This window comes from Phragmites australis, chromosome 17 (genome assembly GCF_958298935.1).
Source record: "Phragmites australis chromosome 17, lpPhrAust1.1, whole genome shotgun sequence".
In the NCBI taxonomy this organism is placed as follows: domain Eukaryota; kingdom Viridiplantae; phylum Streptophyta; class Magnoliopsida; order Poales; family Poaceae; genus Phragmites; species Phragmites australis.
In genome coordinates this window covers 26005076-26066023 of record NC_084937.1, presented here as the reverse complement: position 1 = coordinate 26066023, position 60948 = coordinate 26005076, and the positions used below count along the sequence as shown (strand labels likewise).

Below are 60948 nucleotides of genomic sequence, written 5' to 3'. Positions count from 1 at the left end.
GGCGGCGTGGAGTACAGAGTACCGGATCTAGATGGACTGATGGAAGACTTGAGGCATGGCCACATGGAACTTGAATGGGTTGTGTCACTCGGCGCTGAGTTGAGGTTGAGGCGTTGATGGGCGATAGCTAATCACTCAAATTTGGGCGGCCCGATGGACACCTACGGGAGAATTCAGTAACTTGAGCCTGACCCACAACCAGTCAGGTACTTGACCCATCAGACCCATAAGTAGGAAATCGTACCCAAACCTGCATCCATCGGGTGTAGAACCCGCGAACACAATTGTCATCCCTAGGCAGAGGCGGAGACATGGGTAGTTGACGAACAGGCGAGAGAAAGAAGAAAAAAGCTCGAGGCTGAGCAGGAGGGGATCAGGTAGGGGCGATGGGGTCATTTCCCGTGTCGCTCCATATCAGCGAGGCCAAGTGGCTCGACAAAGTAGTCAAAATAGCACAGGAGCAAAAATACTTATCTCACCAGTGATAAAAAGTAAAAACAAAAACATTGAAGAGAATGCGAACCCGCCTCTTTTAGAAGCCCAAGGTCAGGCCTGGGCTTTCTTTTCCCCGGACACACTGGACATGAACGGTACGGCGAGCTCAGCCGGGATGCAGACATGCGGCCCGTGAAGGTGTACCCGTCCCTTGACCGGGCCCTACTAGGGATGGTTATAGAGCGATCCATGAATTTATTTTAGTTTTACTTAGTTAATTAACTTCACAATATATGAGATGAAAAAATTGTGAGTTGCCCTACTTCTTGCTCTGCAACGCAGACTTCGTTGCTCCTCGCGCTCAACAGCACACGCGTGCGACCGGACAGCGACGCAGCATTCTCGCTAGCAGGTGCGGCAGCCTGCAGAGGAGACGGGGCCGGCTCGGCTGGACGGCCGGTCTCTTCCCAACGGGTATTCCTTTTTTTTACTAGAAGAAAAAATTATTTATTTGTCATCCTATCTCACATATATATATTCAAAATAACTCGTATATCATCTCACCAGTAATTACTATTTACTTAGAGTGACATCTAATTAATTATCCCTTCACAATTCATCCGAGCGTCGCTGTCGTCAGTCACGCCCAATCGACATGTACGTTCGGCGAGTGGGTTCGGAGAAGACAAGACCGAACGAACATTGCTCACTTTCTTTAGCTGAATCATAGTGGTAAGCAGATATTCGTACTAGTACCACAGAGAGCGAAAGAGAAAGAGGGAATCGATAAAGGCCAGAGGGCGATGGAAACTTCGTGCAAAATATCGAGCATCGTCTAGGAAGGAAGGAAGGAAGGACACCGGAGGCCATGACCCACAGCCTTGTTCTCTCTTCGTTCACCAGAGAGTCCAGGGCAAGACCGCCTGCGTCACGGCAAAACTAGCCGCCAGTAGGTGACCGGAGAATTTGGCCTCTCCCTGCGCAAATTTTAACGAACAAGTTTCTCCCACGGTAGGTCCATCACCTAGTAGTTTGACTTGTTGCTCTGATCAGTACGTACTCAGTCTCGTGCTGGAGACTGCCGTGTTCCCAAGTTGATCTGTCACCCGTCTGAGCTACCAAAACTCTGTAAAATCGTCTTGAAAGATAAAAGATTTGCCCTTTTGCAAAAGTGACGATCTTGGCATACATACAGGTTCCCTAGCAATTTCCCCATTGTTTTTGCAGAACAGAGAACGGAAGTGATCTTTACAGCGGTGATTTTGTGAAGGTAGCAGGTGCACCTAGCGGCTTTTTTATCACAGTGATCACAGTTCCCTAGCTTTTATCCCTTATTGGTGGTTTCGTGCTCCACGTAAGCAAAAAAAATGCTCAAGACACCATTCAAACTCCTAACTTCCTAATACATGGTGGTTTGAAGTGGATCCTAAAAAACCTAAAGACACCATCCAAGCTACAAGCCTCCAATGCAAAGCACCACAGGCTATATATATTTGGTAATATAGGCAGTGGCAGATTCACCAGAAAGAGAAGAAGAGGAAGGTGGAAGAGTAGAAAGAAGAAGAGTGAAAACCTCCTATTTTATGATTTTGGATCTGTCACTGGATATATAAATATAATTATATCGGTGTATTTATTTTCAAAATCACATTTATCTAAACACAAGAGATAGATCACGTATTAAAACAAGAGTTTGGTAGCTGAGCTTGCATTAACAAGTTCAAGCTCATAAACACGAAGTAGCCTAGGGAAATATTCACTTTGGTTGCAAATGTAAGTCGTTTTAGTATTATCAACTATTCTTTAAATATAAATTATTCTTAAACTTCTATGTATTTTTTTTCTCTTTTGTTACCGTCTTACACTTATTTAATAAATACTATCACCCTCACAATTGAATGAGTTATCTTTTTCAATGCAGAATAAATAAAGGGTAATAAGGTCATTTGATCTACTTTTTTTAATCCTTGTGCACAAATTTAAAGCGACCTACATTTGCAATCGGAGGGAGTAGATTTCTTACAGAACCATACAAATTCAAGATCACAAAGTCAAAAGGCAAAATTGCTGAAACATACAATGGTAAATCTAAACAACACCTAATTCTTTGTATTGCGGTCGAATCGTTCCCAAATATGTTCCACCAAATCCCTTTTGAGATGAGTATGCAAGGGTCGATCACGAAATTTCCGCATCTTTTTCAACTACCCAAGAACAATCTCCGGTCGTGTAGCAGTTGGTGATCCAGGAGTATCATTCAAGTCAGGAAAGTCTTCGACCATTTCCTTCTTGTCCTTGGCTACCATGTTGTGTAGTATGGCACATGCTTGCATAATTTTTCCAATATTCGATTGGTCCCACAACCGTGTTGATTCATCCAAGACTTTGAAACGCGCTTTTAGGACTCCAAACGCTAGTTCCACAACCTTCATTGCCCCTTCTTGCGTTTGTGCAAACAATTGATCCTTCTCTAATCGAGGATTAGATATTGTTTTCACAAATACCGTCCATTCTTGGAACGCACATCCTCTACCATTGCTTCTAAAGTTACACAGTAAAATGAGTCTGGATAAACAGTACCCTAACATATTCTAGTGAAGCAGTTTTACTGTAGCTAAATACTGTAGCAATTCTACTGTTTAGAGAGTTACCATAGCAGTTAATCTGGCGCATCCAATCCAAATCTAACAGTTAAAAAAAATCCAATGTTACGGTACTGTTTATCCTCTGACTTTGCAGAGGATACGAGTCCCCATTCTTGATATATCCCATCTGCAACCTCCTTCCAATAGCGATGAGCTTTCTTGAAATTTCCTTTAATAGGATCTGTAAAATGTTTAACCATGCACTCACCTGTATTTGCAAGAAAATAATGTAAAAACGATGAATGCTAGCTATAGCTCGGCAATAGCTGTTTTCCTCGGCTGAATGCACTCAACACCAGTGAACAGAAAGAGAAAAAAGACACTTGCAAAGCCACCTTCACCCAAAGCTCCTCCGTCCCCAAGCAGAGCATCCAATGCACAAGACAAGAGCAGCAAGGGGAGCAATGACACTCACACAACCCAATGCACACTTGCACTGCTGCACCACATCCTTTCTTTGACTGTGATTTTCTCCTTGCCTTTCTACAAAGCATGTTTTCCCCCTAGCTTTACCTGGCAGCTCACCACTAAGGTCATTTCCAATGTATAATGTCTATAGCTATTTCTTAGAGAAAAAAGAATGCAATAAATACATGCTAAAAAACAATCATCCCAATGCATAATGTCTATTACTTGCTTGTATCTAAAGAGCTTGTTTTGACCAATAGGTAAATATAAGAACAGAACACTATCTTTTCCCAATACATATTTGATTGTTTTTGGATTTCGAGTCTAGCTTATTTATTCTATAAGGCCACTCAAAATGCTAGTTTCTTAGACATTAATTAGGTGTCCACATAAGCAAAACGATGATGTGACAATTAATTTTAAAAAAAAGATAGAATGAGCTTGTTTCTTATGAAAGAAATATATTTTTTGAACAATCTTAGATGAATATTAGATAACAAATTGCTTTAAAATACCTCAAGAAACCAGCAACATGTATGCATATATTGAAAGTTTGTTTTTTAATACTAACTTTTTATTCTCTATCCTCTTAGATATTACCTAAAACAAAGTACTAAGAGTGACCTAACACACAAGCATATTCTGTTTCCTTATTTAATTACTTGTCACATTAGTTTTTATCCTACTTAGACATTAATGTCTATAACAAAAGACAAGATTGAGCATTGATGGGGAGTAGGGTAATCATTTGAAATTGCCCACTCAAAAGCGGGGAAATTCAGTTAAAGCCACTCTTAAAGGTGGCAATCCAAACTAGTATACCATTGATAAACGAGACTCTCAACAATATAGCACTCATAACATCTTCTCGCTTCCTAATATGCCACTATCCTTATTATTCTCCTATTTTCTTTTTTTTAGCTGAAATTGATACGTGAAATGTCTGTTTTACTTTGAATATGAATAAAGCAAGTTAGTCATATTTTTCATGGTATATTATGGAGCACTCATCATTTATGAGTGGTACAGTTTGAATTGCCACTTTAGAAGTATCTCCAACTGAATTTTCCCCTCAAAAGCACAAACGTGCAGTGGCCAATGCAACTAGTACTGCTATACCGACTACCGAGTCAAACTATACCGTTGCCAAGCTTAAACCGCTCTTCTACAAGAGGGGCCCATGGCTTGCCATCCCAAGGCGGCAACAGTCACACACGAGCTCCGAGAACACCCAGTCCCAGACTCCAACAGAGCAGAGGAGCCATGGCAGCATCCATGGTCGCCCCGACGCTCTGGGCTCTCCCCTTCCTCCTCCTCTGCGCCGCCTTCTCTTCACGCGGTAAGCGCAAGCCACCACCGCCACGTCGTTTGGCTGGCTGAAGCTATGATGAACCAAGCTGAGCTTGTGAGCTGAAAGACGGTATCTTTCTTGGTTTATCTTGCAGTGGCGCACGGGGTGAGCGGCCACGGCATCGGCGTCAACTACGGCAGGGTGGCCGACGACATCCCGCCGCCGCGGCGCTCGGTTGAGCTGCTCCGCGCGGCGGGGGCCGGGTCGGTCAAGATCTACGACGCCAACCCGGCCGTGCTCCGCACGCTGGCGGGCACGCGCATGCGGGTCTCTATCATGGTGCCCAACGAGATCATCCCGGACCTCGCCGCCTCCGCGGCCGCCGCGGACCGGTGGGTGGCGGAGAACCTGGTCCCCTACCTCCCGGAGACGCGGGTCAAGTTCCTCCTGGTGGGAAACGAGGTGCTCTCCGACCAGTCCATCGCCGGCTCCACCTGGCCGCGCCTGGTCCCGGCGATGGAGAACCTCCACCGGAGCCTCCGCGCGCGGGGCATCAGCAGCGTCAAGATCGGCACCACGCTCGCCATGGACACGCTCGCCGACGGCGCCTTCCCGCGCCCGCCGTCGGCCGCCGCGTTCCGCCCCGACATCGCCGACGCCGTCGTGCGCCCGCTGCTCCACTTCTTGAACGGGACCAACTCCTACTACTTCGTCGACACGTACCCCTACTTCGTCTGGTCGGAAAACAACCTCACCGTCCCGCTCGACTACGCGCTCTTCCAGGGCGGCGCACGCTACGTCGACCCGGGTACCGGTCTGACATACACCAACCTGCTCGACGAAATGCTCGACGCAGTTGTCGTCGCGATGGCGAAGCTCGGGTACGGGCACGTCAAGCTGGCCATCGCGGAGACCGGGTGGCCCAACGGCTGCGACTACGACCAGATTGGCGGCAACGTCCACAACGCAGCCATCTACAACAGGAACCTCGCGATACGGATGGCCAAGAACCCCGGCACGCCGGCACGGCCGGGCGCCAAGATGCCGGTGTTCGTGTTCTCGCTCTACAACGAGAACCTCAAGGGGGGCCCGGGCACCGAGCGGCATTGGGGGCTGTACTATGCCAACGGCACGGCAGTCTACCAGATCGACCTCACCGGACGGCGGCCGCTGTGGTCCTACCTGCCGCTGCCGACGCCGGAGAACAACACGCCGTACAAGAGCCCAATATGGTGCGTGCTGTCGGCCGCCGCCAGCAAGAAGCTGAACGAGACGGCGGTGGGGAGCGCGCTGTCGTACGCGTGCGGGCAGGGGAACGGGACGTGCGACGCCATCCAGCCCGGCGGGAAGTGCTTCCTGCCGAACACGACGGCGGCGCACGCCAGCTACGCGTTTAACTCGTACTGGCAGCAGCTGAGGAAGACCGGAGCTACATGCTACTTCAATAACCTCGCAGAGCAGACCGTTAAAGACCCAAGTAAGTGTATTCACACTGCACACACCATGCTTTCTCTGAAATTACTAGTCGATTTGGTACTATTTTGATTGATTATAGCTCATTCCTATTGCAGTTTGATTATGTGATTTGGTGAACCAGGTCATACTAGAGAGTAAGGGTATCTAAGTTTGTCACGCTAGTTAGTCACGTCATAGATTTTTAAGATAACCGTTTGGTCAATTGTTACAACTATGACAATCTACATTTTGTTAGTCTCGTAGTCTACATATCATACATTTATTTAGCTACATTTTTTGTGATAAGTCACACTTAGTTAACCTTAGTCGTGATAAACTTAGGCGCCAAACAAGTCCTAAAATAGATGGTATATTTTGCCAATGTGCTTAAAAGAGTGATGGCTTTAGCTGGCTATTGGTGAGCTATAGCTGCTTCAAAACTGTTAGCGGAATTCACATGTTTAGCTTAGTGATTGAGTGTCTAAAACACTATAGCCCGTTATTTTAATCCTTGCAACGTGCATAAAAAAGTGATGCTTTAGCTGGCTGAGGTCAAGAAGTACAGGGTCAGGTCAACTCTAGGTGTCTATTTTGATGATTATACATGTTGAAATCATACAGTCTTACGTCTCTTTTGATGATTATACATGTTGAAATCACACAGTCTTATGTCTCTCCGGATTATATTGGATTATTGAAGGGTGCGTTTAGTTGCTCGCATGTTTGAGTCTAGCCCCTTATCTATTAGCCAGGCTCACGCTCACCTCAGCCAGACTAAGTGTATACAATAGCAATTTGTTGGTTGCCTGTATCGGTTCAGTGTGACTAAGAAGAGATAGTGTTTAGTTACCCACACGAAGACAAGTGTTACCATGGTATTTATTTATGTTATTGTACTATTATAGTTCTTAGTTTATCTTATTAAATCTTAATATTCTTTGAAATACATTAATATCACTTAATACGTACTAATCATGCACTAATAACATCATTAGATGGGTACTAAGTTGCATCCAATGAGCCTGGCTCTGCAGAAACGCCCAAATTACACATTGTCAAAATTACACATATCTACAGAGTCAAGCTAAGTGCATACATTTGCACCCCGAGAGCTAGACTCGGGGTGGTATGCAGGCAACCAAACACCTGCTGTCTGCATTTCATGGGCTAGATTGAGCCATATGCAGACAACCAAACACACCCAAAATGACCAAATGTGGAGTTGTTGCCATTTGCCAGCTAGGGGATGAGACCAAATAATAGACAACTGTTAGTCTGTGTGGACTGATCCATTAAGTGAAGTAAACTATTGTGGAGATCTTTGGATGCGCTTACCACTCCCAAGAAGTTAGTAGCGGGGAAAGTTTCAGCTTCATGTTGTTCATTCTGATGATTCTGTTGGTCGTCCTCATACATTTTATGGCATTTTCCATCAGTTGGTCATCAGATTGATCACTAGCATATATTAAGTTAGCGTCCTTACAAGTGCTGCGAAACCACCCATTTTTTGGAAGTGATCCTTCAATTGCTTCAATGTTCTTTTCCTGCCTTTAGAGTTGGGCTGCAGTCGGTGATAGCGCTCGCTTCCTGTGCTTCAGCCCGGCGATTGCGGGAGCGCCCGTTCTCTCTCTTTCCTCTTTTCTCTCCCTGCCACATTGGCTATTAGCCAACTGAGGCGTCCTTATTGAACTTGCTCTAGTTGGCTGCCATTACTCAATAGGACCTGTTGCAGTTATACACTTGATGCCAACAGGTTCTATGGAGTAATGACCACGGTTCACCTAAATTAAAAAAATTCGGACAAAATTTATTTGACAAAATTTGAAATTTGGAAAAAAAAAATCACGATTTTAGCTGAGCGGTTTTATTGAATTTTCCGCATTATCGGTAACCGCTCGATTTTCTCGATTTATCGAGCGGTTTTCTCGATTTTTAGTGAAGTTAAAAAAAAAACTCAAAAATTATCTCAATCTTGTAAAATCAATAACTAATTCATCTGAACTTCAAATCAACTGAAACAAATTTTGTTGGTTTCCTTGTAACATGATCTACATGATAAAAGTATTTATACTCATAAAAAAGTTCAAAATTTTCTGTGAGAAATTGTATTTGTTAAACCAAGTTAAATGCATAGTTTACTCTTTGCTAATCTAAATATCATGAAACTAATTTTGTTAGTCTTCTTACATGATACTATTTCTTTTAAAAATACATGAACTTATGAATTAGTTATTGTAACATGCATGATTGTGTAAATATGTTGCGACTAGATTAATTCATAACTGACCCATCACACCTTAAAAATTAGTGAAACCACTTTTATTAGTTTATTTATACTATGATTTACGTAGGAAAAATAATAGTAGACATAAAAAAGTTAATTACAGTGCTGTTTCTTAACATATTCACTTTATGCTGGTGAACTTTGTAAAAATCATAGAGAAATTAATAAAACTCTAAATAAAGTGAAATCAATTTTAAAGATCCTCTTAAGATACGTTTTACATAAGAAAAATATGTGTTTGCATGTTAAACTTTTCCTTAACATGAGTTAATAACTGATCCGCACGGTTCAATTTTTTTCATTTTTTCAAACTTCATCCCTATAGAATATGATGCAAACAACATTATTTTTGAATTTTTTTTTCATAGAAGGTCTTAGAATTGTGTCTAGTTTTTAAAGATTTTTTTTATTATTTTTTTTAAATTTTTTGAATTCAAATTCGGTTACCGTTCGATTTCTGAAACCGAACCGGACTGAGAAGGTCGGTTATCGCGATTTTTGCTCGGTTATCATCGGTTTTTTAACCCTGGTAATGACAGCCTAGTGCATTGTGATCCGTTTATTGATTGGGCCAGAGCCCAACTGCGATTTCACATAATCTTGGATTGTTGTAGTAAGGTCAGGTGCAAGCCTGCAACCTGCAAGTTCATATATGAGTTGATAGTTCATGTCTGCTGATAAGTTGATACATTTGAACATTTGCTAGTAGGACGAATGCAGAACCGTAATTTCTGCGTAAGTGTTGTGTTGGCTGTTAGCTTCGCGTTGCAGGTTTATTAGACTGATTTTGTTGCTGAAGCTCTTGTTTAGCGCACCATCATTCTCTGCATACATAGTTAAGTGAGACGTCTTTGTAAGGTTTCCTCTCAGAGCTAGACACATCCTTGTACGCTTTGCTTGAGCATCGGCATCTCTTCTTCAATTCTTTAGCTTGTCGCCTAGCTCGACTTGGTAAAAGGTCTTGGTCGATGTTGCTTTGATCTCAGAAGTGAATTCGTTCTGTTGTCGATTCTTGGAGAACTGAGAATCTCCAGCTGCAGATCACATATAGGAGCTATACTGCATGGTTGATAAGATGATGATAGTACCAGAAGCTCACTTCAGTTACATTACATTTCAGCCCTACTTGTTTTCTGTTTCTTATTCTACTTCTGCTGTTGCTAGAAATCAAAATAAACGGTGTTTTAGAAAAGTGGTTTCTGGCGGCTTCTGAGAAAAATAAATTAAAACTGAGAAGCTCGCTGAATGATGTTTTTTTAGAAGCTATGTGTTGAAAAACTAAAAATTTATTGTAAAAGTCAACAGCCTATTTTCAAAAGCAACTTTTCAGACAAACCAAAAACACATTTTTTAAAAAAACTCAAAAGCAGAAGCTTAAATAAATAGTCCCTTCGACTATATTCCTGCTAGCGCAAACAATTGACTATCTTGTGATATTGACATGTAGCTTTCTTTAGCTGTTAACACGCCGTGCTGACTGTGTTTTTCCTTTTTCAGGCCATGGATCCTGCAAGCTCCGCAGCTCATTGGGCTAATAACTGATTGCATGTGATTGTCCATTTCGTCGAGCCTGATTAGACAAGGGAGCTAGGAACGTGCTTGTCACGGTGGGTGTTGTCAAACTTTCGCTGTAACAAAGAAAAACTTGCTCACATCAGAAACAAAAATGAGAGGGGAAAGATTGCTTGCCATGCATGAGCATATTGATCCCGTTACGGTCCGAAACATGTATGTGAAGAGACGAAAAAAAATTAAAATTAGGCAACATATATGAGCGTATTTCTTGAAATAGATAATATATTGTCGTATTTATAATTTTAGCATTCATATTCGGTATATTATTTACCGAAAATGAAATTACGGTACACCGTACACTGAAAAACTATGAACTCGGTCATATTCGGCATACTGTGTGTCGAATATGGGCTATAGTATCAAATGTGCCGAGTATCAACCGTATTCGACACATCATGTATCGAATATTATTTGGCACACAGTGTGCCGAATATGACCTTTGATTGCCGTACAGTCTCTAATTCGGTACACAATTATATTTGGCATACCGTGTATCGAATACGGACTACAATATTATATTCGTTACATGATGTGCCGAATATAAATTTTTCGACATATAGTGTACCGAAAATCTATTTTTAGTAAATAATATATCGAATATAAATATAAAATTTACAAATACAATAATATATTATCTATTTTAATAAATACGTTTATATATGTTATCTAATTTTAGATTTTTCCGTGAAGAGACTGAACATCACTGCGTGTCTCGTTCCAATTCTTGACGCTAATATTGCTTGAGAAGGACAGAAGGTGCCCATGAAGTCGCTCACGAGAAGACACCTCCGCCTGTGTGCAACGGTACAGTCCATCGACTGTTTTCCTTGTCAACACCAAACAGCACCCGTACTCGACAAATCGATGCAGCGAGTGCCCCCATCCGATCTCTGTCCATGCACTGCAGGAAATGCACATTCACTGCCCAAAGAGTTCATTGCCCTGGTTTCAGCTTGTTTTCAGCTCTCGATTGGGTTCTGATGTGAGCAAGTTTCTTTGACTTCATCGCTTGTGTTCTGATGTTCTGCAATGGTTGCGAGAGTTTCCATCGTCTTATACCTCTATATTATATATTAAGAAGACATAAGAATATATATATATAGTCATTTTAATTGACACCTACTACTACTATGAATCTGATGTATATTTAGGCTCTGTTTATTAGAGCTCTCTCATTTAAATTATTATGGTTGAAATTGATTTTATGGTTTTATGGTTGAAATTGATTCTCTAGTTATTCTCTAAAATAAAATATATGGAAAAAGTGATTTTATGCGGAAAGTGAATAAAGAGAAACTACTCTTTTCAGCTTACAGCTTCTAGTCATTTTAGAAAATCACTTCTACAGATTTCACTTACGGAGCTAAAAGCTGTTGTTTGATAAAACCTCTTAATTCTAGTTGAGAAGTTATTTTAAGAGCTCTGCTAAATAGATCCTTCGTAGTAAGAAATCGAGAATGATTGGCAGGGTTGGGTAAAAGGGTTGGCTTTGCTTGGCGTGTGCGCTACGGATTCAAGATTCCTCCGGCCAAGTGCTGGGCATCATGAGCACGACTAACCACCTAGTACCATTACCATAATCAAACGGCTCAGCACAGAGGAGATGAAATCATGGGACGGCGATGGCTGCAGACGAGTGATGCCAGCCCCGTACGTTTTGTTTGTTAACTGCTGGTAAGTGGCCTTGGCGAGCGTCTTGCACAACCACCCCCACTCCAATTGCTTGCTATCTTTAACCACCTCGATGAGAAATCACTTCCAATCCAAGTAAATCGCAGGTCACTAGCAGCTACTGAGATGCCAAAACTGAACTCCGGCTGCGCTTCGATGCAGATGCCATTCCCCGATGTGATCTGATCTGAACGATGATCAGCAAATCATATGGTAATCGATGCTTTTCCATAAAAGAGAACCGTGCAGACAAGGAACCACGAAGCAGCAAATCATATGGTACGCATCATTTTCTTCTGAAAAGACGCAGAGGTGGGGGAAACGATGATGAGAAGCAGATGGCCTTGTCCGTCCGGCAAACTTTTTCCCCCTTCATCGTCAGGCTTTTGGCCATATCCTCTTCTCGCTTCATCTCAATTCTCAAATTGTTTGCTTCATCTTCCTGCTTCGTTTGGAGCCCATGGATTTCATAGGGGAGGTTTGGTTTATAAGGGCTTCTTTGGTTTCCGCGGTAGCTCGCTCTATCAAAGCTTGGGCGGGGACTATTTCATAGTGAACTATTAGGCACGGGATAACGTTAAAAATTTGTTGGGCGGCTTGAGGCTATAACCAAACAGACTTAAGACTATTTTTTTTAAGGTTTATAACATTATATGAACTATCAGTAGAAAGAATGAAATGACAGTGTTCGAAACGGAGAGAAGTTACATTGGCTCCGTTGGGAAACAGGACAAAACATTGTCACGTTCAGGGTTTTAATTTCGTTTTATTTTTTTAATTTCGTTCTATTTTTTTACCGACGAAAAGATCAAAGTTCACAAAAAATTCTTTAAAATTTCGATCATTTTTTATCCTCCGCTATATGAATCTCACGTATCAGTGAAAAGAATTCTAGCATTAAATATTTTATTTTCCTCAAATTTCGACGAAGTTTTAATCATGGTCACATTTACAGTTTCCACTTTCCAGTAGCCCCCCAGACTTGTCAGGAACTTTCTCACGGGCTCGCTTCTTTCTTCCACCTCACCCGCACCCTCTGCCGTCCATCACCCCCAACGGCAGATGTCGCGCCACGCCAGCCGGCCCGGTACGACGCCGCTTCCAGGTGGGCCACCCCTCCCGTACGAACTTTTCCCTCCACCTGTCCACCAGTGCCGTAAAAAACCGAGCGAATATCCTCCCCTCCCCGCCGCGCACATGGCCTGCATTGATGTCGTCCCTCCCTCACCGACGTCCCGGTCCCACACCTCCTCGGACCCACGCGTCATAGATATGCGCACGTACCTAGTTAAAGCCCCCCCCCCCCCCCCCACGCTGCAAACCCCGCCGTTGTCTCGTCTAAAACGGAGTAGCCTTTGCGGTCCCCGACGTCGTCGCCGTCGATTGACACCTCTGCCATGGGGACCGACGAGAAGAGGCGGGGGAAGGAGGCGGCGGCGCTCAGCGGGGGACACCTCTGCCACGTGTGCGGGTACCAGTACCCCAACTCGCACCCCAGCGCCAAGCTCCGCCGCTCCCACCGCAAGCACTGCGGCAAGGTGCCGGCGCCGGCGCCAGCGGTGGTGGAGGAGGAAGCCGTCGTGGGGCTGGGAGTCGGCGGGCGGGAGGAGCGCAATGCGAGTGAGGGGACGCTGCTAGGTACGCGCGGTGGTTTACGGTGCTTCTCGCTTGGTTTTGTTTGGATTTGATTTTTTTTCGTTCGTTGATTCTGATGGACGTGTCTGCGCGTGCGGCTGTACGTGGGGAAGGAGGAGGACAGGGGGAGAGGCGTAGCGCGAGCGAGGCGAACGGAGGCTCTGCGTTGCGCGGATCTGTGAAAGAAGCTCGCGATTCGGTGGAGGACAAGGAGATTGCAGGTACTCGCTGGATTTTCTCTCTACGTCCACAGTTCTATCTTCGTTTCGGGTGCAAATTCAAGTGTTCTCTTTGTGCCTTGCAACCTTGCTGTTATTTCTCTATTTGCTTGCTGCCTTTTGGCTGTAAGAAATCGAAAGAGTTGGATTAAGATGATTTTTTGTAAAGTATTTTGCATAGATTGTGGCATCTTGGGTTTTTTGTTGTTTTGCTCGTACTGTATATTTTTCTAGGAGATTGAAAAGGCAAAAAGTTTGATTGCCTTTTCCCCTGTTCCCCGCTTGAAGAGGAGCTCAAAACTCACATGAGCACAGTGAGATGGTACTCCTGTGGGGCCTGGAATAAAAGTTCGCGTGGTTCTTGGCTCGCATTAAAGCTGAGAGCGTGGGTACTCTCTTGTTTTCCTTGGAGTTGGAGCGATACTTCTGTGATGACGATGTAGAACAGTTGGAGTGGCTTGTATTTGTACGTTTTAAAATAGATGTTTAAAATACGACGTGCAATTAAATTTTAGAAACTTTGACAATTAATATACATAAAACTATTAGAATTTGGTATATAAAAATGATATTGGTGAATTTGTTATAAAAAATATTTTGACATCATCTAATTTTTATCAACTTTTACCCAGATATAATTGTTAAAAGTAATAGTTAAATATGCTTGTTGAAGACCGTGTGTTGATATCCTAAATGACAAGTTAAAGAGAACATAGGTAGCTTCCAAACTGTAGATCTGAAACTTTGCTTAAGTTATTATTACTATGTGACTAGTAAATTCAGGCTCTAGACACTGAGATCCATGTGTGATTCCACGTCTCTTGCCTTAATTAGCTCTCCGCGTCTCGTGGTGAGTTGGTTGCTTCATATTGGTCAGCAGTCAGAATATGTTGTCTTTGTGGACATGTACATACATTGGCTTCTTGGTATACCGACTTTCATCCTAAAAATCCGACATATCCGTTGTTAGTCGCGTAGGTAGGTAGGATTTCTTTGAGCTTGTCGTTTAACACTTGTTTTCTTGGGTCTGCTTGCCCTTCGTGGCCCCCCACCACATGTTGTAAGTCACATGGGCGTCCGATTTATTTGCAAAATAGAAATGGTTATAGTTTCATTATGTGTCTGCATGTCTGATGTTTCATTAGTTTGAATATATCCTTTTATATATACATTGTCCTGTCGTCTAGTTGGCCAGATCCTGTAGTTTGGGCCTTTGGGGCGTTGACATAATGACATGTTTTGCCATAATTTATTACCTAATTGTTGTGACTTAGGCCATGTTGTTCTGTGCATTCTCGGTCAAAGTCGCTGCATTGTTAAGTCTTCTGATTATTGTACTGCTGCTATGGTAAGCATTTGAGCTTCAGGCTATCGTTTATGTTGCTTTTAGGCTTAGTCCTCTATATGATCAATGTCATATCTTTGGCAAGTTTTTTAATTGGCAACTTGAGATTAAAAGTACTTGTATGATATGCAATCTGTTTGTCGGAGGATGAACTCCTCAAGTAGGGATCCGGAGGGACCTCTTTGAGATTCGGCCGGGGATGATTCTGAATCTGTTTTGCGGGTGAAATAAATGGGCGTAAATGCGATGCAGGTGGAATAGAAGGATCGGATGCAGAAAATAGTAAATGCTCAGGAGGTTTTTAGACAGGTTCGAGCCGCACTGAGCGTAACACCCTACTCCTGTGTGTATGCTATAAATGCTCTGAGAATGTCTCTCAGAGGTTCTGTTGGGTTACAAGAATATTTATTTAGCTTAGAGCTTCGGGCTTCTTGTTCTTCGGTGATCTGAGCTTCTGTGCTAGTCGCCGGCTACTGAAGGTTCAATCGGGTCTTCAGCCGTACTTCAACTAACTTGTCTCTGCTACTCTTCACCTATTTTTCCTCTTTTTTCTCCGGGGAGCCCGCCCCGCCTTAAATACCCGCCGGGGCGGTAGCGTGCCCAGAAAGGGAGGGCACGAGTTCCAAGGCACCATAAATGGAAAGCAACCATCATGGGCTGTTGCGCGAGGTGACGGGTAGGGTTGAAAACGCGCCCCCGTTCGGTCTTGTTCGTCATTATGCCGTTCTTCAACGGGCGCCGCCGGGAGGGCCCATCGGGCAGCCACCTAGTAGCCTGGCGTGCCCGTTCGGTCAGAGCGAGTCTGACACAGTAGGGCGGCAGGCGGGGCGTCTTGGGCCTCGCGATGTTATCCTGAGGCGTGCCGGATGTCCCGCGATGGGACCCGTGCATTAAATGTCCCCACGCCTCCCTGCCAGGCTGTGACAGGGACTGACAGTAAGCGTGGAGGAGCAGTTGGAGGTGACAGGCCACGCGCCCTCTTAAATGCAGCATCGGGCCTTTCACTGGTTGACACCTCACCGCTGGACCTATGTGGGGGCCACCGACGAAGGACTTCTGAGGCCGTCGGGGAATCGAGTGCTCGGGGGTCACTGTTCACAGCCTCGAGCACTCTCTCCCGGATATGCCCTTTCTTGGTCCTCGGGGAGCTGAGTGCTCGGGGGCCACTGTTCACGGCTCCGAGCACTCTCTCCCGGAACTGACTGTTCGGGTCCTCGGGGAACCGAGTGCTCGGGGGTCACTGTTCACGGCCCCGAGCACTCTCTTCCGGAATTGACTTCCCTTGGGTCCTCGGGGTACTCGGGTGCTTGAGGGCCACTGTTCGCAGCCCCGAGCACCCCCTTCCCGGTACTTGGCTTTTCTGGTCGTCAGCGGACTTGAGTGCTCGGGGGTCACTATTCACAGCCTCGAGCACTCTCTTCCCGGCACTCGGTCTTCTCGGGTCATCGGGGAACTCAGGTACTTGGAGACTACTATTCATAGCCCCGAGCACCCTCTCCCGGGACTTAGTCTTCTCGTACCTTGCGGAGGTGATCCCGCGGGAGGGCGCCACGTGGCACACTGCTGATCTGGCCTCGGGACTCGGGGACCCTTGGTTCCTGTGTCACCAACACCGTTGTAGGGTATCAGTCCTGATCCTGACCAATTGTCCTTCACTTGTATGATTTGTCGGCCCTCACCTATCTTACCGTATTGTTGAACGATTCTAGTGTCTCTAGTGTTCACAGTGTTGTTATGATTTTTAGGCTGCACTCGTTAATATGATTTCACTCTTATAACCTAGGGTGTGTTTGGTTGGAGGGCAAGGATGGATGTGATATGGCTGTCCCTGTTTTTTGGATTATGTCCATTCAAATTGTTTGTTTGGTTGGATGGATGGAATGTGCCAATTTTCTATTTGGTTGAAGAGATATAGGATGAGAGTAATTAACTAAATTATATATCTTAATTTTAAATAATAATAGTTAACCATACACTAATCAACATGCATTAACACTTATCAATGCTAATCTTATCGTAGTAATTAATAATTAACAACAAAATATGCTAATTATCACTAATCGTACTCTAATCGACACACCAATAGTGCAAGCACACTAACACTTAACAACCAAATCTCATAGTAGGAAATACTAATTAGCAATACAACATGTTAATTATAACTACTTATTTTACTAATGATCATGATTAGCCAAGGTGGATAGTCTCATCCGACCAAAATGAATGGATCACTTCATCCAGCATATTTAAGGAATATTCTCAAAAGTCAGATGGTTCCATCCACCCGTCCTCCAACCAAAAACGCCTAAAAAATGTGGATGATCATCTCCCATTCAACCTCATCCCACCAACCAACCACACCCTTACTCCCTCCCTTTCGCTATATTTGATTGATGCAAAAGAAGCAATAAATCAACCCACGATTAGGTTTATACCCATTGGAACACGTAAATCTACCTTAAGTGCTCTACGCGCATTGGTTCCCCCTCCCCCCTCCAAAAGTCACACTTTGCATTTAAAGTCTCTTGAAAACAAGAGAGCAATCATCATATGGAAAAATATTGTGAAATGAATACTCCCGAGGCCATGGAAAAACTTAATGAAGTGGAGGGAGTAACTATTAGTGAACTGGCAGAATCATGATTATCTCATTTTTTAGAATCTGTCTAGTCTTTTGTACTTGTTCCATGTATTTCTTTAAGTGCCCTAGAATATTCGCTGAAGTTTCTAGTGAATCTCTCTAGTGGTAAATTATTAATTTGTCTGCTTTTCACCTGTTTCTGAATATTCGTATGTGTCAATAGTATTTTTTATACAGAATATTGAATCATTTTGCTGGATTATTCAAATCAGAGAGAGTTTGTGTTGACTTTTTATCTATTGTTTTGGTAGAACATGCTTCTCCTAATAGTGCTGGAGCTGAACACGTCGCCAATGAATTCAGTGAAAATGGCCTGATTAATTGTATCAACAGTGAAAAAGTTTCTCTAGATGATACTGGAGTCCAAGTCATCACCAGTGAATTCAGTGAAAATGGCTTTGTCGATTGCACCAGCAATTCTATTGAAATTGTAAATGAAGGCAATGGAACTGAGTTGCTAGTTGCTTGCACTAATGGAAGTCGAAATAAAGTGGCCAAACATTGCACTGGAATTGCACCAGTTGCTGTTGGTCATCCAGCTGAACACGCAGACGGTGTTGATGAGTACCAGGATGCATCTCCATTTCTTCATCAATCAGATTCTGAAGATGTTGCAGCACCCAATTCTGAATTTTCTTTAGAAATTAAGAATTTGAATACTGTTTCATCAGGAACAAGTGTAGCTGCAAGTGAATTTTCTCTGGAAAAATATGGATCATGGAAAGATCAATTTTCTAGAGAACCCACTATGACCGATTTGGAGAATGGAACTCTTAGATTGGCTGGGCCTGAAGTAAGCCTGAAGCTTGGGGGTCCATATGAATGCTCTGTGAATGTTGACAGCAATTATACACATAAGGTTGACATCAAATCTGATAAAACATCCGGCCATAGTGAGTTGATTGATGATTCAAATGTTTTGTCTCTTCAGGAAACCCATCCGCTTATTTTGGAGACAGAATCCGAGTCTACATGTTCCGGAAAGGTGGAAGGCTTTATTGAAGATTCAACACATGTTTTGAATACCATGTCTGAAGCGTCACCAAAACAAGTAGTGGGATCAGATAATGTTCAGTTAGAAACAATAACTGATCCTAGCACTAACACAGTGCCAAATGGGAATGAATTGAAGGTCATTTACTCTGATCCCAGAGAGCTCCCCACACAGGACTGGACTGTTGCAGATACTCCAGATGTTCAGCTGCCTGTTGAGAGTTCTTGCCAGGAAGGTTCAGTATGTTCTACGGCTGGTTTTCAGAATGATCTTCCTGTTACTAATGTGGATGACATGCTCAACTCCATTGCTGAAGACAGCTGCAGTGAGCTGGATTTCACCTTTGAGGACAGAGCACAGCCACATATTGTTGAGCAAATTGTTAATACAGCAAAAGAAAATCCTTTGGTACAAAACACTCATGGATTCACTAAAGTGGAAGTCTGCAACAAACAGATTGACCCTGAGCTTTCTACAGAAGATCAATTTTCTACGAGTCAGAAGCAAGCCTCTTTACAAATGGATCAAATGTCTTCTGACAAGAATCCATATAATCTAGATGATGCCAGGAATGATGACTTATTTGAACTTCCCACTGGCAGCTGCTATTTGGAGGTACCAAGTGCTGTTGCATCTAGACAGCAAGTTGACTGTAGATCCCTGATAGTGGATCAGCTGACAGTCTCTAACCAAACTAGGATGGCTGAAGCACAACATTGCCGTAGCTCAAGTAAGAATTCCTGAGTTTTTTACTGAACTTGTTTGGTATAAGATAGTGCTCATTAATTCTGTTGTTTGCTCTGGTTTTTTCTACTCTTTGCTGAATTTCAGTGTGTTCAACCTGTATAATTTAGTGAATGCATTTGAAAATATTTTGGCATTGGAAATAGTCTATTATTTTGCATGGTGTGCCAATTTAATTATTTTGTTTTGGAAAGCATCAGGCAATGCTAAGCTGGAGAGGAATGCTTGCTGCCTTTTGAAGTTTAGTTGATTAAGTATTACAGAATTGTAATACGGAGAGAGTTTAACTAATCCCTTTGCCTTGCAAGTTGTTACTGCACCTCAAAAGTTGAATGTACACTGAGCTCTAGATCCTAATCTTGTTCCATAATATTTTCATATGCTAAAATATGTAAAGTCTTGAGGCCCGGCGTGACTGTATGTTTTTTTTCCAAATCAGACTTCAACTTTGAATTATACATGGTTATGTGCTGAAATTTGTTGAACATATCTGCAGATGAATGCATACTATCTGCATCAAGTGCTAGTGAAAATGGTCATGCGGTTGGTCCAGAAAACATTCCTGTCAGCAGTAGTGCTGAACTTATGAAGAATACTTGCTTGACTGATGCACCATTGGACCATGGCCTGCAGGAAGATGAAGCACATACAAGTAGTATCCCTTTTGTTCCATCTCAGGCAGCCCCAATGGAGTTTCGTACAGTATCTACTCAGGATATCAGTGCACTCGGTACAGATGTTGAAGAAAATATGCGGACTGAAGATGCTACTGCAAAGGTGATGACTGCAGTACACAACATAGATGCCATTGAAATGAAACAGGCTGATAACACTACTACAAACATAGATGCCATTGAAATGAAACAGGCTGATAACACTACTACAAAGAATACATATGCAGCTAATGTTGAAGAAAAGAAGCTGGCTGAAGACACTGCTGCAGAGATGAATCAAGTGCAACACAAAGATTATGTTGAACAAAAGAAGCAGGATGGTGGTACAAAGGAGGTGAGTGCAGTTCAGAGCATGGGAAATCTTGAAGAACATAAGCAGACTGAAGTCACAAATGCAAATGAGATGAATGCATGGTTTAAAGCAGACGAGGTTGAAGAAAAAAGGCAGGCTGATGACACCAGTGCAGAGAAGACGAACGCCATAGGACGTGCAGACGGTTTTGAAGAAAAGATGCTTGCTCAAGACACTAGAGCAAAGGAGATGGTTGCAGCACAAGGCACGGGTAATGTTGAAGAGAAGCAGCAGGAAAACGGCACAGTTGGCCAGGAGGGAAACAATCAGGACAAAGAGATTGCTGTCACAGGCGTGAGGTTGAATTCAGGAAGGGTTCATGCCCCTCTGAAGGTCCTCCTTGCCGAGGCAAGTGTGGAGAACAAAGTAAAGAAACCCAGCGCCAAGGAACAAGTGCTGTCATTTCGGCGCCGGGTGTTGAAGGATGATAATTCATGGGCGAAATCAGGGTCGCCCAAATCTGGTTCTGATGACCTCTACTGGAACTCTCCTGCCATGCCTCGCAAGGATATTGTCAAGAGGTCCAAAGGAAGGAAGCAGCCGTGGATACCGTTCATGTGCTGCCACTCCAGACACTGAGGCTGCCTTCTTCAGAGTTCAGTTACACCACGCGCATCTTGAGCTCTATCGATGATACTGTTCGGCAGTGTTTGCGTAAGGACTGGCTATGTTCTTGTATTGCATTGGTCTACAACTCTACGTAAGCCACTGTAACTAACGTTGTCCATCTCTTTGTAGATAGTCCGTGTAATTAAGAAGATGGTTTGGTATATCAGACATTTTGAATCGGTGCAATTTCGATGCATCGCCTACTGACGTAATATGCCCTTAGCCATGCGCTGCACTGGTGATGATCAGATTCAGCGAAGCCTTTCTGTGGAGCTAACTTGCCACTATTCTCCAACCTTATTTAGTTACACGTTCTGCTCGTATTTTCGAACTAAGCAAAGCACCTGAATGGCACAAGGTATGGTTTTTGACGAATTTGCACCGGTTACTTGTGCCACTTTCACCTGAGTTGCACCCCTCACGTTCGTGCTATCTGCAACCTGCAACGGTTGAACGTTTCTCTGTGGGGAGGGGGGGGGGGGGGCAGGTCTGCGCCGGCCGCGTGGTGGAGCTCGGCGTGGAGACGCGGGAGGTGGCTTCTCAGCTCCAGGAGGAGCGGCGGGAGCCGGTGCCGGTGACCAAACTAGAAACTACCCTATCTTCTTTCTTCTCCCCTTTCATACCTCTCTTCTCCATCTCCGGAAAGGAGAGAGAAGGAAAAAGACAGGGCAGCTTGGTTAAAAAATTACATGATGGTTTATCTCAAAGAAAAAACTAATTATAATAACATGGTTTTAATTTTGATATTTGCAATGGTATTTTTCAAAACCGGCAAAATTGCGATGAAGCCCCTGCTCTCCTCTCCTGCCGCTCTACTAAAAACTACTGTATAAGCACACAACCCCTTGGCTCCTCGCGAGATTACCATCAGACTCCCCTGTTCCCGATCAAGAACCGCAGCATCAGCCATGGCGAAGCCACAACTCCTTCTCTGCCTCCTAGTAGCCGCCGCGGCCCTGCTACTCGTCGGTGAGTAGACCCCGCTCCTGCATCGATCTAGGGGGCCGCCCCCGCGCAGCGGTCTCTGATTCGATCTGATCTGGTTTTTCGGGTCTTGCAGCTGCCGCCAAGAAATCTGGCGACGTGACGGAGCTCCAGATCGGCGTCAAGGTATCCGTTCTTGGCCCCCTTGCTAGGAACGTTTTATCATTTCCGCCCGTCTTGTCGGATTGGATCGATTCAACTCTAACTCGAGTGATGGTAGATTAGGTGACGTAAAATTGTGGTTTTGATCGGATTCGCGGTGTAGTTTCCGCGATTATATTGGGTCCCAGTTCCCTAGGATATCGTTCTGGATGGATCGAATTATGAGAAAACGAGTTGTGGTGGGACTCTTATCGTGAGATATGCGAGTCTGCGTGCTGCTTTCTCAATTGGATTCACATTTCAGAAAGGATGCTGTGCAGAGAAATAGAGTCACTTTGGTGGAATTGGCTGGAGCTCTTGGCTTCTAATATCATGGTTTTATTGGTGTAAATATAGTGTTTTTTCTCCCTGATAATGGAGTGTAAATATAGTGTTTTTTCTCGCTGATAATGGATAACATTTTATTGTGTTTCCATCCAGTGCAACAAATTACAGTATTCTGGTACATGTTTGTTGAATGTCATAGTGGAATTTCTAATGCATAGTACTTGCGAAGGCTGTTTGGATCCCGAGTCTTGGAGGAAAAATGAGGGTTGTTATTTGAGATTGGAGCCTAAATAGCTTAGGTTTCCTGTTTGTTTCCTATTTAGTAGGAGTGCATGCAGTGGAAACCAGAAGTTGAGTGCAAAATTTGAAACCTTTCTGGATTTGACAAAAGTCAACATTGAAAATTTCGAAAATCCATTTGATGTTTCCACACAGTTAGAAGATCAAATTTTCATACAACTGATTACCCCAAGCATTTATTGTTGTGAGAAATGACTTCTGCCTTTCTCTCAAAAACAGAATATCCTCGCAGAACAAGCTAAAGTTGATTTGTCTAGTCTTATCAAAGCTGTGTTGTAAGAACTTCCATGGAGCATAGATTATAACTTATGCGACCTTCATTTGCAGCCATTAGTTTCATCAGATCTTTGTATTGATGTTATGCTCTTGTTGCAAAATGCAGCACAAGCCAGAATCCTGCAGCATTCAAGCTCACAAAGGAGACAGGGTTAAAGTTCATTACCGTGTAAGTTTGATATTATGCTTTGTCACCTGTTTGCTGCTGTTGGAATAGATCAATCATGGCAATGGCCCTACATAGCATTAACTTAATGCCTTTCTTTGAGTAAATTGGAACACCTATATTTTTCTCTTCATTCCATTCAGTGCTGATTTGCATGTCTTAACCTTTGTTATCTACCACACACAAAGAAAATTTCTAATTTCAGCTAATGATTCATTATTTTTTGTTTAAGTAGGAAAAATGGGATATATACAAATAGAGACTTTTCATCTGTTGAAAAATGGTGTTGCCATATATTTTAAACTTACACCAGAACTTGATAATTCAACCAGCCCACTTTGCTTAAAGAAGTTCTAACAGTAGACAACACTCATTGCTGACAATATTTTTGTTAGAGTATATTTGGGATATCTCTAGATATGGTAGTTTAGGATTGATTGTAATCTCAGGATACATGCCTTATCTCTAGGAGAGACTTCTTACCCTCCAAGCTTTGTACTCTATATATTCCGCCCTCGAGGCTTAATAAAATACATCGACCACATTAACCAATCCTCATATTCTATCATGGTATCAAGAGTTTAAGTTCTCATCCTATGTCACAAACCCTAGCCGTCATCAACTTCCGCACCGCGCCCCCACGGGGAGATCACTTTCTATGATCTCCGTTGGGGGCAGCGTTGCCCGTACTTAGGGTTCGTGCCACCGATCGTGTTGATCGGCCTCCCAAGAGAGTCTTTTTCCGATCTCTTGATCGGGGTTTTCTCTCTCGCCGGTTGTTAATCAGCGTTTCTCTTTGGTTTTTCTGATCAAAGATCGGTTTGCGTCGCCCGCCGCCGTTTGTTATCCTCGCGCCTCTACTCCGACCTCGGCTTCGACACCGTGCGGCCTGCTCCATCTGCGCGACATGGCTAGGATTGCGACGCCTGTCTCTCTATCTCCAGACCGTCGACCATATCCATCACCACGTTGACATACGCCTGCCTCGTCTCCACGCGTCATGTTGGCTGCCCCTACCTCCACGCGTCCCGCTGATCTGCCGTCTCCACACGCACGGGACGTCTCCACGCCTCCCCAACCCCTGTCCGTCTCTATGCACCACGGGACACATCGACACGCCTCCATTTTCCTAGATCAGGTCTCCGTCACTGTCTCCTGCATTGCCCGCATCCACGTGCATGCACCGACGTCTCTAGACCGCCGCTCGTCCATGCGTCATCGCCATGCTGCATCTCCGTCTCCACGCGTCGTCCGTCAACCACGCCTGCTTGACCTTGACCATGCCGCTCGCCACGCACCTGACCAAACGCTTGGATCGGTGCACGCCTCTTCTCCACATGTTTGGTCGTCGCCCATCGACAAGACTCCATGCGCTGGATTAGATCGGTGCATGCCTCTTCTCCATGCGCTACGTCCCCACTCGTGTGGCACGGTTGGGCGCGTGGCGCCTGGCTGCCCTGTCCGCATGGCGCTCCACGCCGGTTTGTCGTCGTCTCCACCCTGGACCCTCTGCCTCGACCACCTTGCGCGCTCTCGGTCTAATCAGTCAATCGCGTGCGATTCATCCCAGGCGATCGACAACGGCTCCCGTCCTCCTCGTCCACGAGTACGCGCCTCTTCCCGAGCATCGGGGCTGCCGCTGTGTCGCCTTCGGGCCGCAGTGCTGCCGCCCATGGTCGTTCCTCCGCAGTGCCGTCGCACCCTCCCTGGTGCAGGCTAGCCAAACGGAGGATCCCGCCGTCGCCCATCATCACCGTCCCGCGTGCCACGACACTTCGGCCGACTAACGTCGCCTCTGTCGTTGGCGCCCTTGGTCTTCGTCACGATGTTCGGGTGTTCTTCGTCGGCTTCTTCGAGCACCGCCGCCACGCTCTCTCGGACACCGGTGTCGCCGCTCCAGGCCGCTAGTTCCGCCTCCCTCTACCGCCTTCGTCTAGCACAACCTCGTCGCCAACGTCGCAGTCTCCTCCCCGACTACTTCATCTACTCCGGGAACTGCGGGTTGCATCAGCACTCTTCTCCTTGCCGCTCTGCGCACTGCGACCGTCGAGGCCTTCTCTGCTGTTCCCTCAGACATTGGCGCATTGTTGGGTTTCCTACCTTCGCGCGTCCGGTACTGGCAACACCGGTACGTTCTTTCGTCCCCGATGTGTTCCCGGGCCTGGCAAACCCGGTGCACGTCTCGTCCTCGATTGCATCGACTGTGTAGACTTCGGCATCGACCTCTTCTTCGACGATTGCTTCGTCCGCATCACCGTCTTCTTCCCTCTGGGCCTCCCTGCGCCCGTCCCCATAGCGCCTCCTTGCGCCTGTGGCTTCAAGTGTGGCTTCCTCGTTTATGGCAACCCCGACTATGACTACGGCGACCACGGCTATCTCATGCACAGCATCCTCGACCACAGCTACAAGCCTCGCTCTCGGCTACCTCGACATCGGCACAAAGGGCTATTGTCTGCATGAGCAACTCGTTGGTTTCTCCAGTCATATCATCACGTTGTATCGACTACGGGGGATGTCAATCGTCTTCCTCTTCAGTCTCATCGTCTACGACGCTCCCGCTGCGACTGAGGGGGGATGTTAAAGTATATTTGGGATATCTCCAGATATAGTAGTTTAGGATTGATTGTAATCCCAGGTTACCTTTCTTATCTTTAGGAGATGCTTCTTGCCCTCCAAGCTTTGTACTTTATATATTCCGCCCTCGAGGCTCAATACAATACATCGATAATCAATCCTCATACTCTATCAACTTTCTTCTGAATTGTGTTGTTCACTTGTTTCATCTGTCATTTATCTACCAGGGAAAACTTACTGATGGAACGGATTTCGATTCTAGCTATGAAAGGGGTGACCCAATTGAATTTGAACTGGGCACTGGCCAAGTGATCAAAGGTAATTAAATTGGTAACTGGCTATTTTCCATGTACTCTGGTTCTCTGTCTGAATTTCTGCACTATACGCTTTAGGATGGGATCAGGGTCTCCTGGGAATGTGCGTTGGTGAGAAGCGGAAGCTGAAGATACCTTCAAAGCTCGGCTATGGGCCTCAAGGATCGCCACCTACTATTCCTGGTATGTTATATACTCCTTGTCTTTTGGATCCATGTTTGCCTTGAAGACATATTAGGAACTTTTCAAGAGAAAATTATGGACGGTGATTGTACCATTGTTGTGCATGGTAATGGTATGTGGTGGTGTATCTGCATTACACTATCAACACAGCCATCTGAGTGGATAACTTTAATTTTCTCCCTTTATGGTCAGGCCTGGGTTTACTGCAGATCTCTGATCTGAGCGATTTATTTTTCTGCGTGCAGGTGGAGCAACTCTCATATTTGACACCGAACTTGTTGCTGTCAATGGGGAGCCAGCCAGCAATTCAGACGACGACGACGCTGGCAGTGAGTTTTAGACAGCAGGGAGAGTAGGATGGACTTCCAGATCAAACGAAGTTCAGTTTTAAACAAATAGATGAATGCATAAACCATTTTACTCGAGCACGGCAAATGCTATGCGTTCCGGGATCCCGTAGAGAAATGAACATTTGTTCCATGTAACTTCTTTATGCTATTCCATAAGAACCTCTAGACGTTCTGGATCAAGCTTCTGATCTGTTATTCCTTTTTTTATACGGCTGTGTTTGGAGACTTATTCTAAAGATTTACTCGTTTTACAATCACTCGGGCTTAGGTTCCAGGCTTCATTTGGATAGTACGATTCAAATGTGAACTGTTACGCACGGGTCATCACTGCCTGAACGAATTGATATGGAGCTACGTTTTCCACTACTCGAGATCTTGTTTGGAACCATTGCCAAGGTCGAAGCTGAAACTGACCTAATCGAAGTTCTTCAGGCTTGTGTGTACTCCCATACCGGAGACAAGTGAATCATATAATAATCCTAGTATTTTTTCAACGATGATAATAATCCTAGTAATAAGATCAACCTATGTCTTGCATCAGCTCGGAATCTGTTGGTACCAAAGGTTCCGGTAAAATTCTACAAATCAAAGTTCAAAAAATGAACACATCTACTCCCTCCGGTCATAAGTATGTCTTTTTAAACAAGATACGGTCTATAATGTATAGGTTGATCACTATTTCTTATTACAATATATTTAAAAATCTATCAAATTTGTAATACTATGAAAGCATTTTAAGACAAATCTACACATATGATGTAAAGGTTTTTAAATTAAATATTTTAAAAGCTATTGTTAGTCAAAGTTTTAAAATTTTGATTCACTTTTTTCAAAATAATATGTATTTATAACCGGAGTGAGTACTGCTCAATCAAACTAATTCATGTTTTTTTGAGATGCAAACTAATTCGTGTATATTTGCGTGACTAACACTGTTTCCCAAAAGAAATCGTGCCTACAGAAAGCATCTTGGGCTTTGAAGAAACTGGGCCTTCAAGACCGCTAAAGCCCATTAAAGGCCACGCGCCCGTGGACTGCTTTGTCTAGGGTTCGGGAATAAAAGACCCCCGCTTCTCCCATAGCTTCCCCTCACGCCGCCGCCGCCGCAACCGTTTCCGGCGCTCGAAGGTACGGCCGTCTCGTCGCGCACTCTCCACCCCCTCCTCATCTTCCGCTGTTCGATTGGTGTGGTTCTCATCGCGAGCTGATCTCCCCTTTCCCTCCGCCGCGTCTGGGCAGATGGCGGTGCCGCTGTTGACGAGGAAGATCGTGAAGAAGCGGGTCAAGCAGTTCAAGAGGCCCCACACCGACCGCTACAAGTGCCTCAAGGTAAAAAAGAAAGAACTTCTTGCGCGTAGCTCTTGTTCTGCGAGCTCACGAAGCAGTGGCGGCGTTCTTCGATGGTCCAGTAGCGTCACGTTAGCTTGCGTTGGGTTCAGAACACGAATACATCAAGGTCATGTGGCCATCATTGCTTAGAAATGCACACTAGCTTGCATATCTTGCACCAGTTTTGGTTTGGAATATTATAGTTGCAGATCGTTAGCTTGTGTTAGATTTTGAATCTTCCACTTGCAGCCTTCAATGTAAGCTTGATTTTGGAAGCGGTGTAGCTTCAAGGCCTAGCTTGAATGAAGGTTTCCTTGTGTGGGACGCCTCCTATGGTTATGATAATTAAGTATCCAACAATCGTTAGAACTGACCCGAGTCCCTCTGGATTGTTTAGGGAGGTTAATTTACAGTGATGAAATGCTACTGATTCTGGAGGTGAGGATAACTTTATACTGTACTGAGGCAATGTAACAAATGCCCACCAGTTTGGACAATGTTTCCATCTGGGTGAATTCAAATTGTGCAATGCTGTGCCTAAACCAGCCACTGTTTTGTCCCTTTTTCCTGAAAATAGTCTTGTATGAAGTCGTGGATTTGACCTCTTTATGTAGGGCAGGAGTAGAGATCCATGAAGAGAGCTGTGCAGAATTTTCTTAGTCCTTGGGCTGTATATTCACCTCATGTACCATTGCCATTTCAGTTGGTTTAGTTGAAGGTGCTAATTTTCACTGATACTGTTTTGTGTAGCCAAGCTGGCGTAGGCCAAAGGGTATCGACTCCCGCGTCAGGCGGAAGTTCAAGGGATGCACCTTGATGCCCAACATTGGATATGGTTCTGACAAGAAAACCAGGCACTACCTCCCCAACAAGTTCAAGAAGTTTGTTGTCCACAATGTCTCTGAGCTGGAGCTGCTTATGATGCACAACAGGTGACCTTTTACCTCTTGGTAGCTTTCAATGGTGCCACATACTATGATTTTACTCCGCGATGTAGGCTAGAAAGTTAATAGCTTACCTCTGCAGGACAGTATGGCCTCCTAGTAGGATGGGTAGTCTAGCGAAAATGGCTTAGTGCCAGACATCATAGCTATAAGATTGACATTCCCATGAGCTTAAAATCTGTTTCTCTGACACTCTGATTGATGTTTTGTTATTTCTACAATGCTACTTGTGTTTGAGCTTCTGAGTCCCCTCTTTGTTCATATCATATTTTCTGTTAACAGGACATACTGCGCTGAGATTGCTCACAACGTCTCCACCCGCAAGCGCAAGGAGATTGTCGAACGTGCTGCGCAACTCGACATCGTGGTCACTAACAAGCTTGCCAGGATCCGCAGCCAGGAGGACGAGTGAAATGTTAAGTAGCTTTGGTTGCGTTGCTCGTAGGACAGTACCCCTGCTTTTAGATACTTTCCCACCATTTTTATGCTTATGCTAGACTTATTCTATGAACACATTTTGGCCGAGTGATTTGGTGATGGCGAGTATCATCTTGTTTTGACCGGACATCAACACCATGAAGGTGAAACAATGTGGCGATACCTTTCGGTTAAACCTTATGTGTTTTGGCGTCGTGGTTCAGCATTTCTGAGGACAGATTTGTACCTGGAGTGTTTGTGAAGTAGTCTTGCCTTGAGGCAGATCGTTCAGATCGATTTCATGAAATCTTGAGGTATTGAATCGAACTTGCATTTTCGAATGCTGGGGCTGTCCGACGCGGTGCACGTCCTCGTCGACGAACGCGAGCTGAGCAACCCACCGAATAGAGCTGAAGCAGGTACGCTGGGCCTAGGGATTAAAATTTTGGAGAAAAAAAATAAAATGTCTAATTTCGGAATTTTTATTCAGGGATTAAAATTTGTCGACATTTCATAAATTTTGAAGGAAAATAAAATATCTAATTTCAAAATTTTCTTTTATGGACACATGAGAAAAAATGACAAAATTTTAGTAAACTTTCACAAAATTTGGTACTTTTGCTGGAGAAAAAAAGATATATTGAAATCCCATGCAAACAAAACTTTTTCCCAATCTCGCCACTGAAACTAGAGATGCAGTGAGCAAGCATGACTACGTGATTGAGGCAAATTCTATAAGATACCGTTTAGAAAGATTCTTATGAGATTTTATTTATATCATGATTCAATGACTAATGGTCTGTTTGTTTCAGCTGGAGATTCTGAAAAGCAGTTTATAGAAGCTAGATTGTGAAAAACTGGATTGTAAAAAACTGGATTGTGAAAAGTTTTTAGACTGTAGATTGTAAAAAACTTTGATGGACAGTTTAGTAAAATAGACTTTCACAATCTATCAAAAGCTGAGAAAAAACAACTTCTCAGATTCACACAATCTAACCAGCAAATTTTAAAAAACTATAAACAAAAGCTGTCTGTTTGTTTCAGCTTCGGATTGTAAAAGCTGAAAGCCACAATCCAAAACTGAAACAAACAGACCCTAAATTGAAGAGAAGGGAGAATATAAACTAGAAAGATTTCTATAGAATTTATGTCGACGTTAATTTCACATGGATAAGGTGGGCCCGGCTGCTGGCCGGCCTGATCGACCGCTCGGCGTGCCGCAGCCAATCGCTTCCGTTGCAGCCCTTGCCGATGGCGATGCGTGCATGCTACATGCCGGCTAGCCCTGAACGAGTTACGGCCAACCAATCGGGCCAAGTCCGTACTGAATCATTCCATTCGTAATCATTGCTCATGTCCTCTTGCAGGTCTCCTTCTGTCTCTGCATCTTCGTCCTTCTTTTTATAATGGAAAACCAGTTTCCGATCTCTGCCTGCACACAGACTCATTCGTTATTATAATCCGAATGCTCAACTCGAGCATGTTTGAGAAAGCAAATAAGGTCTTGGCACTGGGTGGACACACACATCAGAGTCTTTACTAAATCGTAGAGAAGATGATTTTTCTCTGCCAGGACCAGATGTGGTTTGGAACAACATCTGATCTCCATCACGCGCTCATTCATGACCGAAAGAGATCCCCGATGAGTGATTGGATCGAAACAAGGGCCATTCGTTCTCCAGTCTGTTGATGGACGAGTGATCGGAATTCAGATCCGGTACTGCAATAGTGCCCAGTGACCACTGTCAGTCTGCTACCGATGCATTATGCATGGATCATATGCTATGCTGCTGCCATCCGAATCCAATCAGTGCTCGCTTCCGGTCCAGCTCATCCGCAACCGCATTGAGAGCAATCGGAGATCGACGTCGACGCGCCCAGCAGCCGCACGCGCTGCCCATTCCGCTCCGTGAAATGAGGGGACGCCGCCATCAGTGGCAGGAACAGATGCCATGGGAGAGGAGGAGCGGCAATGGAGCGTAGGAACGCCCATCAGTCCATCACACAGCTGCCAATTTTGTGCCATGACTGAGAGGCCTTGGAGCAACAAGGCGCCAAAGCCCGGAGGATTGTATGCATCATGACAGGATCGACAAATTTGGCGGGTGATGGCGATGCTGTGATCCTTCACCAATTTTAATTTTAAAATTTGACAGTTTTAAAGTTTGCAAACTCTACTACAGCTAGGCAGGTCGAGATCACCAAATAGGGCAGATGCAGCCAGATATTTAGTGGCAAATGGCCTGGCCTAATGTAGTGGTTCTGCTGTATCCAAGCATGGGAAACAGAGATAATGTCAATTAGAGAAACGACAACAACTTCAATATCATCATACATATTGGACTAATTTTGTGAGCTTAGAAAAAGAAAAATGACCGAATAACAGCGAACTTTCAGTGAACTATTGCCTCTGCAAGTATCAGTTCACTTGATTGGCCTAGTACGTGCCACCTTCAAGCATTAAGGTGAGTCATTCTTGCAAGAAAGGGCATCGTTTTTCCAAGTCTTCGAAACACTGTTTGCTAGTACTGCATTTCATGAACTACTCACGTATAGGATCTTCTCATGAGCTGTAAACATTGCAGCCGTCAGTTTTCGACAGCCAATCCACTCCATTCTCTCAGACTCGGAGAGGACAAAACCTGCAATATTTTGTATGATCAAATGGCTATCTCCAGGGAAGAAGAACCGGAGGCCAACCGCGACACGGAAGCTACTTGCAGAAACCAGTGCAGAATACATCGTCTCTTTTAGGATACCTGTAGAAAATTGAGAACAAGAATAGGGAGATAGCACAGCTGAACCTGATGCTGACAGTACAAGACTGAGATCCTTGATCAATTGAGTGCCAAATGGCCTGGCTTAATCTAGTAGGTCTGCTGTATCCAAGCATGGGAAACAGAGATAATATCAATTAGAGAAACGACAACAACTTCAATATCATCATACATATTGGACTAATTTTGTGAGCTTTGAAAAAGAAAAATGACTGAAATAACAGCAAACTTTTGTTGATAAAAATATGAATTTTCCATGTTTTTTTGGACCTTTTCTCAAATGGACCGACTGGCCTATTGGCTTGTGAACTGCTCTGGCACATTGTGGTGAGGGTATTTGAGTTGTACTTGGATCAGCTAGGGTTCACACGTGGAGAAAAGGGAAAAAACAGGGAAGAGAGAAGAGGCGATGGCCGGTGCGGTGGTGGCGGCGTAACCATTTTCCCGATCCCTTAAAAAATTGGGTGGGGCTGGATGGCATCGCGGCATCTATTTACAGGCTTTCTTCCTCTTCCTTGGGTGCGGACTAGAAAATCCTCTCCATCTATTTGTTTCTCACTATTCTTCTTCTTTCGGTTGGGGATCTCCCTGAGTTGGACCTGAGTTGAGCTCGGGATTTGGCTTGGAGAATTAGAGTCGGAAGGGATTGGTTGTGGTGGTGACCTTGTGTTGGTTCCCGTCGGAGCTGTTAGTGCTGAGGTTCGCCCTCACGCACCAACACGGAGTGGTGAGGTCTTGTATCTCTGTCTTCCTCGCTGGTGGTAATGACAGCGAATAGGATTTCTAGGACAACGGCTTTATTATCGTGCCTTGCTTCTATTGTTTTTTTGCTTTCAAAAAAATCTCACTGTGAGTATTTTGTTTCATCTCTTTCTAAATTCTAGACAGTGCAACGTATATAGGGTATTGGCTCGATGATGAATAGAATTACTGAAATTTGGGCATGTTCTTTGAGTAATCTAGCATAGACCTATGAATTTTCTCTAGTTTTGTGATTGCAACTATTAGCACCTGGGAATTGTGTAGTGTGCTTCGGTTCTGTTATGTATATCGAGATACACCTAATGTGTTGTTTATCTAGTATGCTACATGTTGAGTTGTTGCCTGAATCAGTATTGCAATGAGCTCTGAGTATACTTTACATTTTTGGTACGGTATGAATTGCTAGTTCAAATAACCAAGTGGTGGGGTATTTATAGTCTCAAACCAATCAACTAGCCATTTTTCTAACGGCTCAAAAAAGTTATTAACACCAGATGATCCGGTAAGAACAGTAGTACTAACATCGGATCATCCGGTGAGTACAACCTCCGAAACTAGTAGTTGGAACTCCACTCAATACCTTTGTGAACACCAGATACTCCTGTGAGATCTTCAACTCCATCACCGGACCTTCCGGTGGGCTAACTTGAGCCAGATCGCGCTACTTCTTCTCTACAAGAAATGCTCCGGTGCATTGATCTTTAGAGCAATGGACCTTTCGGTGAGTTATTCTTCATTCTTCAATATTTGCAGTCGGCTTTGCAAGAAATGCTCCGGTGCATTGATCTTTAGAGCACTGGACCTTCCGATGGTTGTTCTTCATTTTTCAACACTTGCAGTTGCCTCTGTAAGAAATGCTCTAGTGCTATAATCCAGTGTGCACAAACCAAGCACCGGACAATCTGGTGGATTGATCTTTAGTCTTCTGTACTTGCATTCTTTTCTGCAGAAAATACTCCGGTGTTACCCAGTGCAGATCACCGGACTATCCGGTGAGGTCCTCAACCTTCTCCCACTCTGTCAAAAATACCCTGGTGAGTTTAACATACAGAGCACCGGACCATCCCGTGAGAGCAATTCTCCTGAGGCTTCTCTAATTTAGTCAATATTTGTCCCGACTGTGACGACTTCTTTATGTATTGTATTCATAAGACCTACTAACATATATTTTTGATAAACATGTTAGTCTCAACGACTATATTGTCATTAATCACCAAACACAATCATAGCTTAATAGGGTCATTTTCGCTATACAAAGCCTAAGTACGTGCGACAGTTGTGACAGTCGGTGAGACCGGCAAAAGCGACTCCACTAGTGGGTATGTATCTGAGGCCTTTATGAAAAAATCACTAGTAAGTTGGTGGATTGATACAGGTGCAATAAGACACATTTGTGTTGATCATACATGTTTTACTTCTCTTCAGGGTGCAGACGATGGATCCGTACTAATGGGGAATGGGGTCTTGGTAGTAGTATGTGGAGTTGGACAAGTGAGCCTGAAGCTAACTTTTGGCAAGACTCTTGCCTTTAAGGACGTGCTATTTGTGCCTGCCATGATCCAAAATTTACTTAGTAGATCAATGTTGTGCCGGCAAGAAATAAAGTTAGTCTTCGAGTCAAATAAAGTAGTGATGACTAGGTGTGGGTCATTTGTAGGAAAAGGCTCTGCAAATATTTTCTATTCTTCATATTTCTAATAAGAACATTGATATTTAGCATTCTCGTCTTTATCATGTTAATAATGAAACAATTGTACGCTTGAGGAAGATGGATCTTATTCCTTCATATAATTTGACAACAGTCATAAGTGCAAGGTGTGTGTGCAAGCTAAGCAGCCCCACAAACCATTTCACTCAGTTGAGGGGAGAAGCACCACGCCACTAGAGCTGATCCATTTTGATCTATGTGAGATGAATGAAATATTAACAAATGGTGGCAAAATGTACTTGTTTACTCTTATAGATGATGCTACTAGATTTTGCTATATCTATTTGCTTAGAACAAAAGATGGAGCATTAGAATATTTTAAGATCTATAAGGCCGAGGTGGAAAAGTACCTGGGGAAGGTAATAAAGCGACTGAGGTCTGACAGAGGTGGGGAATATGTTCCAAGGGATGTCTCCGAGTTCTGTGAAGAAAGTGGCATAATCTATGAGTTTACGCTAAAGATGTCCAAATGGGCCATGCAACATGGGTCGGCCCGAGACACAACACTTTTGGCACAGCCCCAGCACGGCCCAGCCCGAGCGTAGATGGGACGGGCCGACACAGCACAAAGCCTCAGACCGTGCCTGAGCCGAACGTGCGGCCCGGCCCGGCCCGGATATTTCGGGCTGGCACGGGCACGGCCCGGCACGGCACAACACGGCTCGGGTACGCGGCGGCCCAGGAGGCACGGCCCGGCCAGCACGCGGGTTAACGGATTAAACGGGCCGTACCAGATATTTTTGAATTTTATAGCCATTTTGTGACCGTTTGAACTCCAAAAAATTCAATTTTTTTTTTTGCAAAAATCACCATTTTTCATCTATAAATAGAGGAGCACCCTGCCCTTCCATTCCACACCAGCAACACCATTCTATCTCTTGTTTCCTCCTCTCATTCTTGTCTCAAAGTTCTTGAGAATTAGCAATAATTTGGCAAAATTAGTTTGAATTGTTGCAAAAAAATCCGAGCAATTCCAAAACCGTCATCCTGCTGACCTGCTGTCTTGAAGTTGAAGAAATCTTGGTAATTTTTTTGCATCGTTGTTCAGTCTTATTTTATTATTAGTTTATTACTTGATTAATTCTAACTCTGAATATTTGCAATTTTTGTAGTGTCATTCGACATTGATTATGGATGCCGGTGATCATGATACATCCATAGATCATGATTTTTTTCTCCAAGGACTCACAGGGGACTACGAGCTCTTTGATACCAGTGCTGCAGGTGATGATGGACCCGACGGTGAACCTCTGGTTGGTTCACATGCAGGTGATGCAGCAGCATCTCCATCGTCAGGCTCTACAAGTGCGCGCACATTAGTAAGCACCGTGTCTAAAAGATCAAGAGTTGGTACTTCCGAAGTTTGACAAGATTTTGAAAAGTTACATAAAGAGAAAGATAGAGTAAGTGTCAGGTATGCTAGGTGTTATATTTGCAAGCATGAATTATCTGCAAAGTCCTCGAGTGGAACGGGGCACTTGAAGTGGCACGCCACAAGTTGCAAGCGAAAGAGTGGAGCAGCCATGAAGCAGACGGTGCTGCAGTACAACCTCGATGACTCTGTTCGTCATTGGGAGTACGACTCTGCCAATGCTCGAAAAGAGCTATGTCGCTTCATCGCAAGAGCGGATCTACCACTCAATATCGGTGAGTCTGCTGCATTTGAAGATTACATTAAGCAAGCTCATAACCCTAGGTTCACGCATGTTTCTATACAGACAACTAGTAGAGATATGGTAAAATACTACAATGCATGTTGTAGCAAGCTTAAAGAAATATTGCAAACATGTACATTTTCAGTTGCTTTCACCTCGGACATATGGGCAGGTAGGGCTAGAGAGGATTATCTTAGTGTGGTTGTTCATTTTGTTAATAATGATTGGGAATTAGAAAAGAGAATAATAGATTTTCGGTTGATTGACAACGCGCATACCGGTGAAAATATTGCTGAAAAAATATCTCAAGTAGTTGCAGACTTTGGTCTCACGAATAAAATAGTTTCTATCACTTTAGATAATGTTAGTGTAAATTCTAGAGCAATGGATATTCTTACTCTGTTATTGCGTACCTATGCTGAATCTTTCTTGTTACATCAACGTTGTGATTGTCATATTATCAATCTTATAGTAAAATCTGGTTTGAAGAGGTTGTCGTAATACCTAGACGATTTTCGTACTGCAATATCTTTTGTGAACTCCTCTAACCAACGAATTGCAGCATATAAACAGTACTATGTTGGAATGGGTGTGCGCCCACGTAAGTTTGCTGTGGACATACCGGTAAGATGGAACTCTATTTTCTTGATGCTTAAAAATATTATATCATATAAGAACACATTTGATGTGTTTATTCATGCACATTAGCATCGGTATGGGGGTCAAACTTTACTCACAGAAGCGCATTGGTATGTTGCCGAAAGGATATTGGAGTTTTTTTGAATTTTTTTATGATTCAACTGTGAGTTTATTAGAAGTTTATTATCCAACATCTTGTTGAGTAGTGCATCATATTGTTGAAATTGCTACTCATTTAAATAACTATGAAAATAACAATCTTCTAAGAGATTGTGTAGTTTATATGAAATCTAAATTCTTAAAGTATTGAAAAGAAATTCCTTTGTTGTACGCCTTTGCCTTAATTTTAGATCCTAGAGCTAAAATTGTAGTTTTCTGTAGAGTTCTCGTAATTCTAGGTGATGCTCTTGACCATGATTATTCTAATTATTATACTAATATTTATTTTAAGTTATTCGAAGTTTATAGTAAATATGAAATAAAGTATGATTGAGTTCGCCTGCAACGATCTCCACTAGCACCCACAACAAGTAAGAAGACGACAGCGTGGGGAAAAATATTTGGTGCAGGTTCTTCATCAAGAAGTTCAGACTCTTCGTCACGATCGTTTACGAGCACCGGAATTCCAACTTCTGCAGGGGAGCTAACTACCTTCATCGACAGTGACATTATCAGCCATGAACAAGAAAACTTCAACATACTGCAATGGTGGTATGAGCACAAGACGAATTATCCAGTGCTTTCACTGTTAGCGTGAGATTTGTTAACGGTTCCTATATCTGTAGTTTCTTCTGAGGCTGCCTTCAGTCTTACTAGAAGGATAATCAAAGAGAGAAGAACAAATCTGTCAAGTGAGATGGTTGAAATACTCACCATAGTAAACAATTGAGAACAAGCTGAAGCACGAATGCAACACACTGCAGAGAACACTGAGCTTGAAGAATCATTCTAAAATTTGTATCTAGATGCTGATAAGAACGTGTAATTTCAAAATTTTTGAGCTATGTTGTACTCTTTTTTTCCTTTGCTAGAAAGATTTTTAATGAGGCAACCTATCAATAAAACTCATTTTTAGAATTAATTATGTATCCCTATTATTTCTAAGTTTTTTATTTTATTAATGTTTTTTTTCTTTATTTTTTTAAAACAACCCCCACGGCCCCACCCCCACCCACACCTCGTCTTGGCCTATAAATACCATCTCAAACTCCGTGTGATCTCATCCGCCACCCATCTCTCTTTTCCTAGTTGCTAGCCAAGTAGTCAGTAGCCACTTCACATCAGAAAATCAATTTCATATTTCAATTCATGGATCAAGACGCAGAGAACTCGTGTGCATGGTCATGGGTGTGGCAATATTTTGAAAAAGGTCTTTAGATAAATTAACGGGGAACATGTAATATTTGCTAAGTGTAATATATGCAACAATGAATTAGGTGCCAGATCTCCAAATGGAACGGGACACTTGAGGAAGCATATTAAATATTGCAAGTAAAATTCTGAGGTTTCTAATAAAATCATGTAATTTTCGGAGCATAATCATAGGTTGTACTCTTTTTTCCTTCTAGTAGAAAGGTTTTTAACGAGGCAACCAAGCAATAAAGCTCTTATTTATTTATTTTCTATAATTTTTTGATGTTTTGGAATTTTTTAGCTATTATTTTTTATTTTTTTCCTATTTTCGGAGTGCTGGCGGGCCGAGCGTGCTTCCACCGTGCCGGCCCGACCGTGCCGTAAGGCTGGCCCAGCACGGCACGGTGAAAGTTAGGTGGTGCCGTGGGCCGATGACTCGGCACGCGGACCGGCACGACACGGCCCGTTTAACGGGCCTATCGAGGCGTGCCGAGCTAGCCCGAGTGGCCCAATTGGTCATCTTTAGTTTACGCCATCTTACTCATCACAGGCCAACGAAGTAGCCAAGAGAAAGAATCGAATAATTTATGACTTGGTTAATGCTTTGTTACAAAGTTCTGGAATGGCTAACTCATGATGGGGTGAGATTGTTCTCACATTTAACTATGTCTTGAACAGGTTCGCTCCTCAAAATCGCGAGGCAAACCCTTATGAAGGATGGAAGGGGAGAAAACCTAATCTGTCCTTTCTTCACGTCTGGGGCTATTTTAGCAAAAGTACATGTTCCCCTGCCGAAGGAGAGAAAATTAGGACCAAATACTGTCGACTATGTCTTTCTAGGGTATGCACACTAGAGTACCGCCTATAGAGTCCTAGTGGTTCAGTCTGAGGTCTCAAACATTACCATCAACTCGATAATAGAGTCTTGGGATGCGACATTCTTGAGCACATCTTTTCAATGTGAGAGAAGGAAGTGGTTACCCATGATCTCTTAGTTGATGACCCTGTTCCTCAGAGTGTTAGTGACACAGTTTTTGATTTGAAACTTAGGAGGAGCAAGAGGTAAAGAACTGAAAAATCATTGGGAGACGACTTTGTCACCTTTGTCATGGATGATGAACCATGAAACCTTTCAAAGTCATACGCTTCTCCAGAATCGGAGTATTGGAAGAAAACAGTCCATAGTGAGATGGATTCAATCATCACTAATGGAACTTGGGCGTTAGTGGACCTCCTAGTTGGCTGCAAATGGATCTTTAAGAGAAAGTGTCAACCCAATGGTATTATAGAAAAGTACAAGGTTTGATTGGTGGAGAAGGGTTTAAGCAAAAAGAAGAAGAAGACTACTTTGATACATGTTCACCTGTTGCCAGGTTGTCCACTATCCGCGTGATATTAGCACTGGTTGCTTCGTATAATCTTCTTGTGCATCAGATAGATGTCAAGACCGTTTTTCTTAATGGAGAGTTGGATGAGGAAATTTACATGCAACAGCCAAATAGATTCGTGGTAACATGACAAGAGAGTAAAGTATGTAGGTTAATCAAATCCTTGTATGGTCTCAAACAGACCCCTACGCAATTGCATGAAAAGTTTGATACAACATTAACCTCGATCAGCTTCTGTGTTAATGAAGCCGATAAATGCGTGTATTATCGTTATAGTTGGGTACAATATGTCATTCTATGTTTATATGTGGATGGCATATTGATGTTTAGGACGGATCTAGAAATGATTAACCAAACTAAGTCTTTCCTATCTCAGAACTTCGATATAAAGGATATGGGAGAAGCTGATGTAATTTTAAACATCAAGCTACTAAAGGGTGAGAATGGGATAACACTAAGTCAATCCTATTATGTGGATGAGGTGCTTACATGTTTTGGTATGATAGACTGTAAGCCTGTGGCTATTGGGTACAATATGTCATTCTATGTTTATATGTGGATGGCATATTGATGTTTAGGACGGATCTAGAAATGATTAACCAAACTAAGTCTTTCCTATCTCAGAACTTCGATATAAAGGATATGGGAGAAGCTGATGTAATTTTAAACATCAAGCTGCTAAAGGGTGAGAATGGGATAACACTAAGTCAATCCTATTATGTGGATGAGGTGCTTACATGTTTTGGTATGATAGACTGTAAGCCTGTAGCCACACCCTATGATCCAAATGTTAAGCTCAAGAAAATATAGGCCATGAGAAAGACCAATTAAAATATTCACAGGTGATAGGTTCCCTCATATACTTGGCCAGTGCAATTAGGCCTGACATCTCGTATGCAATATGCAGGTTGAGTCGGTATACGTCCAACCCAGAAGATGATCATTGGATAACATTGGAGCGATACTTAAGTATCTTAAAGGGAGAAATAACCTAGGGATTCATTATTTTGGTCATCCTGCAGTCATAGAGGGATTCAGTGATTCTAACTAGATCAGTGACTCGGATGATATGAAGGCTACGGGTGAATACGTTTTCACTCTAGCAGGTGGAGTTGTATTCTGGAGGTCATCTAAATAGATGAAAGGATCGAATATCCCAAGAGGGGGGTGAATTGAGATATTAATTAAAACTTCTACCGCCTAAGCAAATAAAACTAAAATGGAATGCGACTATGGGATTTAAACTAGGACAATATAACTAATTTAAGCAAAATGACCAAGAGAGAGAATTCTTAAAGAAGAACTTGCAATAGCAACGATGCTCAAAGTAAGATACGGGAAAGTAAATAGTTGAAGAAGAGAACACCGATTTTTTTCCGACGTTTCGAGAAGTTGGCACTTCCCCCTAGTCCTCGTTGGAGCATCCACCAAGGATGTAGCTCCCCCTTGAGTCACCAAGGCTCAAGTGCTTCCTCTTGATTACCCCTTCTCCATCTCCGGATTGGTGGGTATCAAACCAAGTACATCATCTTTTCTCGGGGCTCCCACAATTCCTCCAAGAGCTCACCGAGAAATCCCCCGATCACCAAGACCGTCTAGGTGTTGCCAACCACCAAGAGTAACAAGCCTCAAGCTTCACTTGACAAAGACCAAGCCTAGACAACAGCTAGATGCACACTTGTTACTCTTCAAGCACTCAAAGAAGTCCTTAATCTTCAACTAAGAACTTAGAATTGACACAAGTGCTCTCTCTCTTGCTTCTAAATGACACACCAAGTGTATGAGCTGCTACAGGGTCGCAAGAGATGCTGAGAGGTCCAAATGGGTGGGTATTTATAGGCTAAGGATCGAAAATTAGCCGTTGCCTAACAACCTAGAAATTTTTCTTAACGCCGGAAGGTCCGGTGTGAATAACATGCTTCACATCGGAATATCCGGTGCTAATACTTCTGACAAAATAGCCGTTAACTGTTCCATTAGCCGTTAAACCTCCGGTGATTAATCCGGACCTACGGCGGATCATCCGGCGCATTGAAATGGGCCAGATGATAGTTTGCAACCTCTCTGTGTAAATTCATCCGGTGATCACGCTTTGCTACGCCGGACCATCCGGTGAGTGGAATTAGTTCTGGACTTCACTGCTTTATATTTCTCCGGTGTTCTCACCTCTTTAACGCCGGACTATCTGGCGTGGTCTTCAACAATTTTTCAAATCAGAACTCTTAGGAATTTGCTCCGGTGAACTCACTCTTGATACAGAGGATCATCCGGTGAATTGAAGTTTCGCTGAATTTATCTATTTCAAAACCATTTTGAGTTCTATCTTCTAGATTCGGAGCCAAAAGCTTTTTGAGGTTAACCTAGCAATAGAAAGTCACAAGTGTGCATCGACTATGTCTAGACTCACCTAGGTCAAGCTACAACTCTTAACCCCTCTTTATAGTACGGTCAAAAGACTAAATAGAAATGGAACCTATACTACTCTAAGTGTCCTTCATCTCCTTGTGACACTTAGATCTAGAAGATCCTTATCCTTCAAGTTCCGGTCCTTTGATCGTCCATATAAGCTTTTTAACAGGCAAGAGTATCAAGGCATCATTGTCAAATAAGTTTTTCTTTATCCTTTACATTGCTCAAAAGCTCAAACGTTAGTCACAATGATATGGTTATCATTAATCACCGAAACTCTTACCTCTTTCTTAGGGGCCTAGGTACTACAATAGACCATCCTTACTCGCTCCACGATGGAGGCTGAGGTAGTAGCGCTAGACTCAGTAGTTGTGGAGGCAGAATGGATCAAAGAACTCCTTTCTGACATGCCAATATTAGATAAGCTAATTCCGACTGTTCTCACCTACTGCGATAACCAAACTAGTCTGATTAAGGTGAAGAGTAGGAAGGACAATATGAAGACTTTGAATCATATAAAATGACGACTCAAGTCGCTAAGGCATGTAGTAGAGATGGGTATAATCGTTGTGGATTATATTTAGTCTGAAAAGAAGCTTGCAGATCATTTCACAAAAGGAATGGCTAGAAAAATGATTCAGACATCATCAAGAGGAATGATATTTATTACCCACTGATAAGGTTCACACCGACGGTAACCTATCCTAAGAGATTAGAGATCCCGAGAATTAGGCTATAGGAAAACAACCTGTGTGGATACAAGAGCAAATCGATCCCATTTGTTGCTTTGCTCTTCTGTAGGAGAGGGTGAGCTATTAGCTCTTAATGAATTCAGTGTCGTATGACAATAGATGTCATCCTACAGGACATCTACGAGAATTCACCTATGTGAATGTGATTGTGTTGTCACAATCTTAGAGAAGTCGGGTATTTCTCTAGGTGGCACTCATGAATAAAGGTACATGGACATGATCGTAACGTCCAACCCGAGAGCTAAGGCAAAAACAACCTTGTGCAGGGTGTTATATATGAGGAGGCTCTCACACCAAGGCTGAGGATCAAGGTTCAGTCCCCCTCATCCTGTGTGAGCCAATTTATATTCAACTAGGTAATTTGTTCAAACCCGAAAGGTACTTTTACTCAAATCCTGTATATCAAACCGATAGCTGCAACATTAAAATTTGGTGGGGATTATTGATAAAAATATGAATTTTCAATGTTTTCGTGGGCCTTTTCTCTAATAGACCGACTGGCCCATTGTCCCGTGAACTGCCCTGGCCTATTGCGGTGAGGGTACTTGAGCTGGACTTGGATTAGCTAGGGTTCACGTGTGGAGAAAAGGGGAAAGCTAGGGAAGAGAGAGGAGGCGACGATTGGTGTAACGGCAACTGTGTAACTGCCTTCCCGATCCCTTCGAGGATTGGGTGGGGCTAGATGGTGTTGCGACATCTATTTGTAGGCTTTCTTCCTCTTCCTTGGGTGCGGACTGGAAAATCCTCTCCATCTATTTGGTTCTCACTATTCTTCTTCTTTCGGTTGGGGATCTCCCTTTGTTGGACCTGAGTTGAGCTCGAGATTTGGCTTGGAGAATCAGAGTCAAAAGGGATTGGTGGTGGTGGTGACCTTGTGTTGGTTCCCGTCGGAGTTGTTAGTGCTGATCGCCCGCACACACCGACACGATGCGGTGAGGCCTTGTATCTCCGTCTTCCTCGCTGGTGGTAACGACGACGAATAGGATTTCTAGGACAACGACTTTATTGCCGTGCCTTGCGTCTATTGTTTTTTTGCTTTTAAGCAAATCTCACTGTGAGTATTTTGTTTCCTCTCTTTCTAAATTCTAGACAGTGCAACGTATATACGGTATTGGCTCGATGATGAATAGAATTGCTAAAATTTGGACATGTTCTTTGAGTAATCTAGCATAGACCTATGAATTCTCTAGTTTTGTGATTGCAACTATTAGCACTTGGGAATTGTGTAGTGTTCTTCGGTTCTGTTCTGTACATCGAGATACACCTAATGTGTTGTTTATCTAGTATGCTACATGTTGAGTTATTGTCTGAATCAGTATTGCAATGAGCTCTGAGTATACTTTACATTTTTGGTACGGTATGAATTGCTAGTTCAAGTTGTTGTTGCTATCTTTCACAATTGGTAGTTCAATTTCATCTTCATTCGGTAGTGGCCTACTATTGCTATTTTGAGTGTGTGCTCTTTTGCTTGGCACTACATTACTGTCCAAGGTGTTTCTTTGATTCTGGAGAACTCAATACAGGTTCTTTAACTAGCTAATGCTCATAGACATTACCTAATTAATAATGAATTATATAAGATAATTAGGGAGTAGGACCATCAAAGTTCTAGACGAATTGTTATTTATTGTTTGAGGACAATTCTTTCTTCAAATACCTGTTGTTCAGTACTTTATATTTACATGATGAATGTTGCTTTTTCCTATAGTCTCTTTGCACATTCTTATAAGATCATGTTTATTTTTTATATGATGCTCTGTTCTTGTTATTTTATTTATAGGATATTAGTATCCATACTCGTGTTGTCGTATTATATATAACAACTTTCAGTGAGGCGAGTCATTCTTGCAAGAAAGGGCATCGTTTTTCCAAGTCTTCCAAACACTGTTCGCTAGTACTGCATTTGATGAACTACTCACGTATAGGATCTTCTCATGAGCTCTACACATCGCAGCCGTCAGTTTTCGACGGCCAGTCCACTTCATTCTCTCAGACTCAGAGAGGACAAAACCTGCAGTATTTGTACGATCAAATGGCTATCTCCAGGGAAGAAAAACCGCAGCCGACCGCGACACGGAAGCTATTTGCAGAAACCAGTGCAGAATGCATCGTCTCTTTTAGTATACCTGTAGAAAATTGGGAACAAGAACAGGGAGACAGCACAGCCTGAACCTGATGCTGACAGTACAAGACTTTGGTGCAACCTTGGATTACTATACCCAGGAAAATGCTTCTACGCTCCATGGCACAAGTTTCAGAGATTTTCACTAACCATATCGCACAGCAAATTCCAGCATATATAACTAAGATTATAAACGGACACTATGCAAATAGGCAATGAACCTTTTTTTTCCCTGAATTTCCGGCCGTTTATGTACACAGCACACTCGCGTCTTCGTTCCTGTTATTGCAGGCTTGACTGTGAAGCTTCCACGGTTGCCTTCTCTGAATGAATTGTGACTGGTGCTACAGTCTGCTGTACGTCTGAAGCAAGTAGATAACGAGGAGTGGAGTTTTGTCAGAAGTGGACAAGGTTCAGTTGCGGTGTGGATGGATGGCAGCGAAGTTCGGCATCACGAAATGAGATCCAGCAGGAAGCGAGAAAAAAAGCGATGGCTAACCTACCAGACTTGGGAGACAGCGACGCCCGTTGTTTCTACGTAAACAACGGCCAGGCAACAAGCAGAGGCATTTACCCAAGAAGATGAACTGTGATTGTGACTTGTTTGAAAGGGAATGTGTTGGCTATCCACGGTTAAAGATGTAAACCTGCTCTTGTCCTTCTTGTCTGCTCATTTCTGATTTCTACACCAAGTTCAGATAAGTTCTTTTAACAGCTGCAAGTTTGCAGATTATATGTCTCATAACAGTTTCATTATGATGAGCCCTGGATGTACATGCAAACTCAGTTGCAACAACAAAATTTGATGGTGCAGAAACATTTGTAGCAGGCTGAGGAGAAATATCTCGGTACGTTTCATCTTCAGATAAAAATGCAACAGTACATGGTATCGTTCCAATACCAGCCAGCTCTTACATATTTAAAACTTTAGAAGATGGCGCTTGTAATATTTGCACCATATCTGTCACACCATCTACTTTCTGCAATCTCTGTGAGAAGAATAGTGTTGCCGTACATCCAGCATATGATGAAATGAATCAGTTCTCAGGCCCAAAGTCTAATAATGACAGTCAGCTTAGGGACTTCACTTGGCACAGGTATATACAAAAAATATCAACCTTGGAGATTACAAGGGACTAGAACTCAATCTTTGTGTGATCAGCTTGTAACTGACCTGCATCAATCACACCATATCGACTATTAGTCAAACGTAATCACCAAAGCGTGCAATACAATTGATCATCATCCGTTTTATGCATACCATCAAAATTCGGTACTGAAACCCCCTCCCCCTGGCTTTGCTCACTGCTGATAGGCAAAGCGTTTTGGAGACCATCCTCCCAGAAGTCTCTTTGCTGCAAAAAAAAAAAAATCAGGGACAGCAGTATTATGATAAGATTCATATTAACTCTCACTAATCATGTAGGTTGCTGATTCTTCAGGCAACAATTTCTCACCTGTTTTTGAAAAGCAAACTGTGGGTTGGTTGTGTGGGGTAGAGCCGTGTCTAACAGACCTAGAGAGAACTGATCCTCCATAGCATCCGAACCAAAGGACTGGAAAAGATCTGCTTGGTCACAAAATGGAAAAGTTGCACCGGCACTCTCCAATGGAAAGACCGAACTCTGTGAAGGGCCACATGCTTGGTACATCTGAATTTACCAAGGAAATAACATGTTAGGGGCAGATTGTATCATAGATCCGGAGCACCAGAAATGAGATAATTCAAGCTCACATCTTTGTGTAGAAGCTTAGGCAGGTTGCTGAAGTCGAGTTGTGGATTCACTGTCGCGAGCTTCATGGACAGGAACTGAAAGTGTAAAGAAACAGAAAAACGGATCAAAATTTCGAGCTCCGTCTGCGTGACGTGACCAAATGCTAGCAGCACCCTCACCTCGACTTGCTGCTGCAGCGACTGCACGTAATTTATGATCTCGTCAAGCATGAGCGCCTTGCCAACCACCTACAATAGGGAATTCCCTCAAATTAGCCAAATTACGGGTACCTACTGAAGCTTTGACGCAGCAGTTTACTGTCCAAGAACCCTATGATGATACCTTGTTGCATCCTGGCACCAGGTCCTGAAGAAATTTCATCCTCTGGCTAATCTTCTCTCTTCTAACCTATTAAGCCACGAAAGAGGAGTTTTCAATTATGAATTGAAACTTAAAAACAGAAATTTAGTTTGCAATATAAAACTCGAATAGCTGGAACCAAATGGAAGCAGTGTATTATTACCCTCTCTGCAAGGCTGTGGCTGTCAGTTGCCTGCCCTCTCCGCGCCCGGACATGGACGTAGTCCTTGGGCGGCTCAACCGCCGCGGTCTTGGAGCTCTTCCCCTTGCCCTGTTTCGTCTCCCTGTCCCCGAACGTGCCGTCGCTCGCGGTCGTCTCATCCACCTTCGGCTTCGCCGGGCTCCCTCCGCCCACCTTGCACCTCTTCCCGTCCAGCCCCTTCGCCTCGCCGACCTGCAAGCCAAAATCCAGAATGAGACCAACACATCGAGAACAAGCAAACCACTCCATGGCGGAAGAATCCGCTCCGCGCGCTGCTCCTTTCCCCACCTTGCCCAAGCAGGCGTCCTCTCCGTTCCCGCCGGCGGCCCCCGCGGGAGACTTCCTCTTCCTGGCATTGCCGCCGTCCCTTGAACGCACCCACGCCGGGTCGGAAACCGACGACCCCTCCCGGGAGCCGCCCGCCGTCGCCCCGAGCAGGCCGACGCCGGCGGCGAACCCAGCGCCGGCGGCGGCGCCGCAGAGCGTCTCGAAAAACCCGCCGTCCAGGGCCCCGAGGTCCAGCGCCGGGGCAGAGGCGCCCATCAGCAGGCTGGCAACGCAGTCGCTGTCCATGGAAACACGCAGCAGGAATTGCGCAGGAAGCAAAGGGAAAGTCTTCGTCTCCTCCTCCGCGCTGAGGCCGTGGTGGATGTGGGGAAAGCGAGCGAGGCCTAGGAGCCGGTAGGTAGGGGATAGATTTTATAGAGGAGGGGCTGGCTCTGCTGCTGCGGTTGGATTGGGCCGCCGCGTCGTGCAGCGCGGCGCGGTGGGATGCTTGCGGCGGTGGGTTACTGCGGCGGCACAGCACTGGAAGGTCAAAACGGAACGGAACGGGGAGGTTGATCAGTAGGCCGTGCCCGCAGGGAGCGGGAGGAAATAACGGTTTTTGTCAGTTAACTACTGTGGGGCAGTGCTCCGGGATTTTTGGCCGGGCCGTGAAAGGTTAAAAAACTGCAAATTTGTAGGGTAGTTTGGAGAAGGATTAAAATTTCGCGGAAATTTTGGTGAAGTTTTGTGAACTTTAGAGGGAAACAAAATATCTAATTTTGGAATTCTTATTCACTGGCACGTAGGATCCACATAACAAAATTTTGATGAAATTTCACGGTCTTTTTCGTCGGTGAAAAAAAATTGTAAAATGAAATTGAAATCTGGTTTGGTCACTGGAGTAACATAAAAAATTGAGGATTTTTATGGTTTTTTTTCAGGATTTGGTCCAAATTTAAGCTGAATTCTGAAAATTCATTAGAACATCATCTGCCCCTGTCCGTACCCTGCTTGAAAAAATCACCAATTTGCAGGGCAGTTTGGAGGGAGGCAAATTCTGATCTTACGGGTAGACCCCGCAAGGCTCAGATACGCGTCTCTTCACCTCGTAGCGCGTGTGCGTGCAAGCTATCAGATCAAAGGTGCACGACGTGGATGAGGGTCTCGTAGGGGTCTTTTCCACGAGAGTCTTATAGAATTTGCCTCCAGTTTGGAGAGTGGAGTCGAATCCATTTTCAAGGATTTCATACAAATTTGAACCGAGTCCTAGAAATTCGTAAGAGAAACACCTCCCAAGAAAATTTGAGATCACCGCGGCGAAATTGCAAGGAACCGGTGGCATGATTTGATGCAAATTTGCAACCATATTATGTACAGGGAAATAATTTACGAAACTTTCTCCCAGCCCACTCCAGATCAATGACGTTTCTTGTAGCCAGTGATAAGGGTACATCAACCTTTGTGGCATCAAATGATACCTAGGTTGATTGGCACGCCTATACCGTGCCTGTGGCCTAGTAGAAGAAGGTAGGTGCGCTCCGCCGTGCCTAAACACAGACAGAGACATTGGCTGGGCTCGCGCATATGCACAATGATGACACACGAACAGAGACATGATGGCTAGGCTCAAGCATGAGCTCACGGTGACACACAAATAGAGACGGTGGCCAAGCTCACACACATGCACAATGGAAACACATAGACAAAGACACGATGGTCGAGTTGAAACATAAGCACTCGACAACGGTGTGGCCGGAGTACTTAAGTTTGATGGTGTGACGACAGAAGTGCATGGCTTCAACGGCACGACCGAAGCGCACGGCTTCAACGGCGCATCCAGAGGAAGACGCACATAGCTCATGGTACGATGGCCAAGCACAAACACAGAGAGAAATACCCTGACATGGCTGGAGCACCTGCTACGACGACATGACTAGGACATAAACACAGAGAAAACAAAAGGCACAGTCGGAGCACCAGACATAACGGTGTGGCCAGGAACCAGGGGGTGGGGGTTTAACCCGAGATCACGGCATCAATAAGCATCTTCTCCATTGGTGCAAGAACAGAGTCTCCCCAAGTCGAATCTACGGCGTGTGGCTCCCCAATTTTGCCCCCCATGAAATTCTTCAAAATATCGCCATGCTTTTTGGCCAAAAAACATGGTAACCATTGGTGCAAGAACAGAGTTTGCTAGTATTTTCTGAGAGCAATCTGCTATGATATAATCACATGAAGTAATCGGATCACTCGGTTGTTTCTATGAGACCAAACTGTTATGGTTCCATAATTGGCTATCAAATGAGCAGGAAATTGACATTTATATACGTTTTTTAATCAATTGTGGTGTGCACTGTTCTTTTTTAAATCAAACGCACGGCTATACTAATTATGAGCAAGCAGTAAATCAACTATTAACCAATGTTGTAACCAAAAGAGCAATTCATCGAGCACCTACAGTGCAAAGGAAAATCATTCAATTGTTTTAGCACCATAGTAATTCATCGAGTACCTTTGTGGTGGTCTTGTGCAAGAAGCCCTGCGATAGCCGCCGAAGCTCCCACGCCACCTTTTGGCCCGCTCAGTAGAAGACGGAGACACGATGTCCTTGGTGGTTGCAGGCCAGAAGCTTGAAGACATCCCGCCAGGTGGGTTGGGTCGCGTGAAACGGGTGCGCACGCGCCTGCTAGAGGCGACATTGACGCCGCTCGGCGTGGTGGAGCGCCTACAGTAGCACGCAGCTGAGTTGAGCAGGCTGAGGGGCGGAAGTTGAGCTCCACCCGTAGGTCTGTTGGATCCAGCGGCAAGCATAGCCGGAGAGCACGCGAGTTCTATGGATCTATCCGCGCTCCTTGACGACATGGGCCAGCCATGGCGGTAGCGACCGCCAACACTGGATGCGCTAGGAGGTCCATCCCCGCCGCTAATCCGTCAGTAGTTACGCCTGCAATACCTTGGCCGTCGTCACCTTCGGTAGTCCGGCCCAGCCAGAGCCACGACATGTGAGGCTGCCCACTCCAGTGCCCTAGCGCTCAAGACCACCGAACCTAACATCGATGCTCTGTCCCGGACCCAAAGCTGGTACATCACCTCTCTCTCTCGCGCGCGCGCTCGTCTGACGCGGTGTGAGGTGCCATGAGGGGAAGCGGTGGTGCCGGCAGTGAGCCTCAGCTTTGACGTTGCCAATGGCCCCGACGGCTACTGCTTCCGCAACTAGAGGAGATCCCGCCACGTCATCACTAGGATCTTGGGCTGTCTGGCTGCGGTCATGCCGAAGATGGAGACGGACCTGCAGGAGCTGTGGATAGAGAAGACAGGCACGTTCAGGACGGGTGCCACGTGAACCTGCGCCGAGTAGGACCGACCGATACTTGCGCTGTGTGAGAAACCATCCAAATAATATTCTAATTAATCATTAAGTCGATCATTTGCTTAATCATGACTTCGACGATTAATTAGAATACCGTCTTGATAGTCCAAGCACGTCTTTTGTGCCCAAGATCGGAACACATGCCTTTTCAACATATGCATCACAACATAGCTTAAGAAAAAGCGAGTAGTTAAAGTCATATTATAAGTTCTTAAGTGTAAGACCCGCGTTGCCGGGATCTCCTGTGCCTCCTGTATCAGTCCCTGGATTACGTAGCTGATACGCACAGTACAACAATTGTAGTATCACAGTCAAACTTCGTACAATACATTAACGTACAGTGTACTTTAAGTTACAAACCATATTGTCTCTTACAAATATGGCCTAGCGGCCTTCATGAAAAGCACAGCGGAAAAAGGACCCAAGCCACAAGCAGCGAGGGTGCGAACACGACACTTAGACTACTCTTCGTCTCCGGCTTCGCCCCCAGCAAAGTCGGCATTATCTTCTTCATCTGAATGACAACAAGAGTGAGTACAAAAGGTACTCAGCAAGCCCTATACTACTTTCAAAGGTTTGATAGATGCATAATGAAGTATTTCAAGGATTAGGCTTTACGGAATAGTTTTAGCGTAAAGCAATTTATGCAGGTATTCAATTGTATCATCAATGATTATCTTTAAAACCGTTTTAATAGTCCAAAACCAGTAACAAGCTTTATCTGGGGGTTTTCGGTCCTGGGAGGGGCTATACCTCACTCCGCAGTCCCTTTTATCACAACTGGTGTACCTCTAGTACCACACATCTTCTGGCGGATCGAGCCAGGAACATTAACATACGGACATCTAGTCCACACACTCACTCATCAAGACACACGCACACTGAGTCTAGTCAACGCGATTGCTGCTTTCGCATGTCCATGACCGTAGACACGGCTATTCGAATAGTTTTACACTCTGCAGAGGTTGCACAACTTTACCCGTGCGATATGCTCAGCCTCCCACTGTTGCATGCAGGGGAGCGAATCATACCGAGACCCTCCATAACACCTTTCCTGCCGGGCTTTTCCACGAGACACACCCAAGTACCAGAGCTGCATGCTTCCGAAGGCCAGCATCCCTTTTTAAGCCTTGGCCGGTACTAGAAACCCCCAAGCATGCGGGACAGGATAGTACTTGCCTGCTCGTTGCTCTCAGCCTCCTGGTATGATGTCCGACCCAGTCCAGTGAAAGGAAAGTCAAGTCCTACCCATACAGGACGCATGGTTGTACGTAGTGGCTAGGCTAGACGGGCCGCAATGACTCGGTCCTTAAGCGGCCGGGGTGGGCATCTCCTAGCACGAGTATTCCTACAATACCACATGCCTCCAAGAGCATCCCCTCCCACAGAGGACTACTCTACCTACCCCCGCCAAAACAGTTTTCACCAGTTTTCACACATCTCCCACCATATCCCACACACTATCAAGGATCTCACATCTGTCACAGAATTCATATCCATCAAGATTCATGGCATATGACTTTAATACTGGATAATGGTAATTTGTCACCTCCGAGGAGATGCAGTTTAAAAGCGACGCCTTTGAGGAGACGTATTCAATCCTAAGCATGCTAGATGTCAAGACGTTTTCCATCGTTAATATAAATAACAATAGGTAATCCTAGGGTGATATGTATTCTGGGTGAAGTTAGTTATGGCATGGCAAGTGTTGATAGGATTAACTACTACAACATTTGCAAAAGCGTAATACATAGCACATGCAGTAGTATTCCCAGTTTTAGTTGAGCATGTAGATTATCGGAAAACATAGGTTCAATATGATCAAGGAAAATAGGACTTGCCTTCTCCGGAGTTCTCCTCTTGATTTTGGTCAAAGTCAGGATCCTCCTCAGCCCGAATAATCCCAGCACAGATCTCGCAAAACAAATGTCCTTGTTCTTGCTCTTGCTCCTCTGTAATTCACAACTACTATCAATACGGCTAAACTAAAGAAAAACTGATCAACACCCATTGAAAAGCCAAACAAGTCTTAACGAACACCACGAGGTGACCAATGAGTAGATCTTGATTTTTGATGAATTTCGGCGAAAGAATCGCCGAAATCGGAGCCAGAACAGAGAAGTTACGGCTCTCAGAAGATTTAAATCTAGAAAATTTAGAAAGACACTATTCATGGGTGGGGCCCACCGAACAGTGAAAGGGGCCCATATGAACAGTGACCAGGTGGGGCCCACTTGGGCTCCACCCGGGCCTGGATGGGCCGGGCCTGGATCTACAGTAATGGGCTCGCACAGTGCGGCCTACAGAGTATTTGGGCTGGCTGCTAAATGGGCTACTGGAGCTGGGCCGGCCTGCTGAGGCCTGGCCCGCTGGCGGTTGGCTGCTTGGGCCGAGCTAGCGGTGCACGGGCCGAGACGGCCGTTGGGCCGAGCCGAGGCCGGTCTGGCCAAGCCAGGCCACGGCCCGTTGGCCAGTTTGGCGTGCGCGCGGGCGTGCGCGCGTGCCTACGTGAGCGGACGGTGGAGAGGGAGAAGTTTGGCCGGCGGCGAGCAATCTTGCGGCGGTGCGCACCAGAGAGCTCGCCGGAAAAGTGTTCCGGCCAAAGCTTCACAACGACGAAGGCACGCCGGCCAACTTTGAGAACTGGCGGACTCGGCAGGGGGCACCTCGACGGCAGCCGGTGGCGAAAACGATGCCAGTTCATCGCCGGAGGGGGAACAAAGCGCGGAGAGAAACGGGCGGCACCTCCCCTGTACGGGAAAGGGGCCAACCTGCAAGAAAAAGAGGCATGGAGCCTCTTTAACACACGGCACGATGGCCGGTGACCACACTACTCATACGCACGCGTCGGCGGCGACCAGACGCGGTGGCGGAACCACAAACGTGTCGGCGTGCGGCTATCAGCCAAATTGGCGCATGGGGTGGCCTACTTAGCTAGCCTAGGGACTCTAGGGAGGCTAGGGGGCTCACCAGTGAGGTCGGACAGCGGCAAGCGGCGGCTGCGATCGGCGGTGGGGATGACGAATGACGGCGGCTCGGGCTTCGCGCGAAGGCAGCTCCCGTCGAGCTTTCCGGGCCAACGGATGGTGGCACGCGGGCAGCGTCGGCTTAAGGTCCTCCTCGGCAGCTCGTCGGCGATGGCGTATGGTCGACGGCGAGCAGTGGCGAGGCGAGAAACGGGGCGGCGGTGGCGGAAGTGGTGAAAGGGATAAGGAGGGAGCGCTGGCCTGCTATTTATAGCTGGGAGGGGAGGCGGCACTAAGGCGAGGGCGAGGGACATGCGAGCGGGCGCGGGTGTCCACCGCGGGTCGACGGCGAGCAGTGGAGTGCAGCGAGGCACGCGACGCGGTGGCGGTGGCCTGTGGTCGGCCGACGCGCGGCAGGCTACCGCCAGCACGCGTACTGCGGCGCCAGCGCAGTGGCCGGGGCAGGGGCAGAGAGAAGGGAGAGGCATGGGCTTGGGGCGGAGCTGTCCCGCGAAGAGCGGCGGCCGGCGACGTGGCCTGCAGCGTTGGCGGGGAGAGAAGGGAGAGAGGAGAGGGAAGAGGGGCGTGCGGCGATGGTCGACGCGCGGCAGCGGGGTCGGCATCAGAGAAGGCGGCATGGCCAGAGGCGCCTTCGGCTGGGCGCGCGCGAAGCTGGGCCGTGAGACGGCCTAGGTGCGCGGGAGGGGAGGAGGGCGGCCGGGTGGGCCGCGGGCGCCGGCGTGGGCCGCACCCAAAAGAAAGAGGGAAAGAGGCCGGTTTAGGCTGTGGAAAGAAAGAAAAGAGAACCGGCCCACTGAGAATTTGGAGGAGAAAAAGAAAGAGAGAAAAAGAGAAAGAGAATCAAACATATCTTTGGAATAATTCAATTTGGAAATTTGAATTTGGAACTTGACTTTGGATTAAGATCAACTTCAATTATTTATTTGGAGTTGATTTAATCTGGATCTCTGAGCTTGGAGATAATTTGATTTAAGCTGATCAGAGTCTAAGAGTAGGTTTGAATTGAGAGACATTCAATTCAAACCTCCACACAAAGAATCATAAAATCCAATAATGCATGACAGTCAACCTAATGCAGTGATCATGCTAGAATTTGCACTGGTAAACTTTGGAACAACTAGTCAACTCAATACCTCCAACATGTATGAAGGTGTATGCACTGGCATACATACACATCCCTGTACATGTACTAGCTTACTTAATTATCCTTAAAAAGTTTTAATTTGGAGCTAATTCTGTAATTATACAATATGCTAAACACAGGGTGTTACATTAAGTATGCAACTATTTACAACAGTTTACACAAAGAGATAAACTAAGTAGCGGAAGAACAACTGATAACAACAAAAGGAGAGCGACGCCATCTACTCTTAGGCATCACCCCCAAAATCTACATCAACAGAGTAGGATGCACTACTTATGCTCACCGCCATCGTCGGTGAGTGTGAAGTAGCCAAACACCGCCTCTTCCTCACCAGCAGAACTTGAAAGAGTAGCGTGAGTACAAAGATACTCGTAAGACTTAATCCATATAGGGTACATATAAATAGACCGACTCCAAGAATTATGCATTGAGCTATTAGGAAGGAAAAATATAACAAGGTTAAGTAAATTAACGTGCATAAGCAACCTAGATATATATATATATATATATGTGTGTGTGTGTGTGTGTGTGTGTGTGTGTGTGTGTGTGTGTGTGTGTGTGTGTGTGTGTGTGTGTGTGTGTGTGTGTGTGTGTGTGTGTGTGTGTGTGTGTGTGTGTGTGTGTGTGTGTGTGTGTGTGTGTGTCAAGCACATATACTTAACCAACCATGGACAAAACTACCCTGCAAACCTTCGTATGAACATAAATGTAAATGGAACAATCATAAAAATAACTGTAAAGAACCATCCCATCCTCATACCAACATACCATAGCCACCAAACCAAAATCGAAAACTCTACGATCGATGCAAATGAATAGAAACATGATCATGACCGAGAGCGTGATATTTCAAAATATTTTTACACCCTGCAGGGGATACTCCTAGACCCACAAGACTCAAGGACCATACGGCTCACATGTCCACACAGGCCCATGCAAGGGGGTACTCATGTCAACCTTTCCCAATAAATCACAACCATTTGTATCATGCATCGCTAGGTGCGGAGATATCTAGAACTACTTTCGGAGCAAACTAGATACCTCTACAAGCCCGCCTGCTCACACCGTCGATGTTCAAGCCCAAATGACCACAGCTACAGAGGTATTCGGCTCACTTTACTATTAGATCAGCATGTGGTGAGTAAGGTAAGTGCTAGAGATTACTACACCGATAAACGGCTTTAAACGATACAGGCGGTCTATGGTATCCGGGTTCCTTTCCCAAACTATCCCGAGGACTCCTCTTGACCAAAAAAACACTCATAACACCATCCACATCTCTTCCTCATACTCACCACTCATCCAACCATCTCAACATCATAAATGTATTCGTAAACCATAAGTGTGCCCTATGCTCGCGAACAACGGGGGCACCGTCGCTCGACTTCTACCGAGGACTTAAGCATTGCTAAGCATTTCGAGCGACTCTTAAATTAGACATAAACCTAGTGAACAAGGCTACAATGATATGGATAAATAAAAACACTAGGTAGAGATCATGCAATCAACATAGGTTCTACCGGAATAATCCCGACACTTGACTCAACACATGCAAACATACATAAAGTATAGTTTATCAATTAGGACTCCATTCAATTCAGACAAAGGGTGCAATATGCTTAGATGCTTGCCTTACTGCTCCGAGGTCTATCTGATGCTACCTACATAGAATTCGCAGAAGTGGTGTGCCTCGGTGTTGCCCTCGATCACTCCCGTGTCACGTTCCAGTTCTTCGTTCATTAAAAGAACACATGCAATGATGAGCATGAATGTTGTGCAGAGAAAGATGTCTCATAGTGTATGACAACCGCAGAGATTCAATGCATCATGGTATGAGACTATAACATTAAACATTTCCTTAATTTGGTTTACTGTTAAACATTTAATAAGTTGTGGATTAACTTAAACTTAAACCATGCTCAAATCAAATTAGAAAGTAAGTATTTTTAACATGATTGTGAGTATTTTTAATAAACAAGGCATAATAAAATAAGATTAAAAAATTAATTTCATCAATTTTAGAGTTACCAATATTTAATTATGTATTAATAAAGCTTAAATATATTTCATTAATCCATTAAATCTCAGCACACATTTCATGACTTCTAGCATGTTTAACGTGTAGAGTATGATCATACAAATCTAACAAAATTGATTTCACAATTTTCAAAGCAATATACAATTGTCTATGCATTTTATAAGTTTCTAGCCGATTTAACAACATAACCAATATTCAATTTCGCTTTTTCTAAGATTACCGAATATTTAAATGGCCTAAATCTTTTTCTACTGAGGCTTTAGCTAGCCACAAAGACCGTGGGTGGGGCCGGCTCCACTGGCACACGCCAACAGCGAGCAGCAGCCGATCGGCCCGGCCAGGGCACCACAAGGAGGAGCGTGCCAAGGAGAAACTTTCTGGGTGGGTGCTGGCCAGTGAGCTCGGCCGGAAAGTGGCTGACGACGACGCACAAGAGCGGCGGCGCCTAGGTCACCGATGACGGGCCAAGGTAAAAACGGCGCACGTACAAGCATCACAAAGGTACGGGGAGGCTCACCACGGGCTTGATTGGCGAGGAGGAGCTCGGATATGATGGCTCAATGGAGAGGGGTGGAGGTATGCGCCGAAGCTGGAGAAGAGAGGGGCGGCATGCCAAAATCCGGCTGCAGGCTCGCAATTGCTTTGGCAGAAGCAGAAAAGGAATGGATCTGGTCACAGCCTCGCCTAATTGCTTCGCTCCAACTAGCAAATGCTACCTAGCTCACTAGATAAAGTCGAGCTGCCTAAAAATTAACAAGCTTTTGATTTATTTCCCTGCTCGAAGTAGCAAGCGTCCTTTTATTTCGATACCGCTTTATTGCTCCTGGGTGAGGTGAGGTGATCACGGATCAGCTTGGGTTCCACGGGCAACATCCAAGGCAGGGGCTCAGACATCCGTACCGGTTGCCACTCCCGTGTAGGTTCCCCGAGCCCCCTCTAGTTTTTTAAGAGAAGAAGAATAGAGAGATAAAGTGTAAGAGGAGAAAGAGAAAAAAAATCAACTTTTTTGACTTCGCTGCGTTCGTCGGTACGAGTTCGCTTGTATCTAGACTATCAGTTTCAAGATGGATACTAGATTTGGAATTTATATTATAAAATATAGTTATTTAAATTTTTATTTTTATTTTAAAATTAAAATCAGATGACTCAACTAAATATTCTTAATCCACCAATAGCTCTTAATCTAAGATTTCTTAAAGCTAAATTTGATCTGTTTCAAAAATTCTTAAATCTAAAACTGTATCAAATGGGTTCCTCCGGTAGACTTACGAGCCTACTTATAGTTAACTATCACAAACATATAATTTTAGAACAAGTACTTACGCCCATAATAATAATAAACTATACTTTTTTCACAAAACTATAACTATTTTAAGTAAAAAGTGTAGTTTTGTAAAAAAAAAAAAAGTTTTGTGTTACCAGGATATAAGTAGCGGTAGTTTTGTAAAATTTATTTTAGAAGTTATAGTTTTATAATAGTTATATGTAAATAGTTATAGTTTTGTAAAATTTAATCTATTTTAAAAGAGAACTACAGCAGTTCATTGAACCGGCTGAACTTTTATTGATTCGAGACAATTTCGACCGTTTACGTTTGACCGGACGCTTCACGGCTTCAGGTTAGCTCGAGAAAGCAAGGAATTGTTTGAGATCCTTGCACAGGTTACAAATGTTGAATTGAACTATGGTGGCTCAATTTTAGCTCTACTGGATCCTAAATGGTTAACCACCACAGTTCTCATACGCAGTTTTCTTGCCCAAAGAGTAGCAGCAGATAAACTGCAACAGTGACCAATCATGCACTCGCAATTGGCGTTTGCCATCTTGGGCAGATGCGTACGCACAAGAAATGAAAATCAAATAAGTGAGGCCTTTCCGTGATCGTCAAAGCTCCACTTGCGACATTCAGGGTATCTTTGTTTTAATTAGGTTTGATCACTTTAGATGTAGGTTTGGTTCATAGCCATAGCCATAATAAAATTTCGTTTTTACCATCCGAGTCCTATATGTCGTTAAAAAAAAGTAAGATTGTCTTAGGCCTAAAGTGTGGTGCCAAATTTAATCGCCAAACCTTAAACGAGTTTAGCAAAAATCTATAGCAAACGTTAGTATCCTTGGACTATGAACAAAAGACGCTTCCGTCTGTCCTAGACTGCTGATTTTGGAATATTTCTGCTGCAGCTTATATAAAAGGAAGCTGCTGAAACATGCAGATCGTGAATAATCAAGTACAAAAAACGTAGATGGATCTGCATTGAAGTACATACTGGTGTTCTAGGAAAAGAAAATATGGAGAATTGCGACGCCGATAAAGATTGTCTATTCGGCTTCGCATGATCTGTATGGCCCGTGACGCGAAAGCCACCATCCCTTCCTCCTATTTTTTTTAATCTCTAGTTCGCTAGGGTTCAAGTCCTAGAACCGACTCAGATGCCCATACTTCCTATACAAAAAGTGAATGCCGCAGCTCCTCGCCAGTTTTCGAAACAAATAGTTTATATTGCTTGCTAGGTGACCCTTGAGGCCGTGGAAGCGCAGGGAAGCACCTCGAGCTTCCCAACGGTTAAGATGTAAACTTGGTTTGGCCGTAGAGAGAAATATATTTTATTGTCCGTAACCCGGTTCGGTTTGGTGGATTAAATTTGCTATAGATTTTTGTCTAGCCTGACGGTTAAAGATGTAAACTTGGTTTGGCCCGGATACAAATGTAAGCCCACAAATATAGACACGTGTATTTGCTCATACAGGCGGAGCCACGTGTTAGTGCTATAAAATCATATTCATGTGAATAACCAATTGCAATCATAACTTTTACATCTGCTCATGCGATCTCAGACTCGATCATCCAAACAAAACTTAGTTCAGTCTGTCTAGACATATATAACCAACCGAACATTCTTCTTTTCAACATATATAACTTCGATCAATCTATTTTCTCTCAACCTACATATATACGTCTATACGATTTATACAGACAAGAACCATATAAACAACCAATCACATTCTAAGTGATCACAGGCAGAGAAGCAGGATAGACTTGAACAGATGCTGCTGGTTTGTTCTAATGTCAAGGGAAGATTTTCTGGCAGCATGTCAAGGTAATCGCATCCAACTTACTCTAACCAGACCTCGATGCTGCTGCAACAGCCACATGCACCGTATCTTGACTAGCTTGACACTGCTATTAGAAACTTATTAGTGCACCCTAATTTATCATTTGTTCATGGCACATCACAGCCGCACAAAGTACAAGCTAGGTACTGCTAGGAAAAAAGAATATAGCACCGAAATTAGGCGCCTCTTGTTGTGCTCTTTCGGGAAGCGATTATGTACTTGTTAATTCAAATTGTTGGAAGAAAGGGTGAATTAACCGGAGCTTTAGCTCAATCATTTCATGCTGCTTTCGGTAGGGGAGGAGAAACGACGGGTGTCAAAATGCGTAATATCTAGGGTGTAAATTGATGAACCTAAGGTATCTATGGATACTCTTTAGTTTAATCAATAACATTATATTTTTAAAATTAAATAAATTTTTTAAAAATTAATGTAGTAATTGATTGAATTAAAGAAGATCGGTGAGTACTGAGTTCACTAATTTGCACCTAGTGATATCCATTTTCTTTTAGGTCATGCCAGCGCAACTCTTTTTGTTTTAACGAATGGCTTCAGTGTACCATCACTAGTACCATGGTATTTTGAAATTGGTGAGTTTCCATAAGAAAAACTTTTGAATTCTATACCGCATTTTTTCCCTTCATCTGGTCAGATCCGACTTCACCATTGCCGTTGGTTCGGTGGTTGTTGGATCTGAGCTAACAGCACAAGGTTTGGTGGATCTCACACGAGATGACTGCCTCACATTTCCTCTTGTAAATATTGTGTGTGTGTGTGTGTGTGTTTTGGCCGCTGACGCTGTAACTTGCAAATATTGACATGTTTAGTTCTACGTTACTGTTGCGTCAGTGTTTGCAGGATCGAGGGTAAAACAAAACTTGCTACACACGGACACGGGTTTGGCTGCTGCTGATCGATAGAGTACAGCTTCGCCAACACGTGGA

General features: G+C 44.3%; 5 protein-coding genes across 8 annotated transcripts; 4 read left to right on the top strand and 1 right to left on the bottom strand.

Annotated features, from left to right (window-relative positions):
* Positions 1 to 4601: 4601 nt before the first annotated feature.
* Positions 4602 to 10306, top strand: LOC133897495 (probable glucan endo-1,3-beta-glucosidase A6). Its single transcript, XM_062338240.1, has 3 exons — positions 4602 to 4827; positions 4934 to 6256; positions 10016 to 10306. Exons 1-3 carry the CDS (start codon positions 4752 to 4754, stop codon positions 10051 to 10053), a joined length of 1437 nt encoding a protein of 478 aa, XP_062194224.1. The 5' UTR covers positions 4602 to 4751; the 3' UTR covers positions 10054 to 10306.
* On the top strand, positions 5148 to 29465 carry LOC133897496 (large ribosomal subunit protein eL32z-like). Its single transcript, XM_062338241.1, has 5 exons — positions 5148 to 5153; positions 27655 to 27680; positions 27792 to 27881; positions 28632 to 28813; positions 29108 to 29465. Exons 3-5 carry the CDS (start codon positions 27792 to 27794, stop codon positions 29235 to 29237), a joined length of 402 nt encoding a protein of 133 aa, XP_062194225.1. The 5' UTR covers positions 5148 to 5153; positions 27655 to 27680; the 3' UTR covers positions 29238 to 29465.
* LOC133897170 (uncharacterized) lies at positions 13131 to 21172 on the top strand. 4 transcript variants are annotated; one of them, XR_009905866.1, is made up of 5 exons: positions 13131 to 13402; positions 13513 to 13620; positions 17855 to 19327; positions 19838 to 21021; positions 21110 to 21172. XR_009905866.1 is itself a non-coding variant. In XM_062337787.1 (5 exons), exons 1-5 carry the CDS (start codon positions 13162 to 13164, stop codon positions 20944 to 20946), a joined length of 2886 nt encoding a protein of 961 aa, XP_062193771.1. In that variant the 5' UTR covers positions 13131 to 13161; the 3' UTR covers positions 20947 to 21172. The 4 variants fall into 4 exon arrangements, 2 of the variants coding, with proteins under 2 accessions (XP_062193771.1, XP_062193770.1); XR_009905865.1 differs by having other exon boundaries at positions 21106 to 21172; XM_062337787.1 differs by having other exon boundaries at positions 19838 to 20163; positions 20209 to 21172.
* On the top strand, positions 21748 to 26809 carry LOC133897171 (peptidyl-prolyl cis-trans isomerase FKBP15-1-like). The gene is made up of 6 exons (XM_062337788.1): positions 21748 to 21945; positions 22037 to 22086; positions 23072 to 23134; positions 25933 to 26023; positions 26098 to 26202; positions 26448 to 26809. The coding sequence occupies exons 1-6, from the start codon at positions 21885 to 21887 to the stop codon at positions 26540 to 26542; spliced, it is 465 nt and encodes a 154-aa protein (XP_062193772.1). The 5' UTR covers positions 21748 to 21884; the 3' UTR covers positions 26543 to 26809.
* Positions 29466 to 45638: 16173 nt separating the features above from the next.
* LOC133897793 (transcription factor BHLH089-like) lies at positions 45639 to 47939 on the bottom strand. Its single transcript, XM_062338617.1, has 8 exons — positions 47373 to 47939; positions 47046 to 47276; positions 46865 to 46930; positions 46702 to 46770; positions 46543 to 46617; positions 46265 to 46459; positions 46069 to 46162; positions 45639 to 45981 (listed from the first exon to the last, which is right to left on the bottom strand). Exons 1-8 carry the CDS (start codon positions 47655 to 47657, stop codon positions 45944 to 45946), a joined length of 1053 nt encoding a protein of 350 aa, XP_062194601.1. The 5' UTR covers positions 47658 to 47939; the 3' UTR covers positions 45639 to 45943.
* Positions 47940 to 60948: the final 13009 nt, after the last annotated feature.

Excerpts from the sequence above, each read along its gene's own strand:
- LOC133897495 (XM_062338240.1), top strand. The coding sequence starts at position 4,752 with ATGGCAGCATCCATGGTCGCCCCGACGCTCTGGGCTCTCCCCTTCCTC. Across the intron at positions 4,828-4,933 it reads CGCCGCCTTCTCTTCACGCG|TGGCGCACGGGGTGAGCGGC; the intron begins GTAAGCGCAAGC and ends TTTATCTTGCAG. Across the intron at positions 6,257-10,015 it reads GCAGACCGTTAAAGACCCAA|GCCATGGATCCTGCAAGCTC; the intron begins GTAAGTGTATTC and ends TTCCTTTTTCAG.
- LOC133897170 (XM_062337786.1), top strand. The coding sequence starts at position 13,162 with ATGGGGACCGACGAGAAGAGGCGGGGGAAGGAGGCGGCGGCGCTCAGC. Across the intron at positions 13,403-13,512 it reads GAGTGAGGGGACGCTGCTAG|GAGGAGGACAGGGGGAGAGG; the intron begins GTACGCGCGGTG and ends TACGTGGGGAAG. Across the intron at positions 13,621-17,854 it reads GGAGGACAAGGAGATTGCAG|AACATGCTTCTCCTAATAGT; the intron begins GTACTCGCTGGA and ends TTGTTTTGGTAG.
- LOC133897171 (XM_062337788.1), top strand. The coding sequence starts at position 21,885 with ATGGCGAAGCCACAACTCCTTCTCTGCCTCCTAGTAGCCGCCGCGGCC. Across the intron at positions 26,024-26,097 it reads CACTGGCCAAGTGATCAAAG|GATGGGATCAGGGTCTCCTG; the intron begins GTAATTAAATTG and ends TATACGCTTTAG. Across the intron at positions 26,203-26,447 it reads ATCGCCACCTACTATTCCTG|GTGGAGCAACTCTCATATTT; the intron begins GTATGTTATATA and ends TTCTGCGTGCAG.
- LOC133897496 (XM_062338241.1), top strand. The coding sequence starts at position 27,792 with ATGGCGGTGCCGCTGTTGACGAGGAAGATCGTGAAGAAGCGGGTCAAG. Across the intron at positions 27,882-28,631 it reads ACCGCTACAAGTGCCTCAAG|CCAAGCTGGCGTAGGCCAAA; the intron begins GTAAAAAAGAAA and ends TGTTTTGTGTAG. Across the intron at positions 28,814-29,107 it reads CTGCTTATGATGCACAACAG|GACATACTGCGCTGAGATTG; the intron begins GTGACCTTTTAC and ends TTCTGTTAACAG.
- LOC133897793 (XM_062338617.1), bottom strand. The coding sequence starts at position 47,657 with ATGGACAGCGACTGCGTTGCCAGCCTGCTGATGGGCGCCTCTGCCCCG. Across the intron at positions 46,618-46,701 it reads CGCTGCAGCAGCAAGTCGAG|TTCCTGTCCATGAAGCTCGC; the intron begins GTGAGGGTGCTG and ends TTACACTTTCAG. Across the intron at positions 45,982-46,068 it reads TTCAGTACCGAATTTTGATG|GTCAGTTACAAGCTGATCAC; the intron begins GTATGCATAAAA and ends TGATTGATGCAG.